The sequence below is a fragment of the Oryctolagus cuniculus genome, chromosome 7 (assembly GCF_964237555.1).
Source record: "Oryctolagus cuniculus chromosome 7, mOryCun1.1, whole genome shotgun sequence".
Lineage (NCBI taxonomy): Eukaryota > Metazoa > Chordata > Mammalia > Lagomorpha > Leporidae > Oryctolagus > Oryctolagus cuniculus.
The window spans coordinates 300,780-372,868 of record NC_091438.1 but is presented as its reverse complement, the minus strand read 5'-3'; the positions used below and the strand labels follow the sequence as shown (position 1 = coordinate 372,868).

The 72,089-nt window shown below is 43.0% G+C and overlaps 1 protein-coding gene across 1 annotated transcript; it reads left to right on the top strand.

Annotated features, from left to right (window-relative positions):
- Positions 1-23,685: 23,685 nt before the first annotated feature.
- On the top strand, positions 23,686-69,538 carry LOC138850456 (zinc finger protein 271-like). Its single transcript, XM_070077112.1, has 4 exons — positions 23,686-24,483; positions 58,820-58,946; positions 59,191-59,283; positions 62,741-69,538. The coding sequence occupies exons 1-4, from the start codon at positions 24,457-24,459 to the stop codon at positions 65,170-65,172; spliced, it is 2,679 nt and encodes an 892-aa protein (XP_069933213.1). The 5' UTR covers positions 23,686-24,456; the 3' UTR covers positions 65,173-69,538.
- The last annotated feature ends 2,551 nt before the right edge of the window (positions 69,539-72,089 follow it).

The window sequence follows — 72,089 nt, the reverse complement described above, 5'->3', positions numbered from 1 at the left end:
CTTCAAGTCCAGGCTTGGTACAGAGAAACCAGGTGGACATGGAAGGTCACCAGCAGAAAAGCTCTATGAACACTGAGAACCATGGGGATCTTTAAACAGAGCAGACAGAAGTCTTCTTACTGCCCACAACAGTTAAGGAGACAAGGATACTGATGCTTATGACCGAGTTCAAAGGCAGATTGCAAATTCATATATATTTTATATACAATATAAACATTTCATAGTCAGCTGAGCTTTATTTTATAAATGGACTGTTTGAACATAAGCTCCTTCATTAACATTTAGTAAATAGTTCAGTTTGTTCATTCAACAAATGATCTTTGCATGTCAGGCACTAGACACTATTCTAAGTATTTGGGATGGAGAAGCAAAAGACATACAATCAGGAAGGTTGCTTTGTAATAGGTCACACACTACATATGAGAAAATGAATGAAAACTCACACTGATGCTGTCATAAGTGCTATAAAAACGTAAGTGTGGAGAGAGAAAGAACTGAGATATATACAGAAGCTGCTTTGAGTACTCTGAACAAATCAATCCATTTCCTCCTAAAGTGTAGTATCCCCCAGATGCTTGATCCTGAAGGGAGATTTTTTAGAGATTTATTTATTTTGCTGAAAGGCAGAGTGAGAGGGAAGGAGATACACACACATAGGGGAGGAATAAAGAGAGAGAGAGAGATTTCCATTCACTGGTTCCTCCCCTAAATGGCTGCAACAGTTGGGCCTGAGCCAGACTGAAGCCAGGAGTCAGGAACCTCATCTGAGTATTTCATGTGGGTGGCAAGGAGTCAAGTAATCAGGCCATTATCTGCTAATTCCTAGGCACAGGTTAGATTGGATCAGAAAGAACACAGCTAGGATTCAAGTTGGCACTCTGATAGGAGATGCAGGCATCATAAGTGATAGTTTAATGTGCTGTACCACAATGCCAGTCCCAGCAAGTGAGTTTTATGTTCATGTTCTTGATGATTATTTCCTATTCCATATTTGCACTGGAACCTGTGAACTAAACTGCAGTAGGAGGTGAAGCAAAGTCTATTTTCCTGAGAACAAATGTAGGTTTCACTCAGATTTGTTCCTGGAGGATATTTAACACATATCAGGTTGTTTCTTTGCTCTGGAACCTGTGAACTAAACTGCAGTGGAAGGTGAAGAGAAGTTGGAGAGGTCCCCTGCTCAGAGGCCTGGTCTGCCTCTGTGGTCTACTCTGGCAGTAGGCTGATAGGGACTCCAGACAAGGTGGTGAGGCGGCATCTTGGCTGGAGCATCTTGTAGTCTCCTTGTGTCACTTAGCAAGGGGGCTAGGGAGCTGGTGCTTCAGCTCCACATGTGAGGAGATCCAGAGGTTTGCACACACTGGGCCCATGCACACACACACACACACATACACACAGACAGTGGGGTTACAGCTCAGGGACAGCTCTGAAGGTTGGCTTGTGCCACTACCTGCTCCATGCAGAGTAGTGAGCTGCCTCTTCAGCTCCGGATGTGAGGAGATCCAGAGGTTCACACACACCAATTTGGAAGAGTATTCATTTGGTGAAATATGAGTGGTTCAATTTAATTTCCATCCAAAAGCACCTTGAGTTGCATTGTGGCTGATTGAGCAGCTTATAGTTACAATCCTATTACTAAGAAGAAAGTGGTGTTCTATTGTAATACTGCATGTCCTGTATGTGTGTTAAATTTAAGAGAAGTTGGCTGTTAAGTGGATTTTTTTAAATGTTTATTTTATTTGAAAGGCAGAGTTACAGAGAAGCAGAGGCAGAGAGAGAGAGAGAGAGAGAGAGAGAGAGAGAGAGAGAGAGGTCCTCCATCCACTGGTTCACTTCCCAGGTAGCTGCAATGGCCAGAGCTGGGCTGATCTGAATCTAGGAGTCAGGAGATTCCTCCCAGACCCCCTCCACCCTGGATGCATGCCCAAGCACCTGAGCCATCCTCCACTGTTCTCCCAGGCCACAGCAGAGAGCTGGATCACAACTGAAGCAGCAGGGGGTGGCCCTAACTGGCACCCAAATGTGATGCTGGCACTGTGGGTGGCTGCTTTACCCAATATGCCACAGCATCAGCCCCTGTTAAGTGGGTTTCCTATAGTAGAGGTTTTGTGAGAGATCTGGTAAATGCGATGGAGTAAACATTTAAATCCCTTAAACTATCCAGCAACTGTGTCTGTGGCTGTTGATGCCCAAGGAGACAGTTAGGAGTCCTTGTCAATTTAGAAAATGCAGGAGCTTTAGGGATATTTGTCCCATTCTTGGCTCTTTTTTTTCCTTCCCTCCCCTCCCCTCCCCTCCCCTCCCCTCCCCTCCCCTCCCATTCCCTTCCTTTCCCTTCCGTTCCTTCTCCTTCCCTTCCCCTTCCCCTCCCCTTCCCTTCCCCTTCCCCTCCCCTTCCCCTCCCCTTCCCCTCCCCTTCCCCTCCCCTTCCCCTCCTCCTCTCCTCTCCTCTCCTCTCCTCTCCTCTCCTCTCCTTTCCATTCCTTTCCTTTCCTTTCCTTTTATAAAGCATTTACTTAATGAATACAAATTTCATGGATACAGTTTTAGGAATACAGCAGTTCTTCCCCCCATACCCACCCTCCCACCCCCACTTCTCCCTGTCCCACCTTCTACTCCCTCTCCTATCCCATTCTTCATAAAGATTCATTTTTAATTATCTTTATATACCAAAGACCAACTCTACACTAAGTAAAGATTTCAACAGTTTGCTCATACACAGACACACAATGTATAAAGTACTTTTGAAGATGACAAGTTTTACCATTAATTCTCATAGTACAACTCATTAAGGACAGAGGTCCTACATGGTAAGCAAGTGCACAGTGACTCCTGTTGTTGATTTAACAATTGACACTCTTAATTATGAAGTCAGTGATCACCTGAGGCTCTTCTCATGTGCTGCCAAGGCTATGGAAGCTTTTTGAGTCCACAAACTCTGTCGGTATTCAGACAGGGCCATAAGCAAAGTTCTCTTCTCCCTTCAGAGAAAGGTACCTCCTTTGATGGCCCCTTCTTTCCACTGAGGTCTAACTCACAGAGATTCTTCATGTAGATTTTTTTTTTTTTTTTTTTTTTGCCACGGTGTCTTAGCTTTTCTTGCCTGAAATGATGTCATGGGCTTTTCAGCTAGATCCAAAGGTCTTATGGGCTGATTCCTTTGTCAATATGCTGCTTAGGATATTTGTCATCAGCTCCCCATCAAATTTCTCTCAGCTGCGGCCCAGACAAGCTATGCAGGGTGGGTACGGATCATGGATGGGTGAGGGTGTATAGTGCAGGAAGATGAATAGGGTTAGGACTCATGGGAAGCCAGCCTTTATCATGTTGCTGTTTTTCCTTTTAATAAATTTTGGGGAATTATTAAAATCCCTTAAATGTCTCACCACCCTGGTAGGTAGATTTGCAACCTCTACAGACTGCCACTATTTCTAAGGTATACTAACTAAATACAATGTTTGGAGTTCTCTCATCTTACACTCTCACATTATGCTAGAATCTATATACAGCATCCATACTGGGGTTTTCAGATCTGAGATAGATCTTGGAATTCCTGGTAATCAAGAAGCAAGAAATAGGACTCAGAATACTGACTCAAATTTAAAAATTTAAATATTTAAAAATCTGGACATTGCTAGCCAAGACTGCCTAATGCATGTAAGAATAACAGCCACTGATGATGTACTATGGAGAGGCAGAGCAGTTCACTCTTGGACAGCCCATCTCACTATTGCAACCTCATAAACAACAGGGAGGTTCCCAGCTCACAGTCACATGACCTGCTCATTAATCTAAAAATGATGAGTGTCAGCCACCTTTCTTCTAAAGCCTTCCAAGGAACATGTGCATGGATGCTTGGAACACTGTAGTCCAGCAAGCCTGTATGTGATTGACATCCCCTTTAGAAATTCGGATCTGGAACTCATTTTTTTTTAAAGATTGATTTTCTTTATTTAAACAGCAGGGTTATAGAGAGAGAAAGCGGTAGGAAACTATGCTTTTTCTTATTATGCAGGTGCCTATTGGATGGTGAAGGAGAGATAGAACTGAGCTTAAATTTCCCTACTGAGGAAGGCAATCCCCCAAAGCCAAATGGCTTGAAACACCCTCATGGCCATCCAAAGAAGAAATTTGTGCCTCCATCAAAACAAGATATTGTGTATAAAATCCCAATAGCTCTGGGATCATTTTCCTAGCTAACATGCCCATCCAGTTTAATACTATGTCTGACCTACAAACTGAGCCCTAGTCAATGGCTTTACTTACTTGAGGTTAAAAATTCTTAGTGAAAGCTGCCAACAGTTTTATGATTTGTTGTTTAGGTAGAGTAATGTTAATATGTTGTTGCTTTTATTATTACTGTGAAATGATAAGGCACCTGCAAGGTAAAACATGTGGAAACTACCTGTGTGGCTCCCCTTTCCCAAGGAGGTAGAGACTGGCTTTCAAATTCATTTCCTGGATACCATCTGGAACCAGGTCTATTTTAGGAGGAATTTTAAATGAGGACTAACATTCTAATAATGTTATTGGGAATTTACTTAGGGTTTAAAGTCACTATGTTACAGAAACTTTACAAATGAACCTATGAGCCAGAAGCTAAACAAATGTTCTTGCCTTTATCTCTCTTCAAAGGGAGAAAGCAAGGGTCAAAACAATGTCAATTTTCCATTCCAAAAATTCCCCTACATTACTTTCATTCAGCAGAAAGTAGCCAGAATGGAGTCAATTCCCCTATTCCATACATATGGATCAGAAAACTTGACAGTGAGGAATTATTAGCCATAATAAAGGCACCTTCCCTTCCCACATTTTACCTTCATGAAGGCATCTACTCTAACCCTAGTCTTGTGAATATTGTTTTCATAAGAATTTTAGGAGTCCACTGAAAGGGGATGATTTGGAATGGCAGACTTTTGACCCAGCTACAGAAAGTCTCCTCCCAACTGATGTTGAGCTCTCCCAACTGATTTTGAGCTCTGTATCAAGAACTGCCAGCTGAGGGATCCATGCTACACTCCTCTGCCAAGGTAGGACCCTCATCAGAACAAAGCATGAAAATCTGCATAATTGTTAATCAAATAGACTCATTGTTCTATTTCCAACCTCACTCTGCAACTGTCCTGTTGGCTTGTTGGGAAAGAGCTCACTTCGGATTGGGGGATCTCTTTCCCCCAAGAGTACTGGATTTTTTAAATTAACCCTTCCCTTTTACCAACACTCTGATGAATTGACCATCTGAGCAGCAAGCAGCAAGGGCCTGATTATTTGGTAACTATCATTGAGATTTGATAGACTTCTGTGTCCTCGTTTGCAAAGGATTAACTGCTCTGTTTTATTCTCCCCAAAACCATGTCCTCATTATTTTAATTGGCACTTGCTGTGGGGAGATGGGCCCTGCTCCCCACAGGGCCCTGCTCCCCACAGCTCCCCCTTCTTTTTATTCTTTGTGGTGTTCATACACGCCTGTCTTCGGTGCCCCTTGGCACATACTCTGCTCTGCTAGAGTTGCCCACAGGTGCTTATCACCCTAGGCAGTCCGAATCCAAGCCCTCTCATTGCCATGTTGTGGAGAGACTTTCTTATTTTTTTTTTCTATTTCCCGACTCGCTTATCCCCCCCACAGCTTTTTTCCCCTCAGCTTTCTTTCTCTCCCTGCGGTTTTCTTCCTGCGGCTTTTTCTTATTTTCCTTTCTCCAGCTTTCTTATTTCTCTCTATTTTTCCCCCGCGGCTTTTTGTCTCTCGCTCCCCGTGGCTTTTTGTCCCCATCTGTATCTGAGTCACGGAACCACTTGTCGCTCCCCCACGGGCTCACAGGGGGAGCTACACCAGACTGGACGCTGTTGTTTAAGCGAATGACTCTGCGTTGTGTGCTCAAGTTTGCTCCTGTGCTAACTGCATTCTAACCGCATTCCACTTGGTGTGTGTCCGCATTCTTGTTATTCTTTTGGTGCATTTTGTGAGATGTCTGTGGTGCATAAGCGAATCCCTCCATGCTGCTTCTATCTTGCCTTTATAGTCCTCTTCCACCAATCCGTGCTCTGCTGCCCACGCGCTGAGCATGCTGTTCTCCTCCAATCAGAGGTTGGATCAGGAATCAGCTAATTGATGAAGCAGCTGTGTAAGATTTGTTTACTTCCTCAGAGAGCCATATGGTGGGAGATCAGGCGCATAGAGTTAGTCTCAATAGTCTCAGTAGTCTAGTCTAGTCTTGGTAGTCTCAGTACTTATTTCACCATGTTGCAGGAGATGGGCCCTGCTCCCCACAGGGACCCGCTCCCCACACTTGGGACAGAGTCCAAGCCTTTGGAAAGAACATTATTCTAATTTCTAATTAAATTTTAGTACTTTATCATCAGGTTTGATTTCCAAGTTATCTGGTTGAGCAGCTTGTTAAAATAAACAGACTACAAGAGAATATTTTACATTTCTGATTATTAAATGAGGAAAAGACATTTTATGTTTTGTCAAAATCTCATTCTCTACTTTTTTTGCTTTTGAACATTTATTTATTTATTTATTTGAAAGTCAGAGTTACACACAGAGAGAGAAGGAGAGGCAGAGAGAGAGAGATCTTCCATCCACTGGTTCACTCTCCAATTGGCTGCAATGGCCGGAGCTGTGCCAATCCAAAACCAGGAGCCAAGAGCTTCTTCCAGGTCTCCCATGTGGGAGCAGGGGCCCAAGGACTTGGGTCATTTTCTACTGATTTCCCAGGCCACAGCAGAGAGCTGGATCAAAAGTGGAGCAGCTGGCACTCAAAGTGGTGCTCATAAGGGATACTGGCACTGCAGGTGGAAGCCCTACCTGCTCCATCACAGTGCTGGCCCCCAATATGTATTGTTTTTATAAGCAGATCATATAGGGGCCAGTGCTGTGGCACAGAAGTTTAATCTCCACCTGTGGCACCGACATCCCATATGGGCATCAGTTCTAGTCCTGGCTGCTCCTCTTCCAATCCAGCTCTCTGCTGATGGCCTGGGAAAGCAGTAGAAGATGGCCCAAGTCCTTGGGCCCCTGCACCCATGTGGGAGACTTGGAGGAAGCTCCTGACTCATGGCTTTGGATCAGCCCAGCTCCAGCTGTTGCCACCATTTGGGGAGTCAACCAGCAGATGGAAGATCTTTCTCTCTGTCTCTGCTTCTTACTGTCTGTAACTCTACCTGTCAAAAAAATAAAATATTAAAAAAAGAAAGCCATATGAAGACACACAGAAAGGAGATGTCATGACAACAGGGGCAGAAATTAGAGAGATACAGCTTCCAGCCACTGAATATCAATGATTGAAGGCAATCATCAAAAGCTAGGTAAAGGCAAGGAGGCATTCTTCTCTAGAGCCATTAGAAGGAACATGGCCCTGCTAACACCCTGATATCAGATTTCCGGCCTCAAGAACAGAAAAAGAATATATATTTATTCCACATTTTTATATGCCTATCCCATTTTAGTTGTTTTAAGTCACGTATTTTGTCATGATTTTATGGCAGCCTAGGAAACAATACACGTTCACAATGCTGACATCTTTTACTCTGTGACATCAGATTCCGCATTTATTCATTAGCAAGGCATTAATTTTTTTTATAGGCAAAGTGGACAGTGAGAGAGAGAGACAGAGAGAAAGGTCTTCCTTCTACCATTGGTTCACCCTCCAATGGCCACTGCAGCTGGTGCACTGTGGCCGGTGCACCGCGCTGATCCAATGGTAGGAGCCAGGTGCTTCTCCTGGTCTCCCATGGGGTGCAGGGCCCAAGCACTTGGGCCATCCTCCACTGCACTCCCAGGCCACAGCAGAGAGCTGGACTGGAAGAGGGGCAACTGGGACAGAATCCGGTGCCCTGACCAGGACTAGAACCTGGTGTACTGGTGCCGCAGGTGGAGGATTAGCCTATTGAGCTGCGGCGCCGGTTGGCATTAATCTTTCAGTCTGTCCTTCTCCAAGATAAATCTACATTGCTTCAAACATTTTTGATGTAGCACAATTACTACAACCTGGTTGATTCTGTATCCTGCAATGTTATGGAATGCATTTTTGGATTTAATAGTTTTTTTTTTTAATTTTCCTTTTTAAAGATGTATCTATTTTAGTCCAGCAACCACCTGCCATTCCGCTATACCACGTGTGCACTGATTAGAGTCCTGGCTCTTCTACTTCCTATCCAGCTTCTTGCTAATGCACTGGAAAATCAGGGAAAGATGGTTCAGGTGCTTGGGCCTCTGCAACCTATGCTTCTGGCTCCCCAGCCATGCCACTGTAGACATGTGGGCAGTGAACCAAGATCAAAGATCTCTCTATCTCCCTGTAACTCTGCCTTTCAAATAAATGAAAGAAATCTTGAAAAATATTTATTTGCTATGTTTGCTTGCTATAATATTTATTTACTTGAAAGGCAGTTACAGAGAGAGAAAGAGAGAGAGGATCAGTTTTTCCATCTGCTGGTTCACTTCTGCAATAACCAGGGCTGGGACAGGCCAAAGCCAGGAGCCAGGAGCTTCTTTCCAGGTCTCCCATGTGGTTGCAGGGGCCCAGGCACTTGGACCTTGGACCCAGGTGTATTACCTGAGAACTGGAATGGAAGTTGAGCAGATGGAACCCACACTGGTATCCATATGAGATGCTGTTATTACACGAGGCCACTTAACCTCCTCTGCCACAGTGCTGGTCCCTATTTGTCATAAAAGCAGGAGACTCTGAGATAGGCAGAGACAGATGGGGAGAGAGAGTAAGAATGACAGTTTATTTCTTGAATGGCTACAACAGGCAGATCTTTGGCAGGCTGAAGCCAGCAGCCATCATTGTCTCTTACATTGGGTAACAGGCACATAAGGCTTGGACCATCCTCTGCTGCTTTCCCAGGCATATTAGCAAGAAACTGGATCAGAAGCAAAGTAGCTGGGATTAGAGCTGGTGCTCTGATAGGGAATGCTGGCAGCACAAACAATGGCTTGACATGCTGCATAATTCAGGATAATGAATAGCCTCTCATGGAATCATTAGGGTTTTCTAAATAGCTAAGGTCCAGTTTTGTTTCTTTTTCTCACTAATTGCTCCCACTAGATGTTTCAGTCCTATACACAATTGAGGTGATAAGAGTAGACATCCTTGTATTCTTTGTTGTTATAGGAAATGTTTTTCTTTTCTTTTTTTAAGATTTATTTATTTATTTCAAAGTTAGAGTTACACAGAAAGAGGAAAGGCAGAGAGAGATAGAGGGGTCTTCCATCTGCTGGTTCACTCCCCAGATGGCTGTAACAGCTAGAGCTATGCCATCAGAGGCCAGGAGCCAGGAGCTTCCTCCAGGTCTCCCACATGGGTGCAGGGGCCCAAAGACTTGGGCCGTCTTCTACTGCTTTCTCAGGCCACAGCAGAGAGTTGGATCAGAAGAGAAACAGCTGGACTAGAACCAGTACCCATATGGGATTCTGACACTTCAGGCCAGGGCTTAATCCACTGCACCAAGCGCTGGCCCTGGAAATGTTTATATTTTCAAGGAGTCAGGAGAGACAGAGAGAAATCTTCCATGCTCTGGTTCATTCCTGATGGCTGCAATGGCCAGCCTTGGGCCAGCCAAAAGACAGGGGCTTCTTTTGGGGCTCACATGGGTTACAAGGGCCCAAGCATTTGGAGAATCTTCTTTTGACATTTCCTGGTCATTAAAAGGGAGCTTCATCAGAAGTGGAGTATCTGGGACACAAACAATGCCATATGAGAGGTTGGCATTAGATGGTGACTTTACCCAGTATTCCACGATGTCTGCCTAAGAGGAAAAGTTTTCAAATTTTCACTGTTGACTGTGGTGTTAGCTGTGAGCTTGTCATTTATGGCCTTTATTTTATTGAGATGCATTTCTTTTTTTAAAAGATTTATTTAGTATTTCAAAGTTACAAAGTACAAATACAAAGTATTTCAGAGTTACAAAGAGAGAGCAGAGGCAGAGATCTTCCATTCACTAGTTCAACTCCCCAAATGAATGCCCAACTGATGGCAGGGATGGGCCAGGTCAAAGCCAGGAGCCAGGAGCTTCATCCAAGTCTCCAACATAGGTGCAAGCAGTTGGGCCATCCACTGCTGCTTTTCCTGGCACAGTAGCAGAGACCTGGATCAGAAGTGGAGCAGCTGGGACTTGAATCAGTGACCATGTGGGATGCTGATGCTGTAGACAGTGGCCTAACCATCTGTACTGCAACACTGGCCCTGTCTCTCTCTCTTTTTTAAAGATTTATTTATTTAATAGAGTTACACAGAGAGAAGAGAGGCAGAGAGAGAGAGAGAGAGAAAGAGGGAGAGAGAGAGAGAGAAAGAGAGAAAGAGAGAAAGAGGTCTTCCATCCAGTGGTTCACTCCCCAGATTGTGAGAGAGAGAAAGAGAGAGAGAGAGAGAGAGAGAGAGAGAGAGAGGTCTTCCATCCAATGGTTCACTCCCCAGATGACCACAACAGTTGGAGCTTCACTGATCCAAAGCCAGGAGCCAGGAGCTTCTTCCAGGTCCTCACTTGGGTGCAGGGGCCCAAGGACTTGGGCCATCTTCTACTGCTTTCCCAGGCCATCAACAGAGAGCTGGATTGGAATAGGAGCAGCTGGTTCTAGAACTGGCACCCATATGGGATGCTGGCGCTTTAGGCCAGGGCGATAGTCTGCTGCACCACAGCATCAGCCCCTGGCCCTCTCTCTTGAAATTTTTAAATAATGAATCTGGGTTTGTTTTGCCAGATGCTTTTTTCTTTGCAGCTGTTATAGAATACAAAATTAAGAGAATTTATATAACCTAAGAACCAATTTTTTGAAAAACAAATTCTAGCAGAAAAAATAAATATATAGGAATGAATTTAATCTAGGAAGATAATTACCTGAATGCTGAATATTTTATAATGTTGATGAAGAAATTGAATACAACAGAAATAATTGAAACATTACTCAAGTTCATAAGTTAGAATAGTATTAGGATATTCTTACTATCCAAATCAATATACAGACTCAGTGCAATTGCGAAGTTTCAATGCTATACTTTAACAAAACTTTTTAAAAGATTTATTTATGTGAAAGAATTGCGGAGAGACAGAGACAGAGAATCAATTGTTCCATCCACTGGTTCACTCCACAGATGGCCACAAAGGCTGTGGCAGGGTGCTGATCCAAAGCCAAGAAACAGGATTTCTTCCAGGTCTCCAAGGACTTGGGCCATCTTCCATTGCTATCCTAGACCACAGCAGAGAGCTGAATCATAAGTGGAGTAGTCGGTACTTGAACTGGCACGCTTATGGGATGCTGGTACTGCAGGTGGTGGTTTTACCCACTAAACCACAGTGCCAACCAGCCCCTCTTTAACAAAATATTTTAAAGTCCCCAGAATTGTACAGAACTGTGAAGGATAATGAATAGTCAAGTCAATATTGAAGTAAAAGAAGAAAGCTGGAATGGTCACAATACTTTATTTTACAAAGCTATAGTAATCAAAATAGCATATCACTAGCACTAAAGCAGATACATTAAGCAATGGGGCAGAATAGAGAACAAGTCATTAACCTATAGTCAAATGACTTTTTTTTTTTTTTTTGGACAGGCAGAGTGGACAGAGAGAAAGGTCTTCCTTCTATTGGTTCACACTCGAATGGCCGCTGCGGCCAGCGCACCACGTTGATCTGAAGCCAGGTGCTTCTCCTGGTCTCCCATGTGGATGCAGGGCCCAAGCACTTGGGCCATCCTTCACTGCCTTCCCGGGACACAGCAGAGAGCTGGACTGGAAGAGGAGCAACCGGGACAGAATCCAGCACCCCGACTGGGACTAGAACCCGGTGTGCTGGTGCCGCAGGCAGAGCATTAGTCTATTGAGCTGTGGAGGTGGCCAGTCAATTGACTTTTAAGGTGTCTAGAACAGATGAAGAAAAATAAGTAGTCTCTTCAATACAAAGTGTTTGGAAAAGTCAACCAATTCTTTTTGCATTTGAAGAGAAATTATCCAGATAACATTGAGAGCCTGGAGTGCTTCATGAAATTTATGGGGTCATGTGAGGGTATTTTAAGGATGAAAAGAGAGGAGGTTGTAGGCATTTCTTTAATTTCTTTATTTGCTTACTTATTAATTAACAGGGAGAGAGAGAGGGAGAGATCTTCCACCTGCTGTTTCACTTCCCCAGATGGTGGCATCAGCCAGGGCTTAATCATGCCAAATCCAGGAGTCAGGAGCTTCTTCATGGTCTCCTGCCTGGGCAGCTGGGGCACAAGTACTTGGGACATCTTCCACTGCTTTTGAAAGGCCATTAGCAAAGTGCTGGATTGGAAGTGCAGCAGCCAAGACTAAAATCAGTATGCTGGAGTCATAGTTGGCAATTTTACCTGTTACACCACAACAGCAGCTGCTGTAGGTGTTTCTTTAAGAAAAAACTCCCAAGTTCTGGGTTTAGCTGTAGTGATCTTCTGCATAAATAGAAGGTTTACACAGCCAGTTTCTGCATAGCTTTATCTTGCAGGTGCATCACCATTCTACAGCAGTAATAAAAGCAACATGCTAGTATTTCTGTACCTCAAATGAAACCAGAGAAATTAGTGATTTTTCTGCCTGAAAACTTTCAGTTTAAAACCAGGAAGAGTCATTGATTAAGACTTTGTGTGCATGGGGCTTCCACTTTAGTGTAGAGGATAAAGCCACTGCCTGTCTTGGCAGCATAATATGGACATGGGTTTGAGTCCCAGATGCTCCACTTCTGATCCATCTTTGATAATGCACCTGGGAAATGAGCAGAGGATGGCCCAAGTCCTCAGTTCCTACAACCACTTGGGAGACCTGGAGAAGCTCTTGGCTCTTGACTTGGGTGGGCCCGTCTCTGGCTGTTGCAGCAATTTGGGGAGTGAACCAGCAGATGGAAGATCTCTCTGTCTCTCCCTCTCTCTCTTTGTAAGGCTATCTTTCAAATAAATAAATAAATATTTAGCAAAAATAAAAAAGACTTAGAATGAGGCCAGACATTGCATTTTAAGACATGTTGAGTTCGGAAGCAGTCCACACAGCAGACTCATAGAATGACAATCATTTTAAATAGCATATAGATGTAGCATTAGGTGTGAGAATATTAAGTATCATATCTAGTTCTCCTCTCTTTTTCAAAATGGGAGGGCACTCTAGAGATTGTAGTTCTAGCAGAGTCTTTTTGTGCCAGTTACTATCCATCATTCATTAAAAATCTTTATAACTTCTTTGCTTTATCTAATTTGCTTTAGAGTTCACACCAGTGACTCACTACATCTTGACTTTTGTTTCTTCCATGTGATCAAGATCTAGTTCTGAAATCACAGCTGATCAATCATGTTCCATCTGTCTCTTGTTGCAAAGTTGTATTTGACCTGGTTTTTCATGCAGACCCATGTCAAGATAGAAACATTTGATGAGAAGAAGTCAGTGTAAATATGTTTTTAGTCACATTTGATTAACAAGGAAGATTTAGGAGTGGTCATCAGGCTAACTTTATCTGTAGTCCATTGCTAAACTTAGATCTATCTGTTCTGTATACAGAAGACGTTGCCCTGAAGTACCTAGCCAGGATTATTTTGCTGGGAATTGTACTTCTGCAGAAGTATGCCATTCAATAGGCCCAAAGTTCAAAATAAAAGTGTTTAACAAAACCAACAAGATGATAACAAATTGAGTTACATCTATGCATATAAGCTATACAGAAGTTATATGTTAAAACAATGAACAAGGTTACAAGCGAATACCAGAATACCATAATTAACATCATATAAGTACACAGGAAATGCTTATTAACCTCAGTGAAAGTTTTCAGGCCCATGAACATGGGCTGGTATTGTGGCCCAGTGGTTCAGCTGCCATCTTTGATGCCTACATCCCATACGAGTGCCAATTTGAGTCACTTCTTATTTGGCTCCATGCTAATGGACCTGGGAAAGCAGTAGAAGATGACATAAGTGCTTGGACCCCTGTCACCCATGGGGAAGACTCAGATGAAGTTCCTGATTCCTGGCTTCAGCCTTGCCCCATTCCATATATTGCAACCACTTGTGGAGTATACCATGGATGGAAGACCTCTCTTTCTCTGTCTCTCCCTCTTTGTCTGTAATTCTGCCTTTCAAATAAATGAAAAACTAAATCTATGAAATAAAACAAAAACAATGAACAGAGTTGTGATCTGAAAGAAGGAGTATTACAGTGTGCTAACTACTTACATTAAATATGTATAATGTCTGATCCAAAACTTCTGAAAGTTAAAAATTGAATCCAAGACAGGCTTATATTTTCTTTTTTAACAGCAATATCTGGTATTTTCAAGTTTTGGGGTTCACTAAGAAGTGAAAACTCTATTCACTAATTGCAAGGGTAGGAGTTCATGATGCCAGATATTCTGTGCATAATTTTTGTATATGCTAACGTTTTCAAGGATATTGTGGTATGATGATAATAGATTCTTCTTTTTTAAAATTTATTCATTTTTACTTGAAAGCCAGAATTACAAAGAGGCAGAGGCAAGAGGGAGAGAAAGATGTCCTCCATCTGCTTGTTCACTCTTCCAAATGGCCACAATGGCCAGAGCTGAGCTGATCTGAAGCCAGGAGCTTCTTCTGGTTCTCCCACACTGGTGCAGGGGCCCAAGGGCTTGAGCCATCTTCCATTGCTTTCCCAGGCCATAGCAGAGAGCCAGATCAGAAGTGGAGCAGTCGGGACCTGAATCATTGCCCATATGGGATGCCAGCACTGCAGGTAGCGACTTTGCTTGCTATGCCACAGTGCCGGCCCTGGTAATGGATTCTTACTGGGCTCATACAATAACGTTGCCACAAGAAATCAAAAAAGTTTTGCATTTTACAGGAATTAAGTAGGTAGAAAGGTAAACATTTCCACCTATTTATAAAACTATACTAAAGTATAGTAACCAATAGAAATTGTAGAAATCTTCCTGAATCTAGATGAAACACTGAAATGCAGAACCAAAAACATTTAAATAAAAGCATAGAAATCCATAAATATGATTAATTCAATCTCATGTAACTAATTCTATGTATTTGAAAGACAGTTACAGAGAGAGACAGAGACACACAGAGAGAGAGAGAGCACTTGCATTTGCTGGTTCACTCCCCAAGTGGCTGAAACAGTTGGAGCTGAGCTAATCTGAAGCTAGGATCCAGGAGCTTCTTCTGGGTCTCCCATGTGGATGTAGAGGCCCGAGGACCTGAGCCATCCTCTGTTGCTTTCTCAGGAACATGAATAGGGAGCTGGATCAACAGTGGAGCTCCCAGGACTCAAACTGGTGCCCATACGGAATGCTGGAGTGTCAAGCCAGGGCTTTAACCCACTGTGCCACAGCACTGGCCCCTCTACTAGCAGTTTAATGGGATTTTTAGTTTTTTTCTTTGCCGCAGCATTCTGGAAATTAGTGTCTAAAGTAGCCTAAGATCTGTATTTAAGAATATTTTCTGCTAAACTGATTTCAAATGTTTTTAGAAAATACAAAATTATCCTTTGACATATCCAAGGGTCCAGCTAGAAATCTCAAGGTCAAAATGCTTAGAACCTTGATCCTGAGAAATCCTATCAAGAATGCAAAAAGGGCTTCACATGTTTGGTCAAAACTTCTCTTGTCATGAGCTGTACCAAATCCTCTCTGGATTTGGGGGACCAAAAATTGGGAATTTCTTACATCCAGGGGGCTGAAGCTCATGGCTCCAAGGCAGTTACCATGCTGAAAAATGACTATTTGACTCCTCAGGTACCCTAGTCTCTACTGTGGACCACATATTGATTGTCAGAGTGCTTTGCTTGCACACTAGAGTTTCTCACCTGATTTCACTCAGATTTAAAAGCTGTAGGAAATCATGGGAGTATCCATTAGGAGTTTAGGTCTCCAGACATCACCAGTCACTGGGTTCCACATTCCCCTTCCTTCCCACAACTAAGTTCAGCTAAGTCAAAGGAAAAGGGTAGCTCTTTGTATTTCCTTTCTGAAAACATCAATGCTGAAAACATTTAAGTGAAGTCTTCTCTAGAAATTTCAAGTTGGATGGGCCAGGGCCGTGGCTCACTTGGTTAATCCTCTGTCTGCAGTGCTGGCATCCCCTATGGGCACCAGGTTCTAGTCCCAGCTGCTCCCCTTCCAGTCCAGCTCTGCTGTGGCCCAGGAGGGCAGTGGAGGATGACCTAAGTGGTTGGGCCCCTGAACCTGCATGGGAGACCAGGAAGAAGCACCTGGCTCCTGGCTGCAGATTGGTGCAGCTCTGGCCATTGCAGCCATTTGGGGAGTGAACCAACAGAAGGAACACCTTTCTCTCTGTCTCTCTCTCTCTCACACTGTCTATAACTCTACCTGTCAAATTAAAAAGAAAAGAAAAGAAATTTCAAGTTGGAGAGAACATTTATCCAAGGTCTATGATCTAGATTGCTGATTATTTTTAGCATCTTTGAGCAAGAATTGTTAATGAGCTTTTCATCTTAGATCACCAAAGTGTTCCAAGTTTCAGTGAAGCACCACAGAATTCAAAGGAAATCTCATCAATCTCTTCCTAGCAGTTTATTTCCTGACAGTCACCTCCCAATAAAAGCAGCCAAAAGAACTTCGAAGATCACAGACACACATTAATGGAGCAATATGCCAAGTCCATGTTTATAAATTAGCTTTCAAATGGTCGGGGATTGGGGTAGTAATCTTAAATCTCCATGCACAAGTCCACAAAACAAGACAAGCTGTGTGCCAAGAAAGAGGAGACAGAGCATGGAGCCACAGGCAGACCAGGTTTATTCAGAATGTTGATTCCCTCCAAGGTGAATGCATGGCAGAGAGTTCCCAGCAAACACAGCAAAGAGAGAACCCTCTGTCTTACAGACTGGTGCTTTATATAGCACAAAGTGGTGGGAAGGAGCTTGGAGGTCTGAGCTAAAGCAGGGCTGCTGAGATAGAGAAGAGCTTGGGCTAGATTTAAAGGTCCTTTGAGGTCACAGTGTGAGCTGGGAGGGGTTTGGGCTGAGGCTGGGCTCTGAGGCTGAGCACTGAGATAGAGGGAGACAGCTTGGGAGGAGTGGGGGAGATCTCAGGCTGATAGCAGAGTTTTCACATAGTGTTGTGTCTAAAAGTTGAGGCAGGGCATGGCTGGTCAAGGCGGGGTGGGGGGGAGAGGCTGTATTAGCAAGTCAGAGAAACAGGGGACTGCTTGTTGTGTAGGTGAGAGATCAACATGGACATAAGGATTTTTGTCCTTTCTCCATCACTGTGTATGACAAAGTCAGAATAAAGCAGACTTTGGTGGGAAATTTCTGATATAAATTCTATAATAAAATTTAGCCAATCACAATCTTTTGCAGTTCAGATAGATTTCTATGGGTGATCCCATGGGACTGCCTGCCCTGCCCATGCAGGAGGTTGAGAGGGCATGGTGTGCTATGCCTCCCAGGAGGGACCCCACAGCCTGGCTGCTGGCAAGTGGCAGGAGCTCCAGGCCCATTTCCTCCATCCCCTCTTCCTGTTGGAAGCCTTGTGGCTATGCTTTTGTGGTTCATAAACAGAGAGCTGATAAGCAACTCCCAGACATGGGCTGGTTGCACAAAGGAGCCCAGGGGCCTATGTGTGCTAAGTGACCTAGAAGTCAATTAGTTGGAGGCCTTTTGGCATGTTGCCCCTTCTGCTCTATAGACTTGCTGTTGCCACCCAAGGTTTTTTCTTCCCCTCTTCCCCTATAAATTCTGAGCCTGATTGCTAAAAAACAGACAGGCTCATCAGGCCTGTCTCCAGTGTTTCTTGTGGAGAGATGCTGTTGCTCTTCCAGCCGGACAGCTGAGGGTCTCACGCAGAGACCACAGATGTCAGTCTTTAGATAATGGGATTCATGTTTGGCTGCCTTTCAGCTGGGAACCTGAGGAAATGTCTAGCAAGGGTGAATGCCATAGGAGTTGTCAGAGACCTAGTTGAGAAAATGATGTGCACCACCAATGGCAAAATCCAGCTCTAATGACAGAACTCCCAATCCCAATATGGAGCCACACATTTAGCATCTTTCAAGTCAGCAAGGAGTACTTACATTTTGCAAGAACTCTCAGTCAAGTCTCAAGCTATGTGCATGCCTATATTTGTTTTAAGCAAATATCATTTGTTGGGCCATGTGTAGGAAAGATAAGCAGAATATTAGCCACATTAGGCCCTTTATTCACAAGTTCCAACATCATTACTGGCACCAATTCAGATTTAAGAGGAAGGCAATTACTAACCTTGGGTGTGCATCTTGGGGAAGGGGCAAAGGAGATGCTGTGTTTCCTGTCTCTTTGCTCATTTTCTAGCCTGCAAACCTTTCTTCTTCTCTAGTAGCCCCAGGCAAGAAATCAGCCTGCTTCACTTGCTCATAAGTTCTTCTTGAAAATCCCATGGCACGGCCAGCGCTGCGGGTCACTAGGCTAATCCTCCACCTTGTGGCACTGGCACACCGGATTCTAGTCCTGGTCCGGGCACCGGATTCTGTCACGGTTGCTCCTCTTCCAGGCCGGCTCTCTGCTGTGGCCAGGGTTTGCAGTGGAATATGGCCCAAGTGCTTGGGTCCTGCACCCCATGGGAGACCAGGAGCAGCACCTGGCTCCTGCCATCGGATCAGCGTGGTGTGCCGGCTGCAGCACGCTGGCCACGGCAGCCATTGCGGGGTGAATCAACAGCAAAAGGAAGACCTTTCTCTTTGTCTCTCTCTCACTGTCCACTTTGCCTGTCAAAAAAAAAAAAAAAAAAAAAAAAAAGAAAAAAAAAGAAAAAGAAAAGAAAATCCCATTGCCCACTCTCCCTCTGTCTGACCCTCATTCATATCAGGCATGTGAGTGAACACATGAGACAGCACCCAACATTGCACATTAAGTTGTCATTATGACCCACAGCCTGCATACATTAACCAGAATCTCATCTGGTGGTCTCTCAACATCACCCACCCAGCTTGTTGTACTCAATTGAGGCTCATCTAAGTTCAGAGGAGCATAAGGGGATGGGCATGTAGTCAGGAGTCCACCCTGCCTTGCAGGGCTACCCCTGCCACATCACCTTCTGAAAATATTGTTGCTATGGCAACTTTCCAACCTTGAGGCCAGTGCTTCATACTTCCTCTGACTGTAGGTCTACACATATCCCTTGGCCTCATCAGGCACTCCAGGAGCAGACTTGCTCCATGCATACTGCAATGCTGGCCAGACAGAGGCAGGATTAGCTCAAACCACTGCCACCAGTCATCCCTGATGTGTCAACAGCTGCAGCCAGTACCACGAGGCCACAGCTCACAGCACATCTGTGACCATCCTACTCTGTGGGCAGATGTGTGATGTGGCAAGCCTCTGAGTCTTCTGCTGGATCCTTTAATCAATGGGTTCTAGAGGGGCAGGGCCTTTCCTCCCCAAATGTTTTCTACACTGTCAAGAGAGTGCCTGCCCAACTCTGGTCTTAGGGGATTTGTCATTGTTCCAGGAGCATGTACTCAGGGGTGGTTGGCTGGGCACTTCTGAAGTGTGAACAGGATTTTCTGTGTTTTTTTTTTTTTTTTTTTTTTTTTTTTTTTTTTTTTTTTTTGCTTTGTAAGGAGGACTCTATGGTTGAACATGACCAAAGTCCCCTGCCTCAGTTTTCTCACCTCCAAGTACACCCATAAGGTGAGAATAGATTCATGAGTCTTCCATTTACATGATACCTCAAGATTCTCTTCATTCAGCCATTCACATTCACATGTGCCCGGTGATGTGGGGCTATGGGAGGTCTGGTGGCTTGAAAGGTTTATGCTAAGAAGACAAGGTCAGGAATGAGCCTTCCTATGAAAGAGGAAATCTCAGGGTTAAAAAGATTCTGGCTTCAAATGTGGGGAGCTCCCACAGTCCCCTCAGCCAAGGCCAGAGATGATTTTCTCTTTCTTGGTTATGCCTCTCTGCCAAGACATGGGCACTAGGATACAAGTTGGGAGATCCCAGCCTAGTCCAAGTTGATGATTGGTTTGACAGCCTGCCAGTCAAGATCCATGTGCTGATCCCAGCTTTAGTTACCAAGCTTCTACCTACATCTGCCTATTTTCATTTCATACAATGGTGTCATTTCTGGGCTCTGCTACCTCTGAGATCTGACTCTTTTTTAAAAAAAGATTTATTTATTTATTTGAAAGTCAGAGTTACACAGAGATAGAAGGAGAGGCAGAGAGAGGAGGTCTTCCATACACTGGTTCACTTCACAGTTGGTGGCTGCAATAGCTGGAGCTGCACTGCTCAGAACCCAGGAGCCAGGAGATTCCTCCAGGTCTTCCCATGAGGGTGCAGGGGCCCAAGGGCTTGTGCCATCTGCTTTCCCAGTCCACCTCAGAGTTCTGGATCAGAAGTGGAGCAGCTGGGAATTGAACCAGTGCCCATATGGGATGCTGGCACTGATGGGGGTAGCTTTACCCTCTACACCACAATGCCAGCCCTGAGATCTGACCTTAACCTGGTGGTTCCTGCCTGATGGGCATGGCATCCACAAATGATGTAGGTGATTGTATTCTGCACCCACAACTTTTGTCACATTGTTTTTAATTATCTATGTCCTTGTCATTTGCCCACCAGGACTGAAATCACCTTTAGGGTAATCATGATATTCACATTATTCGTATTGCATCAATCATACCCAGGAGAGTACCAGGCATAATGCAGACAAGTCACCCCTGTCTCCCTTCCTCCTCTGCTCCTCATTCCCACAGTGCTAGGGGCTCTTGCTCTTCTCCTCCTCCACCCCTCCCTCTGCACAGCTACCACCACCATGAGACCCACACACCATGCTCCTCTACTCCCTCTGACCCCATACACTCTCCAGTTCCAGTGGATCCTAACAGGAGGACATATCAAGTGTGGAGGTTTAGTTGTACTCATGAAGCGAAGCTACAGAGCTCCACTATCACTAAGTGAATTGTGGATGTTGGCCTTGAAAGCTCTGATTCTTGTGCTCAGTTCCATGGTCCTATGACAACTGAGAGCATGGCAGAAATTAAGGAGATGCCTGCCTGCATATCCCATTCAGTTAGGAGCCACAGAGCTCTGCAGCATTGTTGTTGGAGCCCTTTCCATTTATTCACTGCTCAAACCTATTGCTTTCTTTTCTGCTTTGTGTCCATCCACTCATATCAGAGTAGCCAGGACAGAGTGAGTTTTTATGAGTCATGATGGTGAGCCAGCGGCTAGACACCTTACTTAGACTTTATAATGTGCATTTTGGCTATTCCAGGAAATTGTTTTTTAAAGATTTACTTATTTATTTGAAATAGTTACACAGAGAGAGAAGGAGAGGAAGAAAGAGAGGGAAAGGTCCTCCATCCGTTGGTTCATTCCCAGTTGGCTGCAATGGTCAGAGCTGTGTCAATCTGAAGCCAGGAGCCAGGAGCCTCTTCAGGTCTCCCACATGGGTGCAGGGGCCCAAGGCCTTGGGCCATCTTCTACTGCTTTCCCAGGCCATAGCAGAGAGCTGGATCAGAAGTGGAGCAGCCAGGACTTGAACTGATGCCCATATGGGATGCCACACTGCAGGTGGCAGCTTTACCCACTATGCCATAGTGCTGCCCCCTCCCCAAGGAATTTTTTTTTACTTCTTTCCTGCTTAATTGTGCTTTAGTTACCTAAGGTTGATGAATCTATAAATTGTGAATTAGCGAGGTATTCCAAATTTAGCTTTGAAATATATGATTTTGTGGGTTTTTTAACTTAACTTTTTTTATATAATTTTTTTTTTTGACAAGCAGAGTGGACAGTGAGAGAGAGAGACAGAGAGAAAGGTCTTCCTTTTACCATTGGTTAAACCCTCCCATGGCCTCTGTGGCCGGCGCACTGCAGCCATTGCACCACGCTGATCTGAAGGCAGGAGCCAGGTGCTTCTCCTGGTCTCCCATGGGTGCAGGGTCCAAGGACTTGGGCCATTCTCCACTGCACTCCCTGGCCACAGCAGAGAGCTGGCCTGGAAGAGGGGCAACCAGGACAGAATCTGGCACTCCGACCGGGACTAGAACCCGGTGTGCCAGTGCCACAAGGTGGAGGATTAGCCTATTGAGCCACGGCGTCAGCCTTTTTATAAATATTGACCATTACTACTCTTTTTAAAAAATATTTATTTACTTACTTATTTGAAAATCAGAGTTACACAGAGAGAGGGGAGGCAGAGAGAGAGAGAGAGAGGTCTTCTATCTGATGGTTCACTCTCCAATTGGCCACAATGGCCAGAAGTGTGCTGATTCAAAGCCATCAGCCAGGAGCTTCCTCCAGGTCTCCCATGTGGGTGTAGGGGACCAAGTATCCTCTACTACTTTCCCAGGCCATAGCAGAGAGCTGGATTGAAAGTGGAGCATCCAGGTCTTGAACAGGGGCCCATATGTGATGCCGGCACTTCAGGCCTGGGTGTTAACCTGCTGTGCCACAGCGCCAGCCCCTGAATTTTACTTTTTTATTTAGAGAAATGGATTATGTCTTCTAGTTTCTAAGTAACTGCATCATAATGAGGACCATTGTAGATTGTAGCAGTTAAAAATATTTGGCTTGATGATCAACATAAGGCTTATAGATAGTAGCTACCCATGAGATTGTGTCTTGGATTTAGGGGAAGTTTATGTCAGTTGGAGGTAGCCTTTTATTACTGATGAACATGAATGTACTGAGAACTCCTTGTCCTTTAAATAATAAAATCCAAATTGAAGATTTACACATGAGTTCCCTCCTGCCTTCATCTACCATTGAAATCATGCTGTTTCTGCCTTTTGGATCTCCCTGTAATCTGTTGCCTCTTCTTCATTCCCACTACCACCATACCTTGGTTCAGGTCCTACTAAATTACCTTTGATATACTTTTTAATTGACCTCTCTGCTTTTTGTTTTTCTTACCTTTGTGTAAAGCCTCTTATTTCATCCATTTTTCTGATTGCTCAGGTTCTCTTATTCCAATAACTAGGAAAATCATGTGGCTGGTAGTTCTTTCAACACACTGTGTTTCTCTACAATGAAGATTAGGATTGTAGATACTCTTCCTCTCCCTCACTTTTTATTTTAGAGATGAGAAATCTGGGGTTTTAGAAACTGAGCCTGCAGATAAAAGAAATATTTCTTTTTTTAAAGAAGATTGTTTTATTTGAAAGGCAGAGTTACAGAAAGGCAGAGGCAGAGAAAGAGAGAGAAAGAGAGAGAGAGAGATAGAAGTCTTCCATGCACTGGTTCACTCCCCAAATGGCTGCAATACCCATAGTTAAGCTAATCCAAAGCCAGGAGCCAGGAAATTCTGGGTCTCTGATGTGGATGCAGGGTCCCAGGCATTTGGGCCATCTTCTACTGCTTTCCCAGGCTAGAGTAGAAAGCTGTATTGGAAGCAGAGCAGCAGGGACTTGAACTAGCCCCCGTATAGAATGTCGGTGCTGAAGGCGGAGGCTTAGCCCACTATGCCACAGTGTTGGTCCCGAAAGACTTCTTAAACCAATATTTCATGTTGGTTGGCCTTTAACCTAGACTTTTTTTTTTTTTTTTACCATACTTCCATGGGCAAATTCAATTCTAATCTCTTTCCACCTCAGCTTTCTCTTTGTAAATTGAAAATATGGTCTCCAGAATTAACCCAAGGTATAATTGATACAAAGTAAGGCATTTACTCTGTTAATCTGGACCCTAGAAGATACTTGGCAATGTTAGTCCTGTATCCAGTTGTCTTTTTTTTTTTTTTTTTTTTGTACTTGGTGAATTAGAGGGTGGTGTAAAATGCTTTGAAAAGAACCACAAATAAAAGACACAAGTAAAAATTGTATTCTCAAATCTAGATGTTAAACTGTGCCGTGTACACCTGTGCTGAGAGTTACATTGAAATCCTTGTCATGGGTTACTTGAGAGAAGCTGTCCAGGAATAAAGCAGCAGGGGATTTTCCTGAGGGAAACAGCGTGTGTGAGGGAACCGGGATTTGGGACTCAGCAGCAGTGGCTGTCACTTCTTAAGATTTTGTTCAAGAAAGGAAGAACAGCAGCTGACCCTTGAGATCTGGGGTGGGAAGGAAGGGAAGGAGGGATGGAAACAAAAGCAAACGCTCTCTGGTTCCCAGCCTGTCTCCACCCACCCCGCACTGAAGCCCTAGGAGAGGGCCAGTAAGTCTATCTAGGAATGCCCTGGCCTGGACTCCATTTCCCAGAGTCACCTGGTGCTCCAACGTTTTCCGTGCTCTGAACGCCTGTGCGTGTGCATGTGGGAGAACGTGCGCATGCGTGCCTTTCCCTGTGGCTCAGGGCTGGGAACAGAAGTTCATTTACTATCAGAGAGGTCCCTGAGAGGCCGCGCTGCTCCTTCTCCCACATTCACTGGGGAGACTTGCTGTGCAAGTGCAATTGCAGGCGGTTCGGGAGCACACACCCCAGACCTGCCGCCCGCTGCTTCTGTGCCTCTGCATCTGCCACCGTGGGCCCCAAGTTCCAGCGACTTCTCCTGTCCCACACTCTCCGCTTTGCTCCCTGTGTGTCCTGAAGGAAGGGGATGTGCTCCCGAGATTTTCCACAGCAAGTATGGAGAACAGGAGGGGCACAGATGTGTGTGTGGGAGAGGGGAGGGTGCGATGGCGGGTGGCGGCTCCCAGACCTCGATCACTTGCTTCTCAGTGATGCTGGGAGCTTCTCCGGCAGAGTCAAGTCTGGGAACCAGGTGTTGTGTCTCCCACCGCCGCTTCCCAGTCTCCCGATGCTCGGCCAGTCCCACGGGCTGCCTCGCTCAAATTCTCCTTAAAGTACACTGGACGAGGAACGGCACCAGCAGGGCAGTTGAGAGCACGCTGAAGGAAGGAGTCCCATTCCCTAGATTTAAATAAGCCCAGTTCTCACTTTGGGTGGATCAGAGAATGCCTTGTGGCTGGCCTCCGGCTATATCCCCTGGTAGTTCCCGCTGGGCGGGGCTCGGTGGCCCTCAGCCAGAGCCTGAGGCAGTGGAGAGGTGGAGATGGAAGATCAGAGTAGGCTCTGGCTCCTGGCCCCCATGCTGGACCCCGCGGACACATTTTCAGCTGGGGCGCTGTGTGTTTGGCTGACTTTCCCAGCAGCACGTGAAGCTTGTGCAGTAGCTTTGTGGATTGATCGCTGCTCCGTGTTTAATTAACAGACTCTTTTTCAATCTGGAGCTTGAGGCCATGGAAACCTAGCTGATTTATTTTCCTGCGTTTCGATTTCTGTCTTCAACCCTTCTTTCTTCTCATGTTATTAGGGATGTCAACTTTTATTACCTGCTGCTAATCCCTTTGCAAAGTGAGAAGTGAGCTGAAATTAATGCAAGTCTACCGTGTGAGTTAATAATGAGCTACTTCAATCTGCATTTTCATAGTGGAGAGCTACAAAAACATAAATACAGAAAAGTATCAATTTTTCTTGTCTAGTTCTTTACAGTCACTCAATGCTCCACCAAGCTGATTATCTTACAGTCCATACGGTTTTAATTAAGGGGGCCAGTTACATTTTTTTTTTTAATTTGACACGCAGAGTTAGAGAGGAAGGTCTTCCTTGTGGGGAGCAATCCGGACTAGACTAAGTTACTCGAATTAGGACTTATTCTATGCATCTGCTCTCCCACAATATGGCGCTGGGAGAGAAGTAAACAGCTTCCGCACAGCTGCCTCCAGTTCAACTGATGGACTGTAGGACTTGCTCCTGATTGGAGAGCAGCGTGCTCGGCGTGTGGGCGGCCGAGTTGGGATTGGCGGAGGAGGACCATAAAGGAGGAGAGAAACGGCATGCACGAGGAACATCTATGGGGAACATCTAAGGGAACCCGTGCAGCCCCCGAGAGACCCGGCCGGCGGTGTGCCGCTCCCCTGCGGAAGTGGGGAATGCGGCCAGGGGGAACTGCCCTTCCACGGAGGTGGAAGGGATAGTAGCCAACCCGGGAAGAACCAGCAGCAAACCCGGGGAGGGCCGAGCAGACAGAAAGAACAGCGCAGGGTCCTGTGTCGTTCCTCCACGAAGAGGGGGAGCGACATAATGGTGCCGTGACTCGGATAGGAAACCTAGGACGGATAGGAAACGTGACTCGGATAGGAAACCTAGAACGGATAGCAAACTTAGGAGGGAAGAAACGGGAAGAATTGGGAAAATATCGGAGAGAGAGACTAGCAAACAGCCTAGGGAAAATACCGGAGAGAGAGACTAGCAAACAGCCTAGGGAAAAGCCGGACGAAAAGGGTGCCGGAAGAAGCTATTGAAAGCCTAGGCATAGACTCGGATACGGACTACGGGGGGAAGCTGGGAGGAATCTCTAAGGTCGAAAGCGAAAGTGAAAGCTAGAACAAACAGACTCGGACGCGGACTGTGGAGAGAGGCCAGGAGAAATGAGGGAGGAATATCGTTGGAGGAAAGCTTGGGGAAACATACCGGGTAGAGAAAAATGTTAGGGAAATTGAAGCCGCGGGGGGCAGGCCAAGGCGGAAACGAAAGCCACTTTGGGGTTCTCAGGTTAGCCCGGGAATAGGGGGCGAAAAGTTAAAACCAGAAGCTGAGACGCAAGCCAGATTGGGATCCGTCTGATTAGCCCGGGGAGCAAAGGACAGGAAGCCAAATCGTGGGGCGGAGACGTACGCTGGGTTGAATTCGCCAGGCTAGCCCGGGGAACTTAGATTGAATCCTAGTGGCGGAGACGCAAGCTACGCTGTGTTACTCGCGGAAGCCGCCGCGTGCAGAGAGAGCACGGGGCGTGAATAGATAGGGAACGCTGGCGTAGGCCGTGGTTCAGACGCGAAAGGGTTAAGCGTGAAGACCGCGGAGCGCGCAAAGCCGGGAAGCTGCGCAGATGAGAGAGGCGCGCGGGCTGAAGCGGCCCAGAGCCGGGAACCCGCCGGCGGGGCGAGGTGCCGGGAAGCTGCGGGGATAAGAGAAACAGAAGTTTAGAAGTAAAAGAGAAATAGGAATGTTGGCAGACAGAAGTAAAATGGGAGAAATAGAAATGCCCGGAGATAGAGAAATAGAGAAAAATAAGGCCTCCCCTCAACATGCCAATTAGGAGGCTTGGATTCGGTCTGCCTGATTTAAGGCGGTAAGCGCCAGCAAAGCTCGACCAGAGTATGAGCTGCAGGTCACCGAAGATAGGCACAAACCAACACTAATAAGTCTTCCCCACAATACGGCAATGAGAAGGCTTGGATTCGGTTTGCCTGATAGGTTTTGTAAACACCTGCAGGCAGTTCTAGCAGAGCAGAGTATGCGCTGCAGGGCACCGAACACAGGCACGCATCAGCGCCTAAAAACCTCCTCACAACATGGCGAAGAGAGGACCCGGATTCGGTTTGCCTGATGGATAGGACTTGTAAGAGCCTGTGGCAACTCTAGTGTGTGCCGCGGGACACCGAAGACAGGCGCGTATCAACGCTAAAAAATAAAAAGAAAGGGGGATCTGTGGGGAGCAATCCGGACTAGACTAAGTTACTCGAATTAGGACTTATTCTATGCATCTGCTCTCCCACAATATGGCGCTGGGAGAGAAGTAAACAGCTTCCGCACAGCTGCCTCCAGTTCAACTGATGGACTGTAGGACTTGCTCCTGATTGGAGAGCAGCGTGCTCGGCGTGTGGGCGGCCGAGTTGGGATTGGCGGAGGAGGACCATAAAGGAGGAGAGAAACGGCATGCACGAGGAACATCTATGGGGAACATCTAAGGGAACCCGTGCAGCCCCCGAGAGACCCGGCCGGCGGTGTGCCGCTCCCCTGCGGAAGTGGGGAATGCGGCCAGGGGGAACTGCCCTTCCACGGAGGTGGAAGGGATAGTAGCCAACCCGGGAAGAACCAGCAGCAAACCCGGGGAGGGCCGAGCAGACAGAAAGAACAGCGCAGGGTCCTGTGTCGTTCCTCCACGAAGAGGGGGAGCGACACTTCCTTCTGGTGGTTCACCCCTAAATGGCCACTATGGCTGGCGCGCTGTGCTGATCTGAAGCGGGAGCCAGGTGCTTCCTCCTGGTCTTCCACGTAGGTGCAGGGGCCCAAGCACTTGGGCCACAGTAGAGAACTGGACTGGAAGAGGAGCAAATGGGACAGAATCCGGTGTGCATATGGGATACCGGCGCTGCAGGCAGAGGATTAAGCAAGTGAGCCACGGTGCCGGCCAGTTACTTTTTAAAAAAAAATTATTTATTTATTTATTTGAAAGGCAGAGTTACAGAGAGGCAAAGACACACACACACACAGAGAGAGAGAGAGAGAGAGAGCTCCCATCTGCTGGTTCACTCCCCAGATGGTCACAATGGCGAGAACTGCATGGATCTGAAGCCAAAAGCCAGGACCTTCTTCCAGGTCTCCCACACAGGTACAGGGGACCAAGCACTTGGGCCATCTTCTACTGCTTTCCCAGGCCATAGCAGAGAGCTGGATCAGAAGTGGAGCAGCCAGGTCTGGAACCAGCACCCATATGGTTTTACCCGCTCAGCCACAACACCAGCTTCAAGTTACTTTTCTTATTCTGGGTTCTGTGTTTAACACCATGATATTTTCAACATGGGAGGATATTAGTGATAGATTTGCAAAATGACTGGTCTGTGGAAGACTTTGTACAAGGTGTTGATGTGAAGACGGGTAAGGAAGAAAAGAGAAAATGTGCCCCTCTCCCCCACAGAGATGCCCACACAGTACGGTAAAAGATGTGGCTTTGGGCTGGCACTGTGACTTAGTAGTTTAATCCTCTGCCTGTGGTGCCAGCATCCCATATGGGCACCAGTTCGAGACCCAGCTGCTCCTCTGATCCAGCTCTCTGCTATGGCCTGGGAAGGCAGTAGAAGATGGCCCAAGTGCTTGGGCCTCTGCACCCATGTGGGAGACCCAGAAGAAGCTCCTGGCTCCTGGCTTTAGAACAGTGCAGCTCTTCTGGCCATTTTGACCAACTGGGGAGTGAACCAGCAGAAGGAAGACCTTTCTGTCTGTCTATCCATCTCACTATCTGTAATTCTACCTCTCAAATAAATAAATAAACATCTTTTAAAAAACGAGAAATGTGGCCCTGAAAACTATTGCTATAGACTAACTTTCAGTGTAATGAAGTTTTCACTTGATTAACTGAGTGATTCATAGATTCTGTTAGAGTCCTGTTGTCACCAGATTACTAATCTGTGAAACTCACTTAGCATAGTAAGGTTACCTAGGAAGTAAGAATAGAAAGGGAATCCTGGATAGAGGTTGCTAGGGTGACAGCATTCTTCCTCTCAAACCCAGTGTGTTTTGACCTTTTCTCCCATGTACTCCCTATCACAGTGCTTGCGAGTGGACAAGCAGTGATGTGTTTCTGCTGAGAAGAGCTGCTTCACACCCAGGAAACAACTGTAAGACACTTTCTCAGCAACTATGTTGTGTGTACATTAATACGAACTTGAAAACAGCCAAGAACAGGATTGCTGGACTACTCAGGCTAACTCACTGTCCTTGGCACATCATTCCCTGCTCTGCAATAAGTTTCTGGCAAGTTCTTTAAAATTTTTAGGAGAGACATATTTCACATGAGAGACATAATCTGGTAATGCAGCAGTGATGTCTTTAAGAAAAGGTGCCATGTGAGGAAGCAGTCTGATGTGTCCATTCATCTTCCCATTAATAACTCTCATTGATGTCTAGCATAGGGTGACAGAAGCAATCCTCCTTCTGAATTGCATCAAGCCAGGAGGATTCCTCTACAATTTATCTGAGCTTTCCTTGTATGAGGGAATCACCAAATACTACATTGTATAGGGTTTTTTTTAATGCATTTTATTTACTTGAAAGGCAGATTTACAGAGAGAAGGAGAGACACAGAGAGGTCTTCCATCCATTGGTTCACTCCTCAAATGGCCACAATGACTTGGGCTGGGCTAGGTGAACCCAGGAGCTAGGAGCTTCTTCTGGTTCTCACACTTGATTTCAGGGGCCCAAACACTTGGGCCATCATCCTCTGCTTTCCCAGGTGAATTACTAGGGTGCTATATTGGAAATGAAGCAGCCAGGTCTTGAACCAGTGCCCATGTGGGGTGCTGGCACTGCCAGGGTCTGCTTAACCTACTACACCAGTCCCATGTGCATGTTTCAAAGAGGGGGAGGGGTTACATTTTTTCTAATATAACTCTCAAAATAAAGATTATAATGTGTAGTAGATGATGATTTTGGTTATATTTTGAGTTTCATTAAATTTCAATATTTTTTAAGTTAATGAGTACTAGTAGTTATCTTATTTTTTTTAAAGATTTATTTATTTTACTTGAAAGTCAGAGTTACAGAGAGGAGAGGCAGAGAGAGAGAAGTCTTCATCTGCTGGCTGACTCCCCAATTGGCTACAGTGGTCGGAACTGTGCCGATCCAAAGCCAGGAGCCAGGAGCTTCTTCTGTGTAGTAGTTATCTTATGCTATCCTTGCTTTGGATAAACAAACTCTCCCATCCCTCAGTTAAAATGTTTTTTAAAACAGGTTTATTTTGAGGGCTGGCACTGTGGCATGGCAGGTGAGACTGCCACCTACAGTGCTGGCATCCCATATGGATGCTTGTTTGAGATCCAGCTTCCTGCCGTGGCCTGGGAAAGCAGTGGAAGATGGCCCAAGTTCTTGGGTTCTGCACCGCATGGGAGACCTGACAGAAGCTTCTGGCTCCTGGCTTCAGATAGATCCAGCTCTGGCCATTGCAGCCATTTGGGGAGTGAATCAGTGCATGAAAGACTTCTCTCTGTGCCCTGCCTCTCTGTAACTCTGCCTTTTAAGTAAATAAATAAATTTTTACATGCTACACCACTGTGCTGGCCCCAAGACCTAACAGGTTTTCTGGGTGTACTAAGCACAGTTATTCTGTGTGACTGCATATTTCATGTTCCTTCTTATGGAAAAGTTTTTCTCATGATCTGAGTGATTGGCTACATCTGCCCGTAGTGGAAACTAAAACTTAATTTGGCATTTGAACGCCCAGAGTGCTGAGTCCTGTAATCTTTTGAATTTAATCAAAAAATGTGTTTTGAAACATTTGGTCTGTGGGTAGGCAGGGCAGTTTTCCTGGATCCCTGTGAGAACTGATGAGCTGATGGTGTGTTTCTACCCCACATTATATTCTGAAATTTACTTCCTTTTATTTTCTGAAAATAACTATATTTGAAATTTGCTCCTCCCTTCTCAAATGTTTGTGCTTCTGTCCTCCTTATAACCATGGACATGAGTAGCCCTTTTCCTTCTCTTTATGATACTACAAGAGCAATGGGACATTGCAGCTCTCTCCCCTGGCAGCACATCTTCCTCATTATGTCTCTTTGAATTAGACCCTGGGTTAACTTGGCTGCACAAAAGGCATATAGCTAAACCCAGTGTACCTAATGAATGAAAGTCATCATAAAGTCAATATGCCTTGTAAACCTCTCATCTCTTGTTTTGGAATGTGTTGTGAATGTGTCTTTTATGTCAGTGTCTGTAAGCTGGAGACTTCCCACTTAAGGCAGAAGGCTGCTGAGGGACAGCACAACTATAGCTTTGCTCTGTTACTTTAATGTGGCTACTCTCTCACCCTCTCTATTTTATTAAGATTTAAAAATTTTATTTTAAAGCAGAGTTACAGAGGAAGAGGCAGAGACAGAAGGATGGGGATCTTGCATCTGCTGGTTCACTCAAGAGACTGCAATGAATAATGCTGGCCCAGCCTGGAAGTCCAACCCAGTGTCCCACATTGGTGCAAGGACCCAAGTACTTGTGCCATCTGTTTCTGCTTCCCTAGTTGCATTACAGGGAGCTGGATCAGAAGTGGAACAGCTGTGACTCAAACTGGCACTCATGGGGCTGGCATTGTGGCACAATGGGGAAAGCCACGATCTGCAATGCCAGCTTCCCAGATGAACAGCCGTTCATGTCCCAGTTGCTCCACTTCTAACCTAGCTCCCTGCTGATGGTTTGAGAAAAGCAGCAGCAGATGACTCAAGTGTTGGGGCCATTGTAACCCATGTGGGAGACCCAGATGAAGTGCCTGGCTCCTGCTTTCTGTGTGCTTCAGCCCTGGCCATAGCAGCCATCTCAGATGGAAGATCTCTCTCTTTTTTAGCATTTATTTATTTATTTACAAGGCAGAGATAGAGAAAGGGAGAGAATGAGAAAGAGATTTTCCATCTGCTGGTCTACTTCCTGGATGGCTGCAATGGCGAAGACTGGGCCAGGCCCAAGCCAGGCACCAAGAGCTTCATCCAGGTCTCCCACTTGGGTGTCAAGGACCCAGGTATTGGGCTATCTTCTACTTTTCCAGGGCCATTAGAAGAGAGCTGGATCAGAAGTGGAGCAGCCAGGACATGAACTGGTGCCTATACCAGATGCCAGCACTGCAGGCAGCAGCTTTACCTGGTAGTCCACAATGCCATCCCATCTGACTCTCCCTCCTCTCCATAACTCTGACATTTTTTTTTAAGATTTATTTTATTTATTTGACAGAGTTACTGATAGAGATAGAGACAGATAGAGAGGTCTTCAGTCTGCTGGTTCACTCCCCAAATGGCCACAGTGGCCAGATCTGAGCTGATCTGAAACCAGGAGCCAGTAGCTTCTTCTGGATCTCCCACGTAGATATAGGGGACCAAGGACTTGGGCCATACTGTGCCACTTTCCCAAGCACATTAGCAGGCAGCTGGATTGGAAGTGGAGCAGCCAAGACCTGAACCAGGGACCATATGGGATGCAGGCTAGTGTCTCAACCAGCTGTGCCACAGCACTGGCCCCCAAAACTCTGACTTTCAAATAAATAAATCTTTTTTAAAGGATGGACACACATATTGGATCCCAGCATTTTATTTGGTGGTGGTTTAATCCACTGTGCCACAAAGCCAGCCCCACCCTTTATCCTTCTGATGATCGTGTGTCAAGATCTGGGTAATATCTGCTGAACAACTGTTGGTATTATGGTAGACTCTTCTGTTTTATTTTGGTTCTCATTTGTTGAGTTTATTTTGGCTGCCACTTTTGGGTAGCAAGCTGTGATGTCATCAGTGGCTAAAGCTGCTGGGTGTTAGGCTGGCACTGATTCTACCTTTCCATTTCTTCAAGTAGAAGTGGAAAATGAAATCCTCTCAAAAGTAACAAGCTACAAGTAACAACTGGAAATCAAGCTTCCTTTCTTCTCACCTAACAGACCCAGCTGGTCTCTGTGTTTCTCATTTTAGCCCAAACCTACATCAGATTCCTAGAGCAGAAGGAAGCTTATTTTTTAATGCAGAATTCATAGATGTGGTTGTCCATTCACCTCTGAGAATTAAAGCCATCACTCTGCTTTTTGACTGGTTTTCAATTTGTGGTGGTGCCCTCTCTCACAGGAGGACAGATTCCTCACAGAAGAATACACCTAGGTGGAGAAAACTTTATGGAGTGGGTTTTCCAAAGTGAAATGGAATTCTGGCCTGGACATCCTTGAGATCATGATCAGCAGAGTGGGGAAATTCTTGGCTATGTCCATTCACATCCTTTCCTTTTTGTTCATTGTATTCCTCCCTTACATAGTGCTCTGTGCTCTCCTTCTGTTGCACACACACAAGGCGTGTCTGTGATTGAGGCTGTTTGTGTACCACTGCAGCATCTGGAGTTGCCTTTGTCTCCATCTCTAACCAGAAACTCAGATGCAGAGTGAGAAGGGGACTGCCAGCCTGCCACACAGGGTTTGGACCCCTTGCTCCTTTACATTTTTTTTTAACCCGGTGTGCCAGCTCCACAAGGAAGAGGATTATCCTAGTGAGCCATGGTGGCAGCCGCCAGGTGTTTTTAAGTTGCTAAATATTCTCCTAATTTGTATTTATTTAAAGACTATTAACTCAGTATGACAATTCTTGTTATAATAATTTGATTGCCAATAAGGAATTTACAAATTCATACCTTGACTAGAAGTTTTACTTTGTAATAATCACAGACTAGCAGAAGTCATTAACCATTAACCCTCATTTTTCTAAAATAAGAGGTTGTAATTAATATGAATATTTAAAGAATATATTTTTTAAGATTTTATTTATTTATTTGAGAGGTAGAATTACAGACAGAGGGAGAGTGAGAGACAGAGAGAAAGGTCCTCCTTCCATTGGTTCACTCCCCAGATGGCTGCAATGGCCAGAGCTGCATCAATCTGCAGCCAGGAGCCAGCTGCTTCTTCCTGGTCTCCCATGCAGGTGCAGGGGCCCAAGCACTTGGGCCATCTTCCACTGCTTTCCCAGGCCATAGCAGAGAACTGAACTGGAAGAGGGGCAGCCAGGACTAGAACCGGTACTCATACTAGATGCTGGCACCACAGGCAGAGGATTAACCTCTGCACTGCATCACCAGCCCCAAGTACATGAAGAATTTAGAACAGAAAATCTACCAACCTCATGGAGTTTATCTCCCTTTCAAAACTTTTAATAGCCTTTGGGATGGAGAATGCTAATTTAAGGTACTGTAATTAAGTTCACACAAACAAAAGATGTTTTAGGATGTTTTCCTTCATTATTTAAGTTAGATACTGTTAGGAAATTCTAGATTATTTGGGGATAAATTGTAATTTCTTTTCACAAGTGTATTTGAGTAGAAACACAAGCTTTCATAATAAATTATTTATGTTTAAAACATATGCTTATGTATGTTTTGTATTAAAATAACAGCATTTTATGAAGTTTAGATACATCTTGTTCAATACAAGCCTATACTTTTTTTAAGTTTTCTTTAAAAAGAATCTTTGTATTCATTTTTTTTAACACAGCAAACTCAGGTGACACAGTAAGTCCATAATTTCCCACAAAATTCATAAACTTAACAACTGAGTATCTTAAGTCTTATAAATCTTCTGAATCATTCATAGTTATGCACTCGATGGAACGTACTCCTCAGCAGCTGAGAAGAATCTTAACTTAAAAGCACCAACTCTTCAGGCACCTCTACAGACCTCTACTTTTCATTCCCTAAGACATGCAGTCAGACTGCTGATGCGCAAATACCAATTCACCTTAAGCTGAATGGATAAGAAAAAGCACTTGGGAAACCAACATTCTTAATATTAAGTCTGAAAGCATTTCTACCTCTTTACTGAATGACTTTCCCTTCTGTCAATGTTAAACTCTAATGAATAAAAATTGTGTTTTGAACATAATTTTTTCAGGTTAATCTAGCACTTTAGGACATTTGTATTTGTTTTATAAGCCTTAAGGAAAACAAAAAGATAATCTCTAATCTAGACAATTCTGGACTCTTTCATTAGATTTAGAATTTTACAGCAAAGTAATATGATGTGTCCAAATAGAATGCCTTTTAAAAACTTCTCTTCATGTATGTAAATTAATAAAGCTTATTTCCAATATATATTTTCTGTATTTTCATTTGCTGAAGCAGGGTTCAAAGGGTGTTTTTAGGATCTTGCCAACATCAGCCCTATGTACCCATAAATTATTGGAGCCATTAAATGGACAATAAAAACTGGTTGAGGCTACTGATGAATGCTTCAAAAGGAATCTGAATCTTTTCCAGGTGTCTTTTTAGGCCATTACGGCGATTGATAACATCCCAAAACCCTGTAGTTTGGAACATACACCCTAGCAGTTTGGACCCTACACTTTAGCCAATCATTTTAAAAAGCATCACCCCCAAAGCCATCTAACCACCTTTACTAGGTCTATTCCCACCACTGGATTTACTAATCAATTTTAAGAGATGTTCTTTAAATTCCTGCAGAATGAGATGATTTGCTGAATGGTGCTATAATATGTAGAATGTCTCTGAAAACTCTATATAAACCCCACAAAGTATATGGGATGGGTCCTCATCAGATGACCACTGTGATGATTGGAGGAGTGGACCCTAGATCAAGCTAGAACAATGAACCTCTTTGCTTTTGCATCATTGAAGTCTCTCATTGGGATAATTGAGTTCCATCCAAGTTCGGTCTAACAGAAAGAGAGTTGGCCTCTGCCATGCGCTAGTTCACTCCCCAAATGGCCACAATGGCCAGAGCCTTGCTGATCTGAAGCCAGGAGCCAGGAAATTCTTCCAGGTCTCCCACATGTGTGCAGGGGCCTAAGGACTTGGGCCATCTTTCTACTTCTTTCCCAGGTCAGAACAGGGAGCTGAGTCAGAAGTGGAGCAGCTGGGACTTGAACTGGAGCACATATGGTGTGTCAGCACTGTAGGCCAGGGCTTTAACCTGCTGCACCACAGTGCCAGCCCCCCAACTATTTATTAAGAGCTCCTAACTGACCTGTTAATTTTGATAAAAATTTTATGACACTCATGAGTTTTATTATGAATCTTCATTCTAGTTTGCATGGCATATAAATGACCCCCTTGGTGAAATACATAATGATCAAACAATGGCTGACAAGAAACACCCCTCAGATCAATTCTTGAGCAACTGTTCAGTAATAGGCCACCACAGGGCCCTACTTGTCATGCTCCTGAACCATCAGGTGATGTTGTATGTTCTTTTATTTTTTAAATTTTTTATTTTATTTTTTTTATTTTGACAGAGTTATAGACAGAGAGAGACAGAGAGAAAGGTCTTCCTTCTGAATGTTGTTGGTTTTTTGATTGAGATCATGTTGAATCTGTAAATTGCTTTTGAGGGGCTAGCACTGTGGAATAATAGTTTGAGCCTCTGTCTGTGGCATTGGCATCTCATATGGATGCCAGTTTGGGTCCCAGCTGGTCCTCTGATCCAGTTCTCTGCTCATGGCTTAGGAAGGCAGTGGAAGATGGCCCAAGTGCTTGGGCTCCTGTATCCACATAGGAGATGAGGAGGAAGCTCCTAGCTCCTGGGTTCAGATCAGCCCAGCACCAGCCATTACAGCTATTTGGAGAATTAACCAACAGTTAGAAGGCATCGCTTTTTGTCTCTCCGTCTCTCTGTCTATAACTTCTTCTTGAATAAATAAATGATTGTAAAAGTAAAGTTAAAAATAATTTCTATTGGTAGAATGGGAATTTTGATGATATTTGTTCTTCCAATTTATGAACATCAAAGATTTTTCCTTTTTTTGTGTTTTCTTTTTTTTCTTTAATGTTTTGTAATTTTTCTTATAGAGATCTTTCACACCCTTGACTAAATTTATTCCAAGGTAATAAAAAATTTTATGGTTTTCGAGAATGGCACTGATCTGATAAGTTATTTTTCAGCCATGGCATTTTTGTGTATATAATGGTTATTGATTTTTGTGTGTTGATTTCATATTTTACAACTTTGCCAAACTTTCTTGTGAGTTTCAATAATCTCTTGGTGGAGTCTTTTGGTTTCCCAATATTTAGGATCATGTCATCTGCAAACAAATTATTGGACTTTCTCCTTTCTAATTTGTTTTCCTTTGATTTCTTTTTCTTGCATTATTGCCATGGCTAAAACTGTCAGTAGTGTATTGAACAGCAGTAGTGAGGGAGAGCAACTTTGGTTTCAGATCTTAGTGGAAATGCTTCCACGATTTCCCATTCAATATGATGTTGGTTGAAGATTTGTCATATATTGCCTTGATTGTGATAAGGAATGTTCCTTCTATTCCCAACTTGCTTAAGGTTTTTATAATGAAAGGCTGTTTTTGATCAAATACTTTCTCTTCATCTATTGATCATCATGTGGTTTTTATTCTTTAGTTTGCTAGTGTCACATATCACATTTATTGATTTGCATATGTTGAACTATCCCTGCATACCATAGGTACATTCCACTTGGTCCAGGTAAATTATCTTTATGATCTGTTGTTGGATTTTATTAGCTAGTATTTTGTTGAGAATTTTGGGATCTGTGGGTATCAGAGATATTGTTCTTTAATTCTCTTTATTGTATCATTTTCTGGTTTAGAAAATAAGGTGACACTGGCCAAGCAGAAGGAGTTTGGGAATACTCTTCTCTTTCAATTGCTTTGAATAGCTTAAGAAGAATTGGAATTAGTCTTTTTTTTTTTTTTGGACAGGTAGCCTGGACAGTGAGAGAGAGACAGACAGAAAGGTCTTCCTTTGCCATTGGTTCACCCTCCAATGGCCGCCGTGGCTGGCACGCTGAAGCCAGCGCATCGTGCTGATCCAAAGCCAGGAGCCAGGTGCCTCTTCTGGTTTCCCATGGGGTGCAGGGCCCAAGCACATGGGCCATCCTCCACTACACTCCTGGGCCATAGAAGAGAGCTGGCCTGGAAGAGGGGCACCTGGGACAGAATCCGGCGCCCCAACTGGGACTAGAACCCAGTGTGCCAGTGCCACAAGGCAGAGGATTAGCCTATTGAGCCACGGCGCTGGCCAATTAGTTCTATTTTTAAAAGTCTGGTAGAATTTAGCAGTGAAGCTTTCTGGTCTTGGGCTTTTCTTTGGAGGGTTTTTGTTACTGATTCAATATCTGTTTTGGTTTTTGGTTTGTTTAGGTTTTCTATATGTCTTCATGGCTCAATTTTTTTACCTAGCATGTGTCTTGATTTCTTCCAGGTTTTCTAATTTGTTGGTCATTGCATGTGATGCCTACATTCTATATTGCAGTGCTAATCTATGTTTTCAGTGTTTCACTTCCAAACTAGTTTCCTGCTTAATATCTCTGAGAAGCATGGGGTAATGGCTCAAATTCTTCAGTTCCTTTCACCTAAGTGCAAGATCTACTACTTAGGGGACCTGATAGGCTGGTCCAGCCATAGCTGTTGCAGACATTTAGAGAGTGAACCAACATATGCAAGACCTCTCTTCCTCTCTCTCTTCACCCACTTTCTGTGTGTTTCTCTGCCCTTTCTAAAATCATTTTAAAAGTTATTTACTTCTTTATTTGAAAGTCACAGTTACAGAGAGAGAGAGAGAGACATAGAGAGATCTTCTATCATCTGTTTCACACTCCTGATTTCTCCAATGGCAGGTGAAGGGCCAGGTTGAAACCAGGAGTGTCTTTTGAGTCACCCATGGGGGTGGCAGGAGCCCAAGTACTTGGGCCATCTTCCACTCTATCAGGCCATTAGCATGAAGCTAAATCAGAAGTGGAACAAGTGTGACTTGAACTGGTGCCTATATAGGATGCCAGTATAACAGATGGCAGCTTTGCATACTGCAGCACACTGTCCTCCTCTCTGCCTTTCAAATAAACAAATCTTTAAAAAAGAAATGAAAATGTCCTTAAGATAGTAAAAGTCATCATGATTGAGCACTGAGGAATAGATTGAAATGATTACATTTTAAAAGATTTATTTATATATTTGAAAGGCAGTGTTAGAGTGAGAAAGGGAGAGACTGATTTTCCTTCTGGTTTGTTCTCCTCCAAAATGGCTGCAATGACTGGGGCTAGACCAGGCTGATCTTGTAAGATAGGAGCTTCTTCCAGATATCACATGGGTTCAGGGGCCCAAGCATCTGGGCAAGCCTTTGCTGCTTTCCCAGACACATTAGCAGGGAGCTGGATAAGTTTGGAGCATCAATATCTATGACATCTTCCTTGCAGTACAAGGATATAGAGCCCATCTGGCACAATTAACGTCCTATATATGGGTGGGCCAAGTATAACAGCTTCCAACTCTCAAGGTTTGGACTAGATGGGTTCTGAGGAATTGTGTTATAGCAGATATTAATCCATAATTCTTGGTTTAAGCTTTTGTTAGCAGATAATGCTGTGACTACTTTGGGTCTCTGGATTGTCACCAGTGAAGGCATCCAGATTAATAGTAATGAAATCAACAGTCGGCAGAATGGTGTCCAGCTGAACTTAAATGGTTTTTCTTTATTATTGTTAGAATAGTGACCTCCTGCTGTACCCTGGCATCTGGACATAGACAGCAGACATTGGAAGCCATCCCCTTTGCCAAATGGAGTATGCCAAGTTTGGGTCCATCATCTATTAAGGAGGCCTTAGTAACCATTCTCATGTTTTACTGTTCTATATCCATGGCCAAAGTCCTACTAGATAACAAGGTTTGGAGAATCACAGGCTCAAGGTGTGTAGGTGACTGTTTTTCCAGTCTAGCACAATTAATAGAAATCTAATTTAATTTTACTGGCACATAGCAAGGTTCCAAGAGAGGTTATTCCTTGCATCACAGCCCTTGAGAAGCAGTGGATATCACAAATGATCCAGAGAATTTAGAAGGCATATGATCTCCACGAGTGAAGAAGTCACTGAGAGCACTAAGGATAGTGCCTACAGAATTCAATTTGACTTTTCATTGGAAGGGGGGGCCATATAAGCTGGACTGATTTGTAGCATCCATGACAATTAATTTTTTAAATGAGGCATGCATTGCACCAAAACCCAGGAAGGACTAAAAGGTATTAGCATTGTATGTTCTTCACAAGTGTCACAAGTGTGTCAAATAGTCTCATGAAGGGAGGAAGTCATCAATGTGATGTATTCTTGTGCTCCTGATAAAAGCTGGTACAGTTAAATTCTTTGCAAAAATTATGTTTGATGGCCAAGTCAATGAGATGCTCATGTATACCCTAGAAAAAGTGTCTTTCCAAAGTGAAGGCAAACTAGACTGAGGAGCTGTTGGAAAAACTTTGAGCAAAAACACATTTGCCACTTTTGTAATAGTTAAGATAGGTCATTTATCTACTAAGAGGCATGAGATATGTTAATATTAGATATAAAGTATGGTGAACATAATCGATGGCCTATAGCATTAAGATTTTAGTAATCTACCATGAGATGGATGCCATTTACTTTTTTCCAGATTCAACAGGTAAAATTGGGCTGCCAAGTGGGAAACAGCTGGAATAATCACCTTTTTGTTTATTAAGTTTAATGTAATACATTTTAATGCATGAAGACACTGAGTTTCCTTTTATTATGTCATCTTAATTATTTTAGTTTGGGACCTGTGGAGTGTTATTTTCCCTGGTTAAGTTGTAGCTTAAAATTTTTATTTTAATAATTACTTGCTATGTTAGGCCATCTCTCCCACCTGTGGGAATTTTTGAGTACATCTGACTATTGGAAATTTAGGTAATACTATAGTTAAAATGAGATGTACCAAATAAATAATTTTTTTCTTCTGATACATATTTTGGAACTTTTCTAAAATGGTATTGAGCACCCTGTTTAAATTTAGGGGGATTCCCTGGGTAAGACTGTTATTTGAGACACATTACTGATTACTTCTATGAAACTCTGTGAATAAGTGCATCTAGAACCTGGAAAAGTTGATGTCTTATGCTGAAGAGACATAAGAATCAATGTCTTTTTATCTTTTTTTTAATTATATAATTTACAAATAAGTTTTAGATGACTAAAAGGATGAAATTATGTACTTTTCAGAAATTTATACCTATATACAACTATAATTGATATATTATACATTTTCTTTCTTTAGGTTTTTAAGACTTCTTAGGGCTGGCACTGTGGTGTGGGCAGAGGCCCACACACTTGGGCCATCTTTTGCTGCTATTTTCCCAGGTTCAATAGCAGGGAGCTGGATCAGGAGTGGAGAGACTGGGACACAAACTGGCACAAATATGGGATACCATTCCCATCTAGTAAAACTTGATCAGATAACACTGGTTGCTTCTATTAGTGATAAGTAGCTCAAGCTTGACCTCAAATTTAGTCCTTGTAGGATCCTGAATTAGTTTCAGTCTGTGATCCTCACTCTCTATATCTTAGGGACTATATTTTTCATTATTGATTCAGTAAAATCAAGTGTTAGAGCTCCTATTTCTAAGTGCTTGAAATTATAAATGCTGGTCAGAGGTGTATTTAGGGTTTGGCGCCATGGCTCACTTGGTTAATCCTCCACCTGTGGCACTGGCATCCCATATGGGCACCGGGTTCTAGTCCTGGTTACTCCTCTTCCAGTCCAGCTCTGTGCTGTGGCCAGGGAAGGCAGTGGAGGATGGCCCAAGTGCATGGGCCCCTGCACCCCCATGAGAGATCAGGAAGATGCACCTGGCTCCTGGCTTTGGATCAATGCAGTACTGGCGACAGCGGCCATTTGGGAAGTGAACCAGCACAAGGAAGACCTTTCTGTCTGTCTCTTACTGTCTATAACTCTACCTGTCAAATAAAAACAAAGGTGTATTTAAAATCAGTGTGAGAAAATGAATTGTAAAAGATCAATCAACAACAATTGAGTGTTGCATGCTGCCTTCCCACTTTCTTCTCAGGAATCCCCACAGAATTTTCCAGCATAATTCTAAAATCAGCAACTCCTGCTGTCAGAAGTGTGTGGCTACCACTATGGGGAGCAATAATTTTTAGAAAGGACAAGGGAATTCACTATTTCATGATACTATTCTTGTTTGATGCCTACAACTTCATTTTCTGTTTGCATTGTATGATGCTGGGAACTAAGTAATAATTTTATTCTGGGTCTGAGGTGAAGTTATGTAAGATTGAAGTTCAAGACTGAGGTCCTTCAATTTGCAGAATGAAGTCACTGAAAGGCAATTACCAGATAAGTGCTGATACAGGCATTTGCATGGCACAATTCATACACTATACATAGAAAAAATGACCAGTAGCTGTGGGCCAACAGTCAATGGCCCATGAGACCATCACTCAAATCCTCAAGAGTTTGTCTATAATTTCATGGCAATTCTCATTAGACTAGTTTCATACAAGATGGCCGTGGGAGGAGTAAAAGCAGGAGCTCCGTGACACCCTAATATTTGTCTCTTGCCTAATTTGTGTCAGAAACTACTACTTAAGTGCAGTTTTATTAAAAATATAGCTTTGTTAAAAATATACAGATAACTGGATGTGATGGATAGATGAATTTCAGGATGTTTTGGGTAAAGAATTTCTAGATAGTGCAGTTTTAAATATCCACAAAGATTTTACAAGGCATTCACCCTGTTTTCCAGCCATATTAATGCACCAAATTATTACTATTTTACTGTAAAATATGATCCATTGATGGTCCACAAATTATTTTAATAGGTAAGATCAAGCATCATTTTAAAGGATTAAAAATGATTTATTCAGGATATTATTTTCTTCTTTAAACACCAAAGTTAAAGAGAGTCCTTGGTGGTTTATTCTAAGTATCTGTAGAAGTATTTGAGGTTTTAGAACCACAATTTAATTATGAGAATTTAAAAAATATTAATATATATAATGAAAATTTCCAAAAATTCTTTCCACATTTTAATTTCTCGACTTACAGTATGTTTCTTTTCTTTTCTTTTCTTTTCTTTTTTTTTTTTTTTTTGACAGACAGAGTTAGACAGTGAGAGAGTGGGAGAAAGAGAGAGACAGAGAGAAGGGTCTTCCTTTTTCTGTTGGTTCAAACCCCAAGTGGCTGCCATGGCTGGCACGCTGTGCTGATCCAAAGCCAGGAGCCAGGTACTTCCTCCTGGTCTCCCATGCAGGTGCAGGGCCCAAGGACCTGGGCCATCCTCCACTGCACTCCTGGGCAACAGCAGGGAGCTGGACTGGAAGAGGAGCAACCGGGACAGAATCCAGCACCCCGACTGGGACTAGAACCCGGGGTGCTGGCGCCGCAGGTGGGGGATTAGCCATGTGAGCCATGGTGCCGGCCAAGTTATAGTATGTTTCTTTCAAATGTATTTGCCAAGCCAGGAATTAATGAGGAATTGGAATATTATGCGAGCACTTCATGTGGTTAGACAAGTTTTATGTATCCTCACTGTATCCTAAGAGGTTGATTTTCCAGCAAATTTCTTTCTAATGGAGCTGCGCACTGTTTTACAGGGAAAGTAGCTTCATCAGCCCATGATGTCAACAGGGAAAGATCATGGAAAGTCTCCTTTGTTTTCCTTCTCAGCATATGCCATTGCAACCACTCCCACCATCTTTAGAGAATTTCTGCTCCTGAAGCTGTCCTCATATTGCTCAAGGACTGTGTGATTGGTTTCTAAGTCTGTGAATGTTAGTGTGGGGGTAAAGGGAACTTTGGAGAGCAGGGCAGGTTCCTGTCTCTTGATGGCATAGGTGCAGTTGTAGATTGGAGGCATTATAATCTCTCTTTCAGATACACCCTATAGACCTTGGCTGGTTCAGGAAGGGATACCAGTGGTAGATCCTCAGTTCCAAAGTCATAGAAGGAATGAATAATGTTGGATTTTCAAGGATTTTTTTTTTTTTTGTCAGAAGATGAGGGGCTAGCACTGTGGCTCAGTGGGTTAGCGTCCTGGGCTGAAGTGCCAGCATCCCATATGGGTGCCGGTTCTAATCCCGGCTGCTCCTCTTCTGATCCAGCTCTCTGCTGTGGCCTGGGAAAACAGTAGAAGATAGCCCAAGTCCTTGGGCCCCTGCACCCATGTGGGAGACCCAGAAAAACTCCTGGCTCCTGGCTTCGGATTGGCACAGCCATCTGGGGAGTGAACCAGCGGATGGAAGACCTCTCTCTCTGTCTCTACACCTTTCTGTAACTCTGCCTGTCAAATAAATAAAAATAAATCTTTTTAAAAAAGAGAAGATGATGTGTCTGACAGAAGACCAGTGGGTCTCCAGGTACACAGAAAGGGGTTCTAAAATTTCTGTAGACAACTAGTCTCATACAAGATGGCCGTGGGATGGAGATGGGTATTCAGACCATTTGAGCTGAATTGTATATGAGCTGAATGTAGGTTGCACCTCTGTCACTGTTTACTCATCTTTAAGATGAGTATAGCAACAATACTAGTGAAATGTCTTCACTGTGAAATGTGTGCACTCTGACTTACACTGTGTTGCAATTGCATTTATGGGGTTTCTGGTGTATCTTCTTTAAATGAAGTTTCTCATTTCCTGCACTGTATAGCCTTCCCAGTGCTACTCATTCAAGGTTACAGAACTTATACAATAAACAGTTTCTGGGAACATGGAAGTTTGGGTACTGGGGGACAGTCCCATTTCCTTTGGAAGTGAGAAGTTTTTATGGCATTTGAAGAAGGGAGCTCAATAAATAGGAATCTTTTCTAACAGAATACAACTTAAAGCTCTCTGAGATAACACCTTAAGGCTCAGAGCAGAGACAAGAGTCATTAAAAAGTAAAGATCCTAGTTGCATGGTTCAAGCAGTTATGGGTCATACTGACCAGAGTGAACAAGATGTGCTTGATATCACGTTACCTCACCCATTAGTTTTCAAAACTTGGTGGTAATAGAAGTCCTGGACCAGCATTCAAAAGAGAGTTGTGAGTGGATTAGAAAGACAAGGGTCTTAAGGGTACAGCCTGGAGTGGAGGGATAACCTCTCCAATCTGAGAGTCACTATTTGCATTGCTTCCTGCCACATGCCCATTACATCACTCCACTATCAGCATCTCTAGAAATGGAGGTCTGTAAAATCTAATCTGTTATATACTTGGTACCTGGGCTATGCTTCTGCCCACTGTATTCTTTTCCTCTTTAACTTTTATTTAATAAATATAAATTTCCAAAGTACAGCTTTTGGATTACAATGGCTTCCCCCCACCACCTGCAACCCTCCCATCTCTGGCTCCTTCTCCCATTCCATTCACATCAAGATTCATTTTCAATTATCTTTATATACAGAAGATCAATTTAGCATATATTAAGTAAAGATTTCAACAGTTTGCACCCACACAGAAACACAAAGTGTAAAGTACTGTTTGAGTACTAGTTATAGCATTAATTCACATTGAACAACATATTAAGTACAGAAATCCTACATGGTGAGTAATTGCACAGTGACTCCTGTTGTTGATTCAACTATTGACAGTCTTGTTTATGGCATCAGTAATCACCCTAGGCTCTTGTCATGTGTTGCCAAGGCTGTGGAAGCCTTTTGAGTTCACCGACTCCAATCTTATTTAGACAAGGTCATAGTCAAAGTGGAAGTTCTCTCCTGCCTTCAGAGAAAGGTAGCTCCTTCTTTGAAGGCCTGTTCTATCCATTGAGATATCACTCACAGGGATCTTTTATTTAGGCTTTTATTTTTTATTTATTTATTTTTTCCAGTGTGTCTTAGCTTTCCACACCTGAAATACTCTCATGGGCTCTTCAGCCATATCCAAATGCCTTAAGGGCTGATTCTGAGGCTAGAGTGCTGTTTAGGACATCTGCCATTCTATGAGTCTGCTGTGTATCCCGCTTCTAATGTTGGATCATTTTCTCCTTTTTAATTCTATCAGTTAATATTAGCAGATACTAGTCTTGCTTATGTGATCCCTTTGACTCTTAATCCTATCATTATGATCAATTCTGAACTGAAATTGATCACTTTGACTAGTGACATGGCATTGGTACATGCCACCTTGATGGGATTGAATTGGAATCCCCTGGCACGTTTCTAACTCTACCATTTGGCGCAAGTTTGATTGAGCATGTCCCAAATTGTACATCTCCTCCCTTTCTTATTCGCACTCTTATATTTAACAAGGACCACTTTTCAGTTAAACACCTAAGAATAATTGTGTGTTAATTAAAGAGTTCAACCAAAGTATTAAGTAGAACAAAAAAGTACTAAGGGGTGATAAAGTCACTGTTTCTCAAAGTGTCCATTTCACTTCAACAGGCTTCCTTTTAGGTGCTTGGTTAGTTGTTTTCAGGGAGAACATATGATATTTGTCCCTTTGGGACTAGCTTAATTCACTCAGCATGATGTTTTCCAGATTCCTCCATTTTGTTGCAAATGAGCAGATTTCATTGTTTTTGACTGCTGTGTAGTATTCTATAGAGTACATGTCCCATAATTTCTTTATCCAGTCTACTGTTGATGGGCATTTGTGTTGATTCCAGGTCTTAGCTATTGTGAAGTGATCTGCAATAAACATTATGGTGCAGACATCTTTATTATTTGCCAATTTAATTTCCTTTGAGTAAATTCCAAGGAGTGGGATGGCTGGGTTGTATGGTAGGGTTATATTCAGGATTCTGAGGAATCTCCAGACTGATTTCCATAGTGGCTTTACCAGTTTGCATTCCCACCAACAGTGGGTTAGTTCCCTGTTTCCCCACATCCTTGCCAGCATCTGTTGTTCGTAGATTTCTGAATGTGAACCATTCTAACCAGGGTGAGGTGAAACCTCATTGTGGTTTTGATTTGCATTTCCCTGATGGTTAGTGATCCTGAACATTTTTTCATTTGCCTGTTGGCCATTTGGATTTCCTCTTTTGAAAAAATGTCTATTGAGGTCCTTGGCCCATCTCTTGAGTGGGTTGTTGGTTTTCTTTTGGAGATTCTTGATCTCTTTGTAGATTCTGGTTATCAACCCTTTATCTGTAGCATAGTTTGCAAATATTTTTTCCCATTCTGTCAGTTGCCTCTTCACTTTCCTGACTATTTCTTTTGCAGTACAGAAACTTCTCAATTTGATGCAATCCCAAGTGTTAATTTTGGCTTTGACTGCCTGTGCCTCTGGGGTATTTTCCAAGAAGTCTTTGCCGGTGCCAATGTCTTGCAGGGTTTCTCCAATGCTCTCTAATAATTTGCTGGTGTTGGGTTGTAGATTTAGATCTTTAATCCATGTTGAGTGAATTTTTGTGTAAGGTGTAAAGTAGGTGCCTTCCTTCAAGCTTCTGCATTTGGAAATCCAATTTTCCCAGCACCATTTATTGAATAGACTGTCTTTACTCCAGGGATTGGTTTTGGATCCTTGATCAAATATAAGTTGGCTATAGATGTTTAGATTTCTGGTGTTTCAATTCTGTTCCATTGGTCTATCCATCTGTTTCTGTACCAGTACCATGCTGTTTTGATTACCACTGCCCTGTAGTATGTCCTGAAATCTGGTATTGTGATGCCTCCGGCTTTGTTTTTGTTACACAAAATTGCTTTAGCTATTCGAGGTCTCCTGTGCCTCCATATGAATTTCAGCATCATTTTTTCCAGATCTGAGAAGAATGTCTTCGGTATTTTGATTGTTATCGCATTGAATGTATAAAGTGCTTTTGGGAGAATGGACATTTTGATGCTATTGATTCTTCCAATCCATGAGCATGGAAGATTTTTCCATTTCTTGCTATCCTCTTCTATTTCTTTCTTTAAGATTTTGTAATTCTCATCGTAGAGATCTTTAACATCCTTGGTTAAGTTTATTCCAAGGTATTTGATTGTTATTGTAGTTGTTGTGAATGGGATTGATCTTAGCAGTTCTTTCTCAGCCATGGCATTGTCTGTGTATACAAAGGCTGTTGATTTTTGTGCATTGATTTTATATCCTGCTACTTTGCAAACTCTTCTATGAGTTCCAATAGTCTCTTAGTGGGTTCTTTGGATCCCCTAGATAAAGAATCATATCATCTGCAAAGAGGGATAGTTTGAGTTCTTCCTTCCCAATTTGTATCCCTTTAATTTCTTTTTCTTGCCTGATGGCTCTGGCTAAAACTTCCAGAACTATGTTGACTAGCAGTGGTGAGAGTGGGCATCCCTGTCTGGTACAAGATCTCAGTGCAAATGCTTCCAACATTTCCCCATTCAATAGGATGCTGGCCATGGGTTTTTCATAAATTGCTTTGATTGTATTGAGGAATGTTCCTTTTATACCCAATTTGCTTAGAGTTTTCATCATGAAATGGTGTTGTATTTTATCGAATGCTTTCTCTGCATCTATTGAGATAATCATATGGTTTTTCTTCTGCAGTTTGTTAATGTGGTTTATCACATTGATTGATTTGTGAACATTGTACCATCCCTGCATACCAGGGATAAATCCCACTTGGTCTGGGTGGATGATCTTTCTGATGCGTTGTTGCATTCAGTTAGCCAGAATTTTATTGAGGTTTTTTTCATCTATGTTCATCAGGGATATTGGTCTGAATGTTCTTTCAGTGCTGCATCTTTTTCCAGCTTAGGAATTAAAGTGATGCTGGCTTCATAGAAAGAATTTGGAAGGATTCCCTCTTCAATTGTTCTGAATAGTTTGAGAAAAATTGGAGTCAGTTCTTCTTTAAATGTCTGGTAGAATTCAGCAGCGAATCCATTCAGTCCTGGGCTTTTCTTTCTTGGGAGGGCCTTTATTTCTATCTCAGTTATGGGTCTGTATGTTTTCTATGTCTTCCTGGTTCAATTTAGGTAGGTTCCATGTGTCCAGGAATCTATCCATTTCTGACAGTTTTCCCTGTTTGCTGGCATACAAGTCCTTGTAGTAGTTTCCGATGACTCTTTTTATTTCTTTGGTGTCTGTTGTTATGTTTCCTTTTTCATCTCTGATTTTATTGATTTGGGTCTTTTCTTTTTTTAGTTAGTTGGGCCAATGGGGTGTCAATTTTATTTATTTTTCAAAAAAACCAGCTCTGTTTGGCTGATCTTTTGTTATTTTTTTTTTGGATTCAATCCTGTTGATTTCTTCTCTGATTTTAATTATTTCTCTTCTACTAGATTTGGGTCTGGTTTTTTACAGTTTTTCTAGATCCTTGAGATGAATTGAAAGCTCATTTATTTGGTGTTTTTCCAATTTCTTGATGTAGGCACCTATTGCTATAACCTTTCCTCTTAACACTGCTTTTGCTGTATCCCATAAGTTTGATATGTTTTGTTGTTATCCTCATTTACTTCCAGAAAGTTTTTGATTTCTCTTTTGATTTCTTCTATGACCCAGTGTTCATTCAGGAGCATGTTGTTCAGTCTCCATGTGTTTGCATATGCTCTAGGGATTCCTGAGTTGCTTCATTCCACTTTGGTTTGAGAAGCTGCATTGTATGATTCTAATTCTTTTAAATTTGCAGAGACTTGCTTTATGGGCTAGTATGTGGTCAGTCCTAGGGTAGGTTCCATGCACTGTTGAGAAGAATTTAAATTCTTTAAGTGTAGGATTGAAAGTTCTGTAGATATCTGTTAGATCCATTTGGGCTGTAGTGTCAATTGAATCTGCTGTTTCCTTGTTGATCTTCTGTTGGGTTGATCTATTTCTGAGAGTGGAGTATTGAAGTCCCTCAATACTATTGTATTGGAGTCCATGTCTCCCTTTTAAGTCCCTTAACATATCTTTTAAATAAACCGGTGCCCTGTAATTAGGTGCATATACATTTATAACAGTTACGTCTTCCTGTTGAATTGTTCCCTTAATCAGTATATAGTGCCCCTCTTTGTCTCTCTTAACAGTTTTTGTGTTAAAGTTTATTTTGTCTGATATTAATATGGCTACACCTGCTATTTTTTTGGTTACTGTTGGCATGGAATACATTTTTCCAACCTTTTACTTTCAGTCTGTATGCATCTTTGTTGGAAAGATGTGTTTCTTGTAGGCTGGAAATAGATGGGTTTTTTTCCTTAATCCATTTGGCCAGTCTGTGTCTTTTAACTGGAGATTTGAGTCCATTAACATTCAATGTGACTATTGATAAGTAGTAACTTTGCCCTGCCATTTTCCCAAAGATATTTCTAATACATGCTTTGAAATTCCTGTGATCTTTTACTGGGATATTTTCTTCCTTTACCTTTTTTCATATTTATGGCCGTGTTTCTGTGTTTCTGTGTGTAACACATCTTTAAGCATCTTTTGCAGGGCTGGATGAGTGGTGACAAATTCTTTTAATGTCTGTTTGCTATGAAAGGTGTTTATTTCACCTTCATTCACAAATGAGAGCTTAGCAGGATATAATATTCTGGGCTGGCAATTTTTCTCTCTTAGTACCTGGGCTATATCTTGCCATTCCCTCCTAACCTGTAGGGTTTCTGATGAGAAGTCAGCTGTGAGTCTAATTGGAGATCCTCTGAGAGTAATCTGATGTTTCTCTCTTGCACATTTTAGAATCTTTTGTTTATGTTTCACTGTAGTGAGTTTGATTACAACGGGTCATGTCGAGAATCTCTTTTGGTCATGTTTACTAGGGGTTCTATGAGCTTCCTGTACTAGGATGTTTCTGTCCTTCTCCAAATTCAGGAAGTTTTCTGCTAGTATCTCACTAAAAAGGCCTTTCTCTCTCTCCATGCCTTCAGGAACTCCTAGAACCTGAATGTTGGCTTTTTTAATAGTATCCTGTAGATTCCCAACAATATTTTTTAGATTTCTAATTTCCTCTTCTTTTCTTTGGTTTGACTGTATGCTTTCCTGTGCTCTGTCTTCTAAGTCTGATAGTCTCTCTTTTTAAGGCTCTCAAATGCATTTGTCATTTGATCTATTGAATTCTTCATTTCATTTTGATTTCTCTTCACTATCACAATTTCATGTTCTACTAAATGCTTCATTTAATTTTGATTTTTCCTTAAGATTTCATTTTCATGAGAGAGATTTTCTACCCTGTCCAGTAAGGATTTCTGTAGTTCAAGAATTTGTTTATGAGAACTTCTAAGTGTTCTTTTCATATATTTTTGGAAATCCATATGTTGCATTTCTTCTATCTCATCACGTTTATAATCTTGGCTTGGGGTGTCTTGTTCACTTGGGGGCATTATAATGTCTTCCTTGTTCTTGTTTCCTCAGTTTCTGCATTTCTTGCTTGGCATTATGGAGATATTCTTTGGTTTTCTTTTTCTTTTTTCTTTTTTTTTTTTTTTTTTTGCTGTTGTGGTTTTTCTTGTTATACTATGACTCGATTAAGTGGACTGTCTGCTTTTGATGGATCCTTAGAGGCTTGTGATGGGTGTGGCAAGAGAGCTCTGTTTGATTCTTCAGGGTTAAGGGTGACACACCCAGGTTAGGCATATTAAATTTTTTCTCCTTCTCTCTGGTTTTTTATTTTTATTTTTTATTAAGAAGGTAAGTAATTCCACACAGCTAGTGGAATTGAAGGCAGGCAGTGTCTGAGCTCTGGCCCCTGTGGGTATAATATTCATCTGCTCTGTCCTAAGGACCACACAAAGGATCTGTGCAGTCCTCAGTGTAAGCTCAGATTCGCCTGCAGTCTTCCACCAGGTTGCCAAGTTACCAAGTTTGCAGCGTCTTCCAAGAGTACTCACATCTCAGGTGCTCCATGAGTTCTCTCACACACCCTCAGTTTTTTTTTTTTTTTTCACAGTCACAGTTCATAAGCTCCCACACATCACTAGGTCCTAACCTCCTTTTATTTCTCGCACCAGAATCAGGTTTTTCTGCTTGGCTGAGGGCGGGCATAGCCCTGAGGTAGTACAGCTTTTACATATGTCCAAAATGGTGCCTGCTCTTTGTCTTGCTCACCTTTGTAAGGTGAGTGGAGAGAGAGAATCATGTCCATACTGGTCCCTTTTATTTTATTTTATTTTATTTTATTTTATTTTATTTTATTTATTTTATTTATCTCTTTTAGTTAGCCTAGTGGACTTTCCCCCATAGGGCCTTAAGGCTCATTCCCTCTAGGCTCTTCCTGCAACTTCCCTGCCAGTGTCTTCGGCTACTGAAGTTTTGTCTCACCTCCCTTTCCAGCACTGGCGTGTAGACTCGGCAGCTGGGGTCCCGAGCCATGGGCACCCGTGCCCTCCACATAGGTCCACCATGTCCCACTAGTTCTGGAAGAGTTTCTTCTGCAGTTTTTTCCCCCTAACTCTTCCCTGAAACTACAGTATCTCCACTTTTACTTTTTTTTTTTTTTTTATTTTTTTTTTGACAGGCAGAGTGGACAATGAGAGACAGAGACAGAGAGAAAGGTCTTCCTTTGCCGTTGGTTCCCCCTCCAATGGCCGCTGCGGCCGGCGCGCTGCGGCCGGCACACAGCGCTGATCCGATGGCAGGAGCCAGGAGCCAGGTGCTTTTCCTGGTCTCCCATGGGGTGCAGGGCCCAAGCACCTGGGCCATCCTCCACTGCACTCCCTGGCCACAGCAGAGGGCTGGCCTGGAAGAGGGGCAACCGGGACATAATCCGGTGCCCCGACCGGGACTAGAACCCGGTGTGCCGGCGCCGCTAGGCGGAGGATTAGCCTAGTGAGCCGCGGCGCCGGCCTCCACTTTTATTAAACTATCTTTTCCTGGACTATCAGTCTGCTCCCTTCCTATTCCACCATCTTGGAGGACTCCTGCCTCCTGTATTCTAATAGTCCTTCTTGGTAGCTCAAGGAAGTTTTGCCAGGATCTCGGTAAAAAGGATGAAATAAATTGTATTTCAGGAGAAAAGTGCTTTGTGTAGTGTCACATGATTTGTAAATAGCCAGCACCTTAACTTCTGCCTAATGTTCTCTATCTTGCCACACTTAATTAAAAAACATTTATTTTTCAGATCCATTTCAGAAATTGTCACCAGTTCAAATAGTACTGCTTTAGAAAACTTTCATGAGCATGTCTTCCCTTTTGCTACTAAAGCTATGTTTGGAGTGTATGACTTCAAAAAGCATATCATGAGGCTGGTGCTGTGGCACAGCAGGTTAATGCTCTGGCCTGAAGTGCCCACATCTCATATTGGCACGGGTTCAAGACTCGGCGGCTCCACTTCTGATCCAGCTCTCTGCTATGGCCTGGGAAAGCAGTAGAAGATGGCTCAAGTCCTTGGGTCCCTGCACCCATGTGGGAGACCTGGAAGAAGCTCCTGGGTCCTGGCTTTGGTTGGTGCAGCTCCGGCCATTGCAGCCATTTGCAGAGTGAGCCATCAGATGGAAGATCTCTCTCTCTCTCTCTCTGCGTAAATTTGACTTTCACATAAATACATCTCTAAAAAAAAAAAAAACAAAAAGCATATCATAAAAATTTTCCCCCTTTCAGTAATTTCTTCCTGAAGAACATGCAGTATACATGCAGCTACAGAAAATTGCTGTGAACCTTTATCCTGCCTTCTGAGATAGCAAAATTATATTAAATTAGATTTCATATGATAAGAAGCTTCTTAAAATATAAACCAAATGAACACAATGACCATATATAAGCCGAAATGTGAAGAACAACCTTATGGTCTCCAGATAATTTATTTTTATGAATCCCAGGACTTTTTTTTTTTTTTTTTTTTTTTTTTGAGTAGCAGCTTTTCTAAGGTCTAATTGATAGGCAAAGATTGTGTTTATAGGAGCTTTTTTCTAAGTTTTTTAAAAAAAATATTTGAAAATATTGTATATAGAGGAGAGACCCAGAAAGATCTCCCTTCTGCTTGTTCACATCACAGATGGCTGCATTGAGCAGTGCCAGGAAAGAATGAGGTCAGGAACCAAGATCTTCACCTGGATCTCCCACATTGGTAGCATTTGCCCAAGTATTTGGATCATCTTCCATTGCTTTTCTCAGGCCATCAGCAGGAAGCTGGATCAAAAGCAGAAGAGCCAGAACATGAACCAGTGCTCATATGGGGTGCTTGTATTGCAGACGGCAGGTTTACTTGCTATGTGACAATGCTGGCCCTGTTTTATGGGAACTTCCAAATGAAATTTTGAAGTTGTATGCATTGTAGTTTGCATGTAATTCAATTTTCTGCCATACTTACTGATATATATCAGCATTTGATGTAGGACAAATCAGAAAACACAATGGCTTAACAAATAGCCAGCTGATTTGCAGTTCTGACTCTGTGTTATGGGCTGTACTCAGCTGGGCAGTTCCTATGATCAGTCCAGGAGCAGAAATGAGAGTTCAGCCATTTGGGGAACTGATTGAGGGTTCACTTAAGTGTCTGGGGTTTGTGGTGAATCTTGGCTATGTATTATCTCTTTTTTTCTTTTTTTGACAGGCAGAGTTAGTGAGAGAGAGAGAGACAGAGAGAAATGTCTTCCTTCCATTGGTTCACGCCCCAATGGTCAGCATGCTGTGCTGATCCAAAGCTAGGAGACAGGCACTTCCTCCTGGTCTCCCATGTGGGTGCAGGGCCCAAGAACTTGAGCCATCCTCCACTGCCTTCCCAGGCCATGGCCGAGAGCTGGACTGGAATAGGAGCAACTGGGTCAGAACCAGCACCCCAACTGAGACTGTCACCTGGAATACCAGTGCCACGGGCGGAGGATTAACCTAGTGAGCCACGGCGCCAGCCTACATACTATCTCTTCAACAGGCAGGCCCCAGGGTTTTTCAGAAGATAACTGTCAGAAAAAGAAAATCTGAGAAGGCAAATACTTTACAAATTGTCTATTTCTGGGGCTGGTTCTGTGACATAGCAAGTAAAGACACCGCCTGCAGTGCCAGCATCTCATATGGGTGTCAGTTCATGACTCGGCTGCTCCACTTCTGACCCAGCTCTTTGCTACAGCCTGGGAAAACAGTAGAAGATGGCCCAAGTCCTTTGGCCCCTGCTCCCTTGTGGGAGACCTGAAAGAAGCTCCTGGTTCATATCTTTGGATCTACACAGCTGCAGCCATTGCAGCCATCTGGGGAGTGAACCTGCAGTTCAAAGGCCTCTCTTTATTCCTCCTTCTCTCTCTCTCTCTCCCTCTCTCTCTCTCTCTCTCTTCTCTGCCTCTCCTTCTCTCTTTGTGTAACTCTTTCATATAAATAAATATTTTAACAAATTGTCTATTTCTATCACATTTACTGGTATCTCATGGGGTAAATCAATTGAAATGGTGAAATTCATGGTCTTTTTCATAAAGATTTATTTATTTATTAGAAAGAGTTATACACAGAGAGAGGGAGAGGCAGAGAGAGAGAGATAGAGAGCTCTTCCATCTGCTGGTTCACTCCCCAGTTGGCTGCAATGGCCAGAGTTGTGCCAATCCAAAGCCACGATCCAGGAGATTCTTCTGGGTCTTCCACATGGGTACAGGGGCCCAAGGACTTGGGCCATCTTCTACTGCTTTCCCAGGCCATAGCAGAAAGCTGGATCAGAAGTGGGGCAGCTGGGAATCAATCCAGTGCCTATATGGGATGCCAGTCTGCAGGTGGCAGTTTTACCACTAGGCCACAGTGCCAGCCCCAATCCAGGGTTTTGTGAAGGGATGAATACAGGGAAAGGTGCTACTTGGAATCATTACTGGTAAAGTGCACTGCATTAAATATACATTATGTGTATTTGTTAACTTTCTTTAGTATAAACTTTAATAACAACATAAGGTTTATCTCTGATAACATTATTCATTTGAATACTCAACTTTTCTTTTTCCTTTTACATTATTATTTTACAAAATTTGTAGATAATGCTTTTGTTAAACCAATGCTAACTTCTGTTTAATCTTTGCCACTTAATACAGGTGGGTGCATTTTCCTATGTATTTCTATTTTTAGAGGTTTATTCCTCCACAGTGAAGCTGATGTTTTCTTGGTTAATGTATTTATTATTCTTAATTCATTCTATTATATCCTTTTTTTCCCCAATGTTCAGTGCAGAAGGAAACCAGAGGGTTTTTTTTTTTTAAGATTTCATTTATTTATTGAAAGAATTGCAGGGAGAGAAAGTCTTCTATCTGCTGGCTCACCCTCCAAATTACTGCAAAGGCCAGAGCTCAGCCAATCCAAAGCCAAGACCCAAGAGCTTCTGGGTCTCCCATGCAGGTGCAGTGGCCCAGGGACTTGGACCATGTTCCACTGCTTTCTCAGGACATAGCAGAAAGCTAGATTGTATGTTGAGCAGGCAGGACTTGAACCAGACCCCATATGGAATGCTGGCACTGAAGGCAGCAGCTTTACCCATTATGCCACAGCGTTGGCCTCCCGAGTTTTCTTTGAACTCCTGCCATTCACCTTCTCTCCCTGGTATGATTCTGGGTCCTCCACATGTTTCTAAGAGGAAAGAAAATTAATATATCACCTGTAAGTGGTTTTTTTTTTTTAAATTATTCCCCAGCTTGTCAGTACTCATTTTAGGTGTTTAATGCTAGTTTGTTTATTTAATTTTTTTAGATTTTTTTTATTTATTTGAAAGAGTTACAGAGAGGCAGAGGGGGAGAGAGAGAGAGTCTTCCATCTGCTGGTGCACTCCCTAGTTTGCCACATGGCCAGAGTTGCACTGATCCAAAGCTAGAAGTGAAGAGCTGCTTCTGGGTCTCCCACATGGGTTCAGGGGCCCAAGGACTTAGGCCATCTCCTACTGAATCCCCAGGCCATAGCAGAGAGCTGGATTGGAAGTGAAGCCACTGGGACTTGAACTGGCACCAATATGGGATGCCAGCACTGAAGGCAGTGGCTTTACCTGCTAGCCACAGTGCCAGTCCCAGTATACTAGTTAATTAAATTGGAAAATATGGGGCTGGCTCTGTGGCTAAGTGAGTTAATGCCCTGGTCTAAAACATCGACATCCCATATGTGCACCAGTTTGAGACCCAGCTGCTCCACTTCTGCTCCAGCTCTCTACTATAGCCTGGGAAAGCAGTGGAAGATGGCCCAGGTCCTTGGGTCCCTGAACCCATGTGGGAAACCCAGAAGAAGCTTCTGGTTCCTGGCTTCAGATTGGTGCAGTTCCAGCCATTGCAGCCAACTGGGGACGGAACCAGCAGATGGAAGACTTCTCTCTCTCTCTCTGCCTTTCCTCTCTCTGTGTAACTCTGACTTTCAAATAAATAAATAAATCTTTACAAAATTTTAAAATAGAAAAATAAACATAAAATTTGTTCTCACAGAATATACAGAAATGAATTATGAATTTGGCATGATTATGAAACATTACTGTCATCTATAATAATGCAGTTTGGTCTCTTGTCTTTCTGTTGCTATAGCAAAATATATATTTGTTACATGAATTGAGTTGAAACTAAGCACAGTGTGCTACATTTTTGGGGTCATGTCTGAAACATTCTACACATAGAAGATGTACTGAACAGTGTTTTAGTGCTACCTATGAAGTAAACACTTAGCATTCTGCAAGAGGAAGAGTTACCTAGTGCTGGAACACAAATCAGTTAAGTTTGTTTTCGAATTGTTAGAGTAATGGAGTCCTTAATACCTTTGAGAAGCTGAATTGGATTCTGGAATAGGATAAGGAATGTGTGGAGAAAAGAGTCTACTGGAGGCTCATTTATTTTTTTAAGATTATTTATTTGAAAGGTGGACTTGCAGAGATTGGGAGAGACAGGGAGACAAAAGGATATATCTTCTTTCTAGTGTTCATTCCCCAAATACCCACAATGGCTGGGACTGGGCCAGGCCAAAGCCAGGAGCCTGGGACTCCATGGGTCTCCCACATTGGTGGAAGGGTCCAAATACTCAGGCCATTTTCACTGCTCTTTCAATCACATTAGTAGGGAACTAGATTGGAATTGGAGCAGCAAGGACTCAAGTCTTCTGTTTACATGGGATGCCAGCATTGATGGTGGAGGCTTAGCCTGCTGGATCACAATTCTGGTGACTATTGCAGGTTCTGAAATGAATCTCTAAGCATTTTTCTCAGTGAGTCACAAATGCAGATTGTACTGCAGACATTCCCAGGTTCTCTTTTTGGGCAAATAATTCCATTGCTTTCATTTAATTATGTATAATGTCATTTCAAATGTTTATCATTTGAATGCTTTGGGAAAGTATTTCCATTGCTTTCACTTTAATTAGGTATAATGTTATTTCAATTGTTTATCACTAGAATAATCATAGACAAGGGCAAAAGCTAATTTGTATTCTTTGTCTTACCTGTATTTTCTCTTTTACTTAAAAAAATATTTATTAGCTTGATAGAGAAAAAAGTTGATGGACTGAGAGATAGAGAGCTTTGATACTTTAATTCACTTCCTAGATAACCATACCAAACAGGTGGGGCAGGACTGAAGCCAGGATTGGGGAATGGAATCTAGGCCTCCTTCATTGGTGACATCACCATTGCTTCCCCAGGTTTGCATTATCTGGGAGCTAGAAACTAGAGCTGGCATTGGAAATCATAGACACTCTGAGGTGGCATCATAAACAACACTAAGCTAAATGTCTGCCCTGTCTTTTAATATATTTTTTCTCTGACATATTGGAAATGATATGCATGGTGTTTTCCTGGAAATTGTTTTCTGTTCATTCCCATCGTAGTTTCACTGATGGTTTCTTGCCTTTTTTCTCAATGCTTCTACATACTTCTCCTTAACATTGCCCAGTCAAGAGTCAGTATTGCCCCTCTTCTAGCCTGCTGTGCAATTCCCCTTGACAGATGTGGCCTTTGTGATTTGAACCTCCTGTTTCCCTCCAGCTTGGGCATGTCTCACAGCCTGTAGATCATGGGTTTGACTCTGTTGAATGCTCCGTGTAGCTTTCTAAACACTCAACAAGTCTAATGTGAAACCATATCCTTCCTTTTTTCCTTCATATCCATACACAACTGTCAGTGTTTGTTTTGTGACAGAGTTAACATGTTGACTGGAAGTGTATTATTATAGGTGATGACAGCATTTGAAGACCTGGCTGTGTACTTTACGTGGGAAGAATGGCAGAAAATGAACAATGCTCAGAAAATCCTGTACAGAGATGTGATGCTGGAGACCTACAGCAGCCTGTTCTCCTTGGGTGAGTGACACCCATCACATGCCCAGTGATAACATTTTCTTGCTATTTGACAAATAAGGAAACACTTTATAATGTTTAATATTGGGCAGGATTAGAATTTGAGTCCATGAATAATCCGAATATCTACCATCTAACAAAAGATTCAAATTGGAACATTTGTTGCATAGCTCCTGAACCAAGCTGTAGTCCTTTAAATAACCCAAGATAGTGATTTTACAAAGTCTTACTTTGTTTCCATTAATAGGGCACTGCATTACCAAACCTGACTTGATCTTCAAATTGGAGCGAGGAGAAGAGCCATGGATCGTGGATGAATGCTTGAATCTGAGCCTTTCAGGTCAGTCTGCACATAAGAGACAGGGAGGCCAAGGCAGAAAGTGTGCAGATGTTGACTGGTGTTCTTTCCATGAATTTTTCTCAAGCCTTACTCCTGATGACAGCTGGTTTTGTGCATCAGACACAGGCATTTAGAGATACCAATATCTTTCTAATTTTTGTTCTTAGTGAAGATGTCCTTTGATTAAAAAAAAAAATCCAGTCATTTTCTGATGTTACTAAGGCTTTTATCTAGGTTTGATACATTCCCCCAATTCTAACTTGTCCTTCTCCACACTTTCATACCTTTTCCTTCATGCACTTATTAGTTCCTTCAGTGCTTGTTAATTAGGCAACATACAGAAACTTATTTTTTTTTTAGGATTAATTTTTCTGTTTGTTTTTGGTTTTTTTTTTTTTTTTTTTTTTTTTTTTGACAGGCAGAGTGGACAGTGAGAGAGAGAGACAGAGAGAAAGGTCTTCCTTTTGCCGTTGGTTCACCCTCCAATGGCCACTATGGCCAGTGTGCTGTGGCTGGCACACCATGCTGATCCAAAGCCAGGAGCCAGGTGCTTCTCCTGGTCTCCCATGTGGGTGCAGGGCCAAAGGACCTGGGCCATCCTCCACTGCACTCCTGGGCCACAGCAGAGAGCTGGCCTGGAAGAGGGGCCACTGGGACAAAATCCAGCACCCCGACTGGGACTAGAACCTGGTGTGCCAGTGCCGCAGGCAGAGGATTAGCCTATTGAGCCACCACAGCCTGTTTCTGTTTTTTTTTTTTAAAAGATTTATTTATTTATTTGAAAGTCAGAGAGAGAGAGAGAAGAAGGAGAGGCAGAGAGAGAAAGAGAGGTCTTCCATCCACTGGTTCACTTCCCAATTGGCTGTCGTGGCTGGGGCTGTACTGATCTGAAGCTAGGAGCCAGGAGCTTCTTCCAGGTCTCCCATATGGGTACAGGGGTCCAAGTACTTGGGCCATCTTCTACTGCTTTCCCAGGCCATAGCAGAGTGCTGGATCAGAAGTGGAGCACCTAGGACTTAAACTGGTACCCATAAGTGATGTTGGCACTGCAGGTCATGGCTTTACCTGCTATGCCACAATGCCAGCCCCCAGAAACTTATTTCTAACTCATTGCTCAGATTGCGTTCCCACTCATGATTTTGCCCAGGCATAGAACTTGCTCAGGACTGAATCAATAAATGTGAACTCTCTCTTTCTTAGTCTCTTTCTTTTTTTTCCTCTGTTCCTCTCAAATAAATAAGAAAATTATAGTCTGTTGGAAACATTTGAGGAGTGAGCCTACAGTTGGCAAACCTCTTTTTCAGTCTGTCTTTATCTCTCATTCTGTCTCTCTGACTCTCAAGTAAGCAAATAAGTAAATGCTAAAAGATGGTCATGTGGCTGGCGCTGTGGCACAGTGAATTAACACCCTAGCATGAAGCACCAGCATCCCATATGGGCACCAGTTTGGGTCCCAGTTGCTCCACTTCCAATCCAGCTCTCGGCTATGGCCTGGGAAAGCAGTAGAAGATGGTCCAAGTCCTTGGTCCTCTGCACCAGAGGGAGACCCAGAAGCAGCTCCTGGCTCCTGGCTTCAGATCAGCACAGTTCTGGCCATTGTGGCCAACTGGGGAGTGAACCATTGGTTGGAAGACCTTACTCTCTCTTTGCCTCTCCTCTCTCTGTGTAACTCTGACTTTCAAATAAATAAATAAATCTTTAAAAATAAAACATGGTCATGAGTAAGCCTCTGTGCTGTGACATCAGAAATTATGAAGCTAGGAATGACACTGTGGTACAGTGTGTTAAAACTCCAGCCTGCAACAGTAGCTTTGCATATTGGTGCCAGTTCAAGTCCCAGCTAGTCCTCTTCTAATCCAGCTCTCTGCTAATGCACCTGAGAAAAGAGCAGAGGTTGCCCAAGTCTTTGGCCCCCTGTACCCATGTGGGAGACAAGAAAGACACTCCTGGCTCCTAACTTCATTTTGGCCCAGCATTGGTTATTGTGCCCATATGGGGAGTGAACCAGCAGATGGAAGACTTCTCTCTGTCTCTCTATAATTCTAGCTTTCAAATAAATAAAGTAAATCTTTGAAAAAAAGGAAATCATAAACTAAGCATGAACTTACATAAAACATGAAAATAAGTGATCCTAGACTCACCAAGAAAATAATGAGATTTTGAGACCCAAGGTCAAGTAGCCTCATGGGGTTATGTTGAGTGACTCAGATTTCTTTAAGGGTGGAGTTTGAAGTATGATTTCTCTCTTATTTTTCAGTATCATTGAAAATAAGCAAATAAAAAGATAAGAAAAGCATAGGAAATGAAGCTTTCAGGGAAATAGGAGGCAACTTATCAAAAGTCTCCTGAAATTCAAATTATCACACAGGAATGTTTCTAGAAAGAATTTAGAGGAGGTAACCAGCACTGATGATTTCAGAATGAGTTATAAAACACTTTTCAAAGAAGATGAGCACATCCCGATTTGCAGAAACAAATTCTTCAAACTGATTGGGAGTGTTTAACTAAAGTGGTATATTGGGAATTTTCTGTACCTGTTGTACTTCTGAGAAGCTGAAGGTGTTGGGTGTCCTTAGGAATTTGGGGAAGCTGTCATAGAGTAGAGACAAAGTCATTTTTCATTTGAAAAATCCCACAAATGATGTTTACCTAGGAAGACTGAGCATGAGACACTCATAGATTCAAATCCTACTCCTTAAATGTTGTCCTGCTTAAAGTACAGGCACATTTCACTCTTCTCCACCTGCAAGTAAATGATCAGTGAAACTTTTTCATGTTTATGGTTGAGATATCAGAGAAGCAAAAAGCACACAATTTTTATAAAAATAAACTGGAGAAAAAGCACAGGGGAAAAAATGGTTGCTAGGTAGTGGGTAAATATTTTTATTAAATATTTGCCCATTCTTTAAAATATTTTATAGTTATTTCATCTTTGTGAAAGGCAGAGTGATAGTGAGAGAAGAGAGAGAGAGAGAAAGAGGTCCTCTATTAGCTCACTTCCCAGATGCCTGCAACACTTAGGTCTAACTAGTCTGAAGCCAAAACTCTAGAATCCCTCTAGTCTTCCCTGGTTTCTCACAGGTTCCCAGGCACATGAACCATTATCTGCTTCCTTCCAGTTTACATAGGCAGAGAGCTGTACTGAAAGCAGAGTAGCCGGGGCTCAAACCGACACTGTTTTGAGATGCAGGCATCCCACACATCAGCACAAAAGTCATTCTACCATCCTTAACAAATTCCCATAGTAAAAAGGATCATGTTTGAACATTGGGAAACCTCATGGTATATTAATGTATTAAGGAGAAAAACATAATGGTCACAAATAAGTACCTCATACTGATTTTGTGAAAATCTTATGCCACTTGGATAACAAGTAACTTCATTCCCTTTACATGAGTATGCCAGGAGAAACAGTTACATGTGATTCAGTGACATGATTGCTTTTTTCTCATTTCAGTGGTCATGAAAAGGGATGACCTGATTAGGATCAACCAGGAAAGTCAGGACAAAAATCTGAATCAGGATTTTATGAAAAATAACAAGACATCAGCTCTCAAGAGAATTGAATTAAGAAAAACACTTAGTTTAAATTCAAGCCATGTTCCAACACTGATTATTAAAAAGGGAATCTATTCAGGATTAAAGCCTGAGGAATGCAATAAATGTCACACTGTGTATCCCCCCAGTGGGCCTGATCAACTACAGGCTGGAGAGAAATTTGATAACACTAAGATACCTGGAAAATCTCTCCAGTTCTGTGAGCCTCTTAATCAGCTTGATAATATTCACATCATGAAGCAGCCATTTGGGCCCACTGGACAAGCAAAACTCTTCACAAGAAAGATGTTCTGTAAATCTGAGAGGGTTCATATGGCAGAAAACTGTAATAAGTCAACTGTCACTTTTGGAAAAGCAAAGCAAATAGAAAAAGCTATCCATGAAAATTCTAGCCTCAATATGCATCAACAAACTCACACAAGAAAGAAATTTTATAAGTACATTATGTATGTTGAACCTGTCATTCACCAGTCACATCTTGCAATAAACCAGAGACTAAATACAAAGGAAAAACTTTACACATGTAAACCTTGTGGAAAATCACTCAGTTTTAATTCACCTTCTGAATGTAATGACTTTGAAAAAGCCTTTGGACAAAATTCAGTCCTCAGGAAACATCAGCAAATTCACACAGGGGAGAAACCTCATAAATGCAATGACTGTGGAAACGCCTTTGGACACAAGTCAAACCTCATGATACATCAGCGAATTCATACAGGGGAGAAACCTCATAAATGTAATGACTGTGGAAAAGCCTTTGGACACAAGTCAAGCCTCATCATACACCAGCGAATTCACACAGGAGAGAAACCTCATAAATGTAATGACTGTGGAAAAGCCTTTGGACACAAGTCAGCCCTCCTCATACATCAGCGAATTCACACAGGGGAGAAACCTCATAAATGTAATGACTGTGGAAAAGCCTTTAGACAAAAGTCAAACCTCATCATACACCAGCAAATTCACACAGGAGAGAAACCTCATAAATGTAATGACTGTGGAAAAGCCTTTGGACAAAAGTCAGAGCTACTCATACACCAGCGTATTCACACAGGGGAGAAACCTCATAAATGTAATGACTGTGGAAAAGCCTTCGGACACAAGTCAGTTCTCAGGAAACATCAGCGAATTCACACAGGGGAGAAACCTCATAAATGTAATGACTGTGGAAAAGCCTTTGGACGAAAGTCAAACCTCATTGTACACCAGCGAATTCACACAGGGGAGAAACCTCATAAATGTAATGACTGTGGAAAAGCCTTTGGACAAAAGTCACAACTCATAATACATCAGCGAATTCACACAGGGGAGAAACCTCATAAATGTAATGACTGTGGAAAAGCCTTTGGACAAAAGTCACAACTCATAATACATCAGCAAATTCACACAGGGGAGAAACCTCATAAATGTAATGACTGTGGAAAAGCCTTTGGACAAAAGTCACAACTCATCATACATCAGAAAATTCACACAGGGGAGAAACCTCATAAATGTAATGACTGTGGAAAAGCCTTTGGACACAAGGCAGGCCTCAGGAAACATCAGCGAATTCACACTGGGGAGAAACCTCATAAATGTAATGACTGTGGAAAAGCCTTTGGACACAAGTCAGCCCTCCTCATACACCAGCGAATTCACACAGGGGAGAAACCTCATAAATGTAATGACTGTGGAAAAGCCTTCGGACACAAGTCAGTTCTCAGGAAACATCAGCGAATTCACACAGGGGAGAAACCTCATAAATGTAATGACTGTGGAAAAGCCTTTGGACGAAAGTCAGACCTCATTGTACACCAGCGAATTCACACAGGGGAGAAACCTCATAAATGTAATGACTGTGGAAAAGCCTTTGGACACAAGTCAGCCCTCCTCATACACCAGCGAATTCACACAGGAGAGAAACCTCATAAATGTAATGACTGTGGAAAAGCCTTTGGACACAAGTCAAACCTCATGATACATCAGCGAATTCATACAGGGGAGAAACCTCATAAATGTAATGACTGTGGAAAAGCCTTTGGACACAAGTCAGCCCTCCTCATACACCAGCGAATTCACACAGGGGAGAAACCTCATAAATGTAATGACTGTGGAAAAGCCTTTGGACAAAAGTCAGTTCTCAGGAAACATCAGCGAATTCACACAGGAGAGAAACCTCATAAATGTAATGACTGTGGAAAAGCCTTTGGACAAAAGTCACAACTCATCATACACCAGCGTATTCACATAGGGGAGAAACCTCATAAATGTAATGACCATGGAAAAGCCTTTTTCTATAAATTATACTCACATCAAAACAATTCACACAGGGCAGAAACCTTATTAATCTAATAAGTGTGGAAAAGCCTTTATAAATCATATGTTATAAATCATAGCTCATATCACACCACAGAATTCACATCAGGGAGAAACTTCATGAATGCAATGACCATAGGAGTCACTGTGCATTAACTTCCCATGCAGGACCTTAAGATTATGCTTAAAAAACAGAGGGGAGAGTATGGTACCCCCACTATGAGTGTGTTAACTTTGCTCCTTTCACCGTAAAGTTCTTACAGGTCTCACCCCCTGGAGAGCCACCAGCAGTGAGACACTGGAGACCTTTCACAGGTGCAACCCAATTGCCTCTGGTTTGATGGAGGGACCCAACCACCCAACAATGGAAGGGGCCTGATCCCCTCATAATGATGGGCAAAGGTTTTGCTTGTGCTTTCCAGAGATCACTCTGCAGCCTGTGTGGATAGCAACCTGAAATGCCAAACCCTGGACCCAGTCTCTGAAAGCTGACCCTCTACAAACCAACTTCAGCACCTTTCCCTGAACAAGCCATTCATAGAAAGATCCTCTTCAGATGGGCTGCAGCTTAAATGGAAGGGACCTTACCAGGTGCTACTGAACATGACTACCTCAGTAAAATTAGGATTAATGTCTACCTCTCAAGTCCTCACAGGTGTACTCAAAAGACATGCCTGATTATTCCTGTAAGCCAGAGATCTTAAGCAAAAAGGAAAGTAAAGCCTTTGCTTTCCTCACATCAAGAGTGCTGCACCTGAAGGCAAGCATGGTGTACCTGCCTCTTTGATTCTCTCTGTTATTAACAATAAAACTCCTATTGTGTTCTTCTAATATAATTCTCTATACTCAAGTTAAATGGGTTTATAATGTATCACCATCCACTATCTGGGAGTCTGTAGGATGTGGTCTTTTCATCTTAAAGGGGTACTCCACTTACAATTGGTCATGTTCCAGTTTTGCTCATATGAATTTACAAACTTATATGTTCCAGAACTCAACAACTTCTGGGAGTCACTGACCATGCAGGGGACACAGACATTGGTGGTGACCAAGATTGCTCCAGCTCACAAAGAGAATTTGTTAGATGAGATAGGCAAAGACTTCCAGACTGAGGACAGGCAGGCCCTGAACTACATCCCTCATAAACAGGAAGCAGCTATACAAGATGTGGTGATTCTACACCCTTCAACATCCCTAGGATTAAGGGAATGGAGTCTCTGAAGGGGGATGATGCAGGAAGTCATATATCATTAGACTTGAGAACTGGAAGGCTACGCCTTCATCACACTGTCCCTAGCCCCTGTGTGATCTCATGCCCCTGCTTTCCCATACCTGTGCATCGCCTGCCAATTACAAAGGCCTGAAACATGGTGGGCCTGGCCTTTTTCCCTTTGCCCTTCTTTTCCTCCCTGCCCTTAATCCCTGTGCTAGGCATTATTCAATTTAATTTAAAGCTTATTGTGGGCTGCGGCTTGTTGCCCTGCCACACTAAGCAGAGTCACACTTGCCCTAAAACAAAGGGGGGAGATGTGGGTGATCCTGTGAGACTTTCTGCCTAGCCCATGTGGCTAGCCTGACTGATGGTGGGAGGTGGGAGCCTCAGGCACATTTTCTCCCACCCCCACCTTCTGCCAATTAGGTAAACTGTTGCTGGGGGTGCTTCAGGCCCACCTGGAAAGCTACCCTAACTATGAGACCTTCAAGCTAATTGGAGATGCATATTGGTGCCAGTGTTGGTTCTATCCTATAGAGTTAGGGTTGCCCTGAATTAGTTATGCCCCTTCTGCCTGCCCTTTGAAAGTGTACATGGTCATTAATAAAGGTGGACATGTTCACTGAAGCCTGTCCCTGGTGCTTCCTGTGGAAGAACACCATTGCCTCACCCTCCCCGATGGTGTGGGCCTCACAGGACAAGTCCACAGCTCTTGGCCTGCTCCCTGCTTGGTATGGCCCCTACTTAATTTCCAAACTTTCTCCTTTAGATAGAGCCCTCACTCTCCTATGTGTTTCTCTCACTGAATAAAAGCTTAAAAACTCAGCTTATCATCTGGTCTATTTGAGCCAGTATTCAGAATTTGTCTCTGAATTCATGGCAAGAACCCACACAGATTATTAATTTCAGAAATATTAATAAGTGCTGAAGTCTCAGGGCCTAATTATGGAGTCTTTTATTTCTAAAAGCCAGTGGCTGCACAGGGGCGTGTGCTCTCCAAATCATACTGCCCTGAAGGAGCTCAAAGTTAAGCTTCTAAAGGCCAAAACCATATCTTGTTGAAGTTAATTACAAAGCCAAGCATTTGTTACAGGAGCTAGAGCAAGCAACATTATGCTTATCTTGGGGATATTAACAAGTTTCCCAGTACTTAATGTAAATAAACTTACAAAAAACCTCTCAGAAGATTAGTTTTGAGTAGCTAGCAGTTGTGGGACTGGTTAGAAAAAAAATAGAGGACAATCAGGGACAAAATGGAGTGATTCTGGTCAGGCCATAGATCATTTGCACTTGAAAATCAGTAAAACTTAGCCTGAGGATCTGCAGCACCTTCTGTATGGACCCACAGGCCCCTCTGACTTTGACCACCTTGACTTCAGCATGACCCTGGCATGGCTCCCCATTCTCTGTTACAGGAAACTGGGTTGCCAGCATCACTGCAGAGAACAAGGACAGACCCACAGTGACAGGTGGAGCCTGGAGCTGGAGTCTCTACAAGGGGCAAGGACCCATGGCAGTGTGGCCAGGAGTTCCCCATGTCTCACAGAGGACAGTGAGTGTGCCTCTGGTGGACTTCCTGTTGCAGGCAGAGGATTGCTCACTTCAGGACTGGTTACTACGTGAATCATGCTGGCTGTGAGGCCTTAGCTCCTTGCAAATTTTGGCTCATGCGTTGGCTGCCTAAAATTAATCTCAGATATGGTGAAGCAGGCCCCACAGCACTGCTCAGTTTACGGCATGGCCTCTGTCAGCAAGGATAGTGTCAACATAAAGAAGCCACACCACTGCCCCTGAGCCAAGCTCCCCAAAGCACTTGTCTGTCCTGATGTCTGAACACCAGCCTGTTTTCATAATCAATTTCATTGTGACAGGATGAAGACGTCAATAAAACTGGAGAAAAAGTGGGAAAAACTAATGTAATTCTACACACTTTTCAAAAGACAAAGAGGAAGAATACATCCGGACTAATCCAAAATGCAAACATTATCCAACTGCAATGATTGAAGAAATCAAATTTCCACATGAGCAGTAATATAAAAATCAAACTAAATTTTGAAACAGGATATTCTTCAATAGGTGAATGTATGAGTAAACTGTGTTGTATCTCTGAGAGACCTGAGCCTGGATCAAGGCACAGCTATTTTAGAATAGGCCTCCATCTTGTAACTCGGGCCTGACCGAGCCCTGAACCCTGAAGCTCATGAAAGAAAAAATAAATGAACTCCCCTTGCAATAAGCCCCACCTAGCAACAGCCAATCATCAGATAGCAGGGAGATACCTAAAGTTTCAGGTGTCTTTTCAGGCACTTAAGGTAACTGATTATATCCTGAGATCCTGCAGTTTGGCACATATACCCTAGTGGCTCAGACCCTATACTTTAGCCAATCATTTTAAAAGGCATCAACCCCGAAGCCATCCCACCACTTTTAATAGGTCCATTCCTGCTGCTGGATGCACTAATCAATTTTAAGAGATGTTCTTTGAATTTCCCATGGAAGAGATGATTTGCTGAATGGTGCTAGAATGCATAGATTGTCTCTGAAAACCCTATAAAAACCCCATTCACTGAAGTTGGGGCTTTCAACCAGACCCGTGGCATCAATGACAGTTGATCGCCCAAGCCCAGACCTGCAATAAAACTCATGTGTTTTACAACAGTATAGGCTCCTTGGTGGTCTTTGGGGACAATCTAAGTGGGCATAACATATCATATGAAAAATTTTATTGCTAAAGGAAATGAGCTCACAAATCATGTGGTCCATTAGCATTTTATACCACATCCTGTTTCAACAGCCTGAACATGCAGATGAATATCTGTGAGATGGGATAACTTCAGTCAGAGTAAAGTTAAGTTTCAAGATAAAGTCTGGGACCTGGCACTGTGGTGTAGTGGCCTAAGCCTCTGCCTACAGTGCCATAATTCCATGTGGGCACCAGTTTGAGTCCCTGCTGCTGCACTTTTCATCCAGCTCTCTCCTTTGGCCTGGGAAAGCAGTAGAAGATGGCCCAAGTCCTTGGGCCCCTGCACCCAGGTGGGAGACTCGGAATGAAGCTCCTGGCTTTGGATTGGCCCAGTTCTGGCCATTTGGGGAGTGACCAGCAGATGGAAGATCTTTCTCTCTGTCTCTCTTTTTCTCTGTAACTCTACCTGTCAAATAAATAAATAAAATCTTTAAAAAAAAAACAAAAAGATAAAGTCTGCCTGATTTTTTTTTGGGGGGGGGGGACAGGCAGAGTTAGACAGTGAGAGAGAGAGAGACAGAGAAAGGACTTCTTTCCATTGGTTCACCCCCTAAATGACCATTACAGCCAGTCCACTGCTGCAATCCAAAGCCAGGAGCCATGTACTTCCTCCTGGTCTCCCATGTGGGTGCAGGGCCCAAGCACTTGGGCATCCTCCACTGCCTTCCTGGGCCACAGCAGAGACCTGGACTGGAAGAGGAGCAACTGGGACAGCACCGGCACCCCAACTGGGACTAGAACCCAGTGTGCTGGTGCCACAGGCAGAGGATCAGCCCAGTGAGCCATGGCGCCAGCCTGAGTAGTAGTTTTACCATTAATTCACATAGTACAACACATTGAGGACAGAGATCCTACATGGGAAGCAGGTGCACAGTGATTCCCATTGTTGATTTAACAATTGACAGTCTTATTTATGATGTCAGTAATCACCCAAGGCTCTTATCTCCAGCTGCCAAGGCTATGGAAGCCTCTTGAGTTCACAAATTCTGATCTTATTTAGATAAGGCCATAATCATAGTGGAAGTTCTCTCCTCCCTTCAGAGAATGGTATCTCCTTTGATGGCCCATTCTTTCTGCTGGGATCTCACTCACAGAGATCTTTCATTTAGCAACCTGGTTATTTTTAAAGTAACAAGCTGATATAAGTGCATATGAAAATGCAAAGAATCTAGGATAGCCAAAATAACTCTGAAAAAATAATAAAATCAAAGGGATGATTTTTAAGTGTTATAAATTTATACTAACCTAAAGTGTGCTGTTGTCATACAGAAAGCCAGATGACTGGAACACAAAAGAGGTTCCAGAGAAGATCCAAACACAGTGAACAGGTTTTCTACATAGGCACTATTGCAGTGCAGGGGAGAAAGTATAGCATTTTCAACACTTGGTGTTAGCACAATGAGATACTAATTTCCAATAAAATAGCTTCTATTTACAAAATTGAAAATATGCCACAGATCTAACTGTAGTACTGGAAACTACAATACTTCCAGGAAAAAAAATCATAGAAGAAATTTTTTTTTTACTTTAAGTTAGGCAAAGATTTCCTAGATACAAGAAAAAATTAAAATCTATAATTGAGTACAGGGATAATTTACACTTAATCAAAGTCTAAAACTTCTTTTCTTCAAGACTTATTTATTTATTTGAAAGGCAGAATTACAGAGTGGCAGATGCAGAGAGAGAGATCATCCATCTGCTGGTTCACTCCCCAGATGGCCACAATGACCAGAGCTGGGCTGATCTGAAGTCAGGAGCCAATAGATTCTTCTGAATTTCCCATGTGGGTGCAGGAATCCAAGCACTTGGGCCATCTTCTACTGCTTTCCCTGGCTATAGCAGTGAGCTTGATCAGAAGTGGAGCAGCCAGGACTCAAAGTCATACCCATATGGAATGCCGGCACTGCAGGCAGCAGCTTTACCCACTATGCCACAGCATGGCCCCAAAAAATTCTTTTCAAAATGCTGTTTAACAGCACTCTGGCCTCAGAATCAGCCCTTAAGGCATGTGGATCCGGCTGAAAAGCCCGTGAGAGTATTTCAGGCATGGAAAGCCAAGACACTCTGGCAAAAAAAAAAAAAAAAAAAAAACTAAATGAAAGATCTCTGTGAGTGAGATCCCAGTGGAAAAAAAAGGTCTTCAAAGAAGGAGGTACCTTTCTCTGAAGGGAGGAGAGAACCTCCACTTTGACTATGACTGTCTAAATAAGATAAGAGTCGGAGAACTCAAAAGGCTTCCATAGCCTTGGAAACTCATGACTGGAGCATAGGGAGATTACTGATGCCATAAACAGGAGTGCAAATTTGTAAAGTCAACAACAGGAGTCACTGTGAACTTACTCCTCATGTAGGATCTCTGTCCTTAATGTGCTGTACATTGAGATTTAATGCTATAATGAGTACTCAAACAGTATATTTCACTTTGTGTTTCTATGTGGGTGCAAACTGTTGAAATCTTTACTTAATGTATACTAAACTGATCTTCTGTATATATAGAAAATTGAAAATGAATCTTGATATGAATGGGAAAGAGAGTGGGAAAGGGGAGGGTTGCGGGTGGGAGGGAAGTCATCGGGGGTGGGGGTGGGGGAAGCAAATGTAGTCCATAAGCTGTACTTTGGAAATCGATATTCATTAAATAAAAGTTAAAAAAAAATGCTGTTTAAAGAATGAAAGTCAAAGCAAAAAAAAAATCCTTGAAAAATATACTATGAGACCAGCTCTGTGGCATAGTGGGTAAAGCTTCTGTCTAGAGTACCAGCATCACATATATGCACCAGTTTGAGTAGCAGTTACTCAACTTCTGATTCAGCTCTCTGCTACAGCCTGGGAAAACAATAGTAGATGGCCCAAATCCTTGGGCCCCTGCACCCTCATTGGAGATCTGGAGGAAATGCTTGGCTCCTGGCTTTGGATAGGCACAGTTCTGGCCATTGCAGCCAACTGGGCAGTGAATTAGCAGTTGAAAGATCTATCTCTCTCTGCCTCTCCTTCTGG

Bases quoted from the DNA above. Each gene is read 5' to 3' on its own strand.
- LOC138850456 (XM_070077112.1), top strand. From the start codon at position 24,457: ATGTGCTCCCGAGATTTTCCACAGCAA. The intron at 24,484-58,819 runs GTATGGAGAACA...GTATTATTATAG, and splicing joins CCCGAGATTTTCCACAGCAA to GTGATGACAGCATTTGAAGA. The intron at 58,947-59,190 runs GTGAGTGACACC...TTCCATTAATAG, and splicing joins CAGCAGCCTGTTCTCCTTGG to GGCACTGCATTACCAAACCT.